We start from the raw sequence: 71102 nt of genomic DNA on the forward strand, positions 1-71102 counted from the left end.
CAGTTTCCCATCATGGGAGATGACCTGCATTCTTTCCAATGCAGACGAGTTGAAAATGTCATGCACTTCATTGAGGGAAGAACAAAGCTGAAACAGCAACATCGTAATGAGACAATGTCAAGCAAATCAGAAATCTTCACGCCCACAACATTTATTTTTTACCATAAAGCATCTACAGATTTGAAAAATAAATAAACATGAAAAAGGCCTCCAGTTCACAGTTTTATTGCTACAATGTGTGAAACGGATCATCAGGAATCATACCTGAAGCAAAACTCGTTCTGATAATGAACGACTCGGATGAGAACTTAACCCCGTCTCTCCTGGACTTAAGGTCAGCGATAACTGACTTGAATCCTGGAAATCAGAAGATAGATTACAACAGTTTGACAGCAAAAATAAATAAATAATGCATTTCCTGCATAATGTCACATCATTTCTTTTACTTTCTTCTTAAATTCAACATTGTAAAAATTTGTATTTTTTGTTATGTTTAACATGCGTATTTGAAAGCCACGATCCTTACTGTAACAGATCTAGCGGTAATATTTTAAATGAGTGATCAATAGCTACCAGATCTATACAAAGTAGGTAGTTACCTGAATAGTCCTGATGAGATAATCGCTCTGTGCGCAAAAGCCTCCTTGTGAGGTAACCTTTCACTAGTGCTGCTATCTTGGCATGCGTTACTAACATGAAATCACCTGGCAAGCATAAAGAAAGAAAAAAACAAACAATGTTTAGGTGTGGAAGAAATTGCTCAGCTGTAGCCATAAACATAACAGCATTCCATTCATTTTTCTGTATCACTTGCCAGCGGAAAGCAACCTTCCTGGCTTGGTTGTTGATCCAACCATGTCCTTAATTATAAACGGAATCAAGTAAAGCTTGGAGACCCTCTTTAAAATAGCACAGTCACAGTCTTATCATCTGGAATATATAGGATGAGTTATTTAACTTGACTTGAAGTACAATTATCCAACACTGTATATCCAATACATTACATACTGTAATGCTGGCTATATGACTGTTGGTTGTCAGTTTTTTTGTTCATTCTTACCTCTGACACCATGCTGGACAGGTAAGCCTTGTTATGCAGAATAATGGATGATGTTAATGAAGCCTTGGCTGGTGCAGACTGTCCCACAGTGGTCTGCTCTTTGCTGAGGTCAGGATACTAGAATGATATGCATGCAAATGCCGGAACTGCTCTGCAATTTTCTATTTAATAAATGAGCAAAATGTTAAATGAGGAAAAATGAATTTAATGTGGAAAGCAAGACAGCGACTGATGAATTTGGACTAATAATGCACTTGGCGATGGTCAAAAACATAACTCAGGATCTTATATAGAACTTTCTAATTAAGGTAATCATTTTTCATAATCTGTGACTCTGAAATCATGTACTCAATTCTCTCTACACCAAATGATTAGTCAGAAACTTTCACAGGACTAGAACTGTCTTAATAAGCACTTAGAGGTTTTAAAATGCATGTCCTACCTCTCATTACCATTAGCACTATTGTAACTACTCCCTTTATCCTATTGAACTTGAACTTTAGATTTTTAAGATGTAATCATTCTTAGGTTTTTTTTTTTTTGTTTTTTTTTGGTTTTACTAACTTGGAAAAGTCCCAACAAACTATACAAACTATTAGTAGTGCAATGCATCTTTCTACTAAACCACCAGGTTAAATGAGGGTGGCATTCAAGTTAATGAAATGTAATAACAGGGCTAGAAACACACACTAGCCTTGCTACTGGATTTCAGAACTGCCCTCAATCAATTATTATATTTAAATGATCAGGAGCCAGAAGTTTGTTCCTCCCCTATAACTACATAACCCTACTGTTCATGCCACTGTAAGTGTAATCGGTTCAGAGTAGAATTACCAGGCTAGTGCGAGTTTCTAACCCTGTAGTAAAATTGTAATTCAATGTTCTCTCACTTGCACTATCCATTGCTCCTGTTTCTTCTGCTCTTTATAAAGAGGCCTGTTTGCTATTTTTAATCACATAATAATGCTGAACCCTGTTTTGCACTGCACTGTAATGATTAGGCATGACTTGTTTAATTTAGTAAAGTTAAAAAGTTAGGTCATAAATCAACCTTTCTGTAATCACACTGGTTTCATATTTTCATTTTACTCTTAAATCAAATGTCCCTTAAACTGAGATAAAATAGTTAAATCAAGAGGCCTTTTCAACAGCAGCCTGTTGTTCCAAACCTTTTTAAGCAGTGTGAATAAGTATTCTAATTTGAACTTACAACTGAAAGCCTTGTAGCCTTGAAAGCGGTCTTTTTGCTGAATCGGGTTTCAAGACATCTTTGTCCGTTGGCACTCGAATCCCCAGCATTCGTGACAAGTCTTCTCTTGATTCTGGACTCCTGTGTATTTTTCCCTGTTGTCACGGGTCACTGAACTTTCCCCGACACCAAAACCCCTGTTGCAACTGCAAACCTTGTAGCAGACAGAATATCCACATCATACAACTGACATGTGGCGGGACATATTTTCCATGTCCTTTTCTTTTACTGACTCAACACCAGCAGTTCGATTACCTGTATCAGATATAATATACCCTTTATGTGACTCCAAATGAGAAACTTCTAACAAAGCTTTTTTTGAAGTAAGGATGTTCCACAAGATTTACTTTGAATTGTTTTGAGTCCCTTGAAAATAAATCAGATTTACAGGTTTTGTTATTTTGCATTCTGGTTTGTTTCAAGGAACTTCTTGGAAAAAAGACTTGTTACATATAATGGTTTTCATGTAATGTACTGTTGGCTGATGTCTCAGAAATGGTTTATTCCAGGTTTAATATCAGGGCTTTCAAACCTTTTAATCCCTAGCTGCATCATCTGCTCAGTCTGAAGCCTTTTGGTGTTTTCATGACTATCTTCTTGAAGGTCTGGTGTGCTTTTGTTTTTAGTGCAATGGTCAACTGCATCGTTGCTAATACTCAAAGTGTTGACCAACAGCTTTCTGCTATGACCTGTGATTTTCTGTGAATGCAGTGGGCTTTTACTAAACTCAGGACTGGGAACTATTTTATATTTATTACTAGAAATATTCAGTACACCATTTCCACTAGTCATCTTACAGGAAGTCTTCAGGGCCAAACAGCAAGAAGCAGTTGGAGCTGTGAAGACACCATGACTGATGCTAACATCTTTCAGTGTCTTGGTCTTTTGGCTGGCTTCTGTTTGAATCAATTCATTACTTGCAAAACTGTTTGCAGGTTCTATTTGTTTGCCACTTATTGAGGACACTGAGTTTACAGCATCAAACCCTTGAAATGTTGTAGCTTGCATTTCTTGATGAAGAAACTGCTTACCACGATGTTCCACTGTCATAGACATACTCAATTGTTCATGAGCCCCCAATGATTGATTCATCATCCCACAATGGTGAAGGGTTTGAACCCCTTTATCAGACATGACTGTCAGTCTTCCGTTGCTTCCATTCCATTGTCTGTATTGATTTTCCCCACAGCCCTCACTTTCGACTTCTTTAGTTCACACTGTTTGGCTCGGGACTCTGTTGACTTCTTCAGCAGGTTTTGGAGGCTCATACGGTAAGGTTCCTCTGGAATCTCAAGATCTGCCGTTTTTTCATCTTGAGTATTTTCCCATTCAGAATGTTTGAAATGACACAATTGATAGACACTTTGCTCGCCTGTGGATTGTCCTTTCTGCTACAATGAACCAATGTATCACCTGGTATGCATGGAACCTTGTTAGAGTCACAACCAGTTTCATGAAGAAAAAAACTGTCCATCCTGACTGTGAAAAACCTCTGCTCCACTACTGACACGACCCATGATATCCACATTATTGCAGGTTACATATCCGAATGACACTGACCTTTGACTGGTATCATTTTGATAATAAGGATTTTGGCACATTAGGGTGGGATTCACTGAGGCACTGTCGGTTTCTAAGCATTGAACTTGGTCACTTGGAATAGTTTGGCTTACTTCTTGCAACTTGTAATTAGTTCCTTGTTCAGCATACCTGTTATGAAAATCTTGTAAGCCTTTAGTTGGAAGTCCTTCATCTGCAGTAGATGTCGTAAGATGAAACCTGATGCTTCTATCATAGTCTTGTTTGGAATCAAGTGCTTGGAATCAATTGTCTGATTCTACACTTTTGTTCTTTAAATCAACACAGCAGCTGACAAAATCTCGAATCAGCCTGGATGAAGTCCTGCAGGGTTGGTGCTTTCCGCAGCTAAATAAAAAAATAAAAATACATAAATAAGTATCAGAAAATATATTATAGCTTAACAACTAAAATAAACACACAATTCAAAAGGCTTTTAAAAAGTATTTCACCTTGACATGCTCTAGAAGAGTCTGAACACGAATCATCAGATGACCTTCTTGCGATTCCCTTCTTTGATTTTCGCAGGTCAAGGCGTCTTGTTGATATTTTTGTATCTCAGCTCTCTGCTCCCTAGTCAGCTGCAAGACGTAAGAAAAGCTGTATTTTTAGCAAAGTTTATGCATAAGGACCAGGGATGTTTCCTATCTGGACCAAGTTAAAAGACACTATCTTTATAAAATGCTAATAAATGACAATACCATAGGGTGTTTATTTCAGATCCAGTAAAACAAATAAAAACTGAGACATTTTCTAACCTCTCCTAGATATTAGGGTCCCACCTTTTCCAAGTTAAGTAGTGTTAAATAGGATTATAAAGCCCCTTTCACACTGGCATGGGTTGGAACCTAACTGGGTTAGGATCGGTGTCATGCATGTCAGGCATGCGATTTAACATTTTAATGCCCAGGAAGCAGCTTGTTACTGACTCTTCCATCCAAGCTTCTCTGGATTGAACCGTCAGCCCAAATGTTGATTAGAGCAAATGTTTCTTCATCCCTACATCAATCGGGCTCATGCTGTGTCTCAATCAACAACAATATGGCTAAACAAAATAAAGAGAAATGCTCCTTGCGGAAGCGAAACCTTCACACTGGTGTGGCTGTTTGTTATTGCATCGGTTTAAGAACGGCATTCAAGCATTTTGTCTCACTCAACCCGGGTTAAAGCATGTCAACCCACATCCTGAGATGGGTCGCTGGTACCCGGGTTAACCCAGGTACGTGGTTTCACACTACGTGGGACTGTGACCCTGGTAGTAGTACCAGTGTGAAAGGTGCCATTCCACATGGAGTGAATTTGCAGTGATGGGCTGTGGCAGATTAAATGGGCCTCACCTGATTCTAAATAAAAACAGTGTCTGGAAAATTAATCAGTATGGGTTGTTTCTCATTAAAATATATACATTTAGTGATTTATTAGTCACTGGAAAAAAAACATCCACCATGCACATACATTTACAATTAATAAACGTCCCATTATTTAATTAACATGTTAGTAATACATTCCTTTACACCATTAAGTACCAAATAACATTTTCTTTGAAAAAAATCTGAACTGTATTTATGTAAACTGATACATTACATTTTGCAGTTAACAAAACTATAGCATAACAACATAGTTAAAAGAGAAAATTAAAAATAACAAGTAGGTTGATGCTGGTTAAAAATGCACCAAAAAAAAAAAAACTACAAAGGTAGCCAATGTTTAGACCCTTACCACTGGAGGCCGGATGGTCATTAACGAAGCGCTGCCGTTTCCCTTCCAATCCAGTGTTGCGTGTTTTTTTTTTTTTTTACACTCTTCAAGCACTTTGGCCTTTATGTGAGGCAACTGTGACTCATAAAACGCTTTGTAATGGTCCATTCTGCTGAAGAAAGAAAAATAGAAAAATTAACATTACAAGTAGTCTTTGTAAGTTTCTTAATAATCTTTTCCGCACGGCTGCGTCAAAAAATACAACTGAAAAATAAATTCAAATTAAGCTCAGGACCAAAAATGTGGCCAGTTTAATTAAAGGCAGGTGTCACTAGGGTTTTTAATAGCACTGAGTTAAAGCAGCTGCACAAAATAAATTATTAACATAACCACCCATTTCACTTTATCTAAACTTAAAGTCAGTAAAATACTGCTGCCAGAAAATTTCTTACTGGTAATCAGTGCGTTAAGAAAAACAATGAAAATGTTACTCAGTGTCACGTTCATTAAGACTACTTTTCAAACAGTGTCGTAACATAAGCTGGTTGTAATGTAAAACGAGTCTGAAGAAAAGGTAAACACATAGCGACTGAGAGTAACAAAAACAAAAACAAAAATAAATAAATACATGTTTACATAACCTATTCTTACGCGCATCCCAGTGCCAGCACTAAGAATACGCAGAAAGCAACAGTGTGGCGCATTCAGAATTGCACGTTGAAAGGAATTTTAAAATTTGAAACTGGTCATCACATTTTTAAAATCCCCTTCAAAGCACAGTATGGAAATCCAGTTAACATTTTACCACATACCGGGTTTTCTAAGAATAAAAAAAAACAGCGTTCCAAGAACAATAACAAAAAGGCCAACAACTATACGTACTACTGCCGCCTACAGGCGTGACGGACTGCAAATATCTGTCAATCACAGACTTGCCATTACAGTATTGCCAAAACCTATTAATGTATTGTAAATGAACTGGGGGTGAAACCTTTTTGAAGAATTAGAGACCAACCATTAATCTTTGAGAACAGGTGTATACAACGGGTGTAGAATGTAAAATGATTATATTCCAGCTTGTGTTTGAGGGAGTGAGTGCTGTCTAAAATCTCTCTCTCTCTCTCTCTCTCTCTCTATCTCTCTCTCTCTCTCTATATATATATATATATATATATAAGAACAGAGACCAATAGTATTTTCTGAAAACATATTATTCAAATAAAGGTGATAACCCTCAACCACAATGACAATGTTACTAACATATTGTAGTGGCAAGTGCAGGAGAACTGGTTTTGTCTGTGGCAGTATTACATTCCAGAACTGTTAGCTTGCAGGACTTGATTGCTTGCACCATGCGGCAGGGTGCTTGGACTCAGCGTTGGATCAGGCCGTCTACACAGGGGTCACCAGATGCTGTTCACGTGAACCCCATGCGGCTGTACAAGACTCCGATTGGGTGAGGAATGTGATAACCTATTACATTGTTGTTAGTTAAAGGTCAGTGGGCGCTGATTGGTTGAGCCTCACATACTTGGAACTTTGTGTTTTCAGTGTCTGGGTCTGAGAGAGGATAAAAGATGGTGCATCAGGTGGGTTTAGAATGGAGAATCGTGTGCCATGAGCTGTGTTACATGCTGTGAACCTGCTGTTGCAAATAAAGTGCCAGCTATTGAATCATGCTCTGTTATCAAGACTACCTTCCATTTAAAATAGCAGTGCTTCAATATTAAGTAATGTAATAATAATTCTGTACATTAAATATCCTATGTACTAGTTTATATAATTGTCACAGTGTACTATAATATGCAACAGCAATAAAAAAAAAAAAAAACAGCAGTGCAAAGTGCCTAGTGGCCTAGCAACTTCATAAGCATATGTTATACAGTACGGGCTAAGCATTCTTGGTGGTCCCATTGACGGTACAGTACTTTTAAGAGACTAGTGAAAAAAAATAAAAATACAATAACCTGACCTGTTTGTAAATAGTAGACCTGTAGACAGCTAAAAAAAAAAAAAATAAATATATATAATTTGCTGCCACACAAATATAGCAAGCTAAATAATGTTAAAAGGTGCACAAGGGCTGGTCAGATTGATTGTCCTGTTTTCTCACTCTGAAAGATCTGGGCCAGACACTAATGATGTGTAGAAGTGAGATCTGCTTAAGAGGAATCGTGTCCTACATTTATCATTAAAACACAAAACACCTTTATAACCGAGACTAGCGCTTATCAGAGTCTATCTGGTTAAGCTTTACATTTCTCCACCCATGACAACTAAGTTTACAAACTGGTTGACCTTTTAAATGAATGCTTAGCACAGCCTGGGGCAGGACCGACTCAGCTTTAGTGGATAGTAAACACATACCCTTGGGTCTTGAGAATTTGACCCTTAAAGTGGTACTTTTAAAAGATATTTTCTTGCCTTCCATTAGCTCTGGAACTCAGGATTTCACCACGATTCCATGGAGTGCTGCGGAGCTGAAGCTTCCGCTTGCATACATATCTAAGATCATGCCTACTGAAGAGTCCACTGTGTTACTCCATGTCCTGCTCATAAATCAGATAGATCAGATTCCCAAGCCACAGTCACTGATTACAATACAGGATCCCAAGGTCCCCATGACATGACTGGGTGAAATTCAGCTCTCCTTTTTATTGGATAACACTACATGTTGTTAGCAAGGGCATTGGAGATGAAGATTATTAATGTATGGTTTAGCTGACAAAGTACCAAGAGTAATATTCAAAATAATTCCAGGCACCTAACAGCAGCAAATCGAACTGATCGTTCTGGGGAACATTGCTTTGTCGAGTGTCAAGGTAATTTGGAAAATAAAATGTCCCTCGTAATACCATCTTGCGACTCCCAGTTTGGGAACTGCTGCATTTCATCATAAAGGTGTGCAAGACATACTTGAATCATAGATGCCACCCCACCTCCTTACTCCAAATCAGTCAGACTGGATAACAAATCTCGAAATGCCTCTGTGGCCTCATTTGATACAACCTTCATGGGTCTGGCGTGTTTTACTAATGTCAGCCCAAAAATATGTCCACAAAGGTTGTAAAAAGTGGGTCGTTTCACAGCTTTTTTTGGATATGGGAATGCAATGTCTTTTTAAACGGCTGTCGCCTCCTCCACCTCCCTTTAGACAGGCACACTTATTTCTTGAACAACCCCTGTTCCATTTTAAATTGGTTTTTGTATCAAATTGGGTCACCCAAGAAACCAATCCTATTTTTGGTCTTGCATTTAAAAAAAAAAAAAAAAAAAAGTGCAAAGTGAAGAGATTCTTTTTCAAAATGTGTTTATTGGTCATATACAAAATAAAGTAAGCTGTATATCAATAAACATACAGTATGTACATCAATAACTTAGACACCTCTGACTAAATTAAACAGTTTGTTTCATTGTTATATATGAATACATATTACTTATCTACAGATTGCAAAAAAGTACAATAATTTAGTAAATAAATACATACAATTGAACAGACTTATTTTTCATACAAAGCACTGTGATATAATTTATTACACCCCTTTAGAAACAGACATAAAACAACAAGGATAGATTATTATTTATTAACCATATTCATAAAAATGCACTACTTTTATATCGCTCACAATTTTCACTTTAGACTTTGAAGCAAAGATGACTTTATTCTTAAGCTATTAAGAGTTACTGGAGATCAGATAATGTACACTGTAAGTGGCCAAACAATTAACACAAGCTCTGCCACCCAAGTGCTAAGAGAATGTCCTTTTGTTTTAAATATAATTCTACACTTCACTTATAACCAAAGGGTGTAATGAAACAAATGCAGACTGCAGAGGTACACGCAATAGTGCGGTTAACACATTTCAAATATCGACAATTACTCAGGTTTCATCTGTGTTTTGGGGAAGGATTACCAACAGCATTAAAAAAAAGACTCTTCATTACAACTACATCTAATTGGTCTAGCAGCAAAATAGAACGTTTTCAATTTAAAATTAAACATGAACGACAAATACTGTATGAAGCCTTCAAAATGCAGTGAGCAACCCTGGCCCTTCCCTTAATTAAAAAACACTTTTCCAATTTTAAAACCACTTTCCTTCCTGCACAATGCATAACCGGTGACAAGTGGTTTTTATTTTAAAGATTTGTAACCTAGCAGTTCACTTGATAAGGCGTTGATCTACAGTTTGTTCCACTGTAGCTGTTTTTTTTTCCACTGGCTGTTGCAAAGCTGGGCTTGAACCCCAGTCAAAAAGCAAAGAGGAGCACAGACCATTCTGCACAAAAGCACCACCAACCTCCTGACACCCAGAACTGCTCCCAGGTAAAAGGTGAGGACTTTTTCTGATATGCAAATATACTGTATCAAACTCTGCAGCTACCAGGAGACTGCGCTTATACAAAATATCATACAAATATAGAGAAAATAGATTTAATTCCATTGCCACCCCCCACCCCCCTCCTCTTTTTAGTTCAGTTCTTTTTGTGCTGGTTTTCCCCATCTAGACAGCCGTCACCGTTACACATCTGTTTTTTTGTGGTTTTTTTAAAGTCTGTATTGTAGGTGAATAGGTGTGCAAAAGTGCACTAAAAACAGACTGAAATAACTCACCAGCTCAAAGTTTGCAACTCTTCTTTCTAAGTGCAATGGGAAATAAAAATTATGTTTAAAACCTTGAAAGAAAAACTACTCTTTTTTCTTTTTTTTTTTTTTTTTTTTAAATATGCAAACATTATGAAATACTGGAATTAAAGTGAACTGATTTCTTTAAAAAAAAGAATCTAACTGGAAGCACTTGTAAGTATGCAAGGTCAGACCAGGACTGGGACCACAAAACGTAACTGGGTAACACCAAGAACTGAAAAAGTACACATAGCTGACCTGTTTCAGTGGTGAGGGGTGTAATGAAGTACACAGATATTACAATTAAGTCTTTTATTGCTGAATGGTCTATAGTGAATGGATTCTGAAATCTTGTGAAGGAAGGAAACAGTTAGGTTAACACAGCGTTTACAGATCCAACAAGAATCATATAGATAGACATATAGCACTCTGTATAAAAAAAAAAAAAAAAAAAAAAAACTATTTACTTTGTCACATTACAACAAGACAACCCAAAGTTTAGAGCTATTGCCTCTCGCTGCAGTCCATTAAGTTGCATATTTAAAAAGGTTCACTTTCACAACAGTCACCACGACGTACACATGTACGCAACACGGTCTCCAGAAGAGAACACGAAAGACACAAGGCGCTTGCTACAAGCACTTCAACCCTTTACACACTGTTCACAGAGGGAATCACAACAGAATCTCCACAGCAAGAGAGACAGAACGTTCACACTGAAACACAAGCAGCATGGAGAAATAGGAAAAACTTCAGGAGTACACCTTCACAGCACTAGTGGAATAAAATCTGCCTTCTGTTGGTTTTTTTTTGCTTTTTTTCTTAACTGCTGTCCATTTGCAAGAGAAGAAAGAAATGCCTGGGGGGCTCCAGTGTTTTGTACAGCTATGGCCAAATGTTTTGCATCACCCTATAGAATATATTAATGAAGCCTGCTGAATAATGTTACATTAACATATCGAATTACCGCTTTGCAGTTTTCCATATACTTAACGAAAAACGTGACATTTGGAAATCTAACATGGAAATACTATACAACTGTTATGACTTGCGGTAGACTTTTGCAATATCACATTGAAGTTTCTTTGATTTCATTCAATAACAAAATAATGTCAATATAGTTGTATTATTATTATTATTATTATTATTATTATTATTATTATTATTATTATTATTTTCTGAATCCAAAATTTCTAGGTGATGCAAAACATTTGGACAAACAGTTTAGTTCCGAAGGTTCAAGTGTTTAGGGGTACGGGGAGCACAACATAAATATATTAAAAATGAATTTCCACAGCGAATCAGCTTTTAGTTTCCTGCAGTTTGGTTCATAAATTTGTTCACAAACTGATGGGTGTGAAGGAGGTTTGCTCACTTTCTTCTGTGAGCAGCTGCACTCACAAAAACTCTTGCCTTGCAAGTGGGTATTTTTCCTAACCGAAAGAACTTTAACCCTAACTTTTAAATAGCCGGGTATGATTAGACAACAGCTGTGATGGGAGATTCTACCTCAGAACCTTCTACTGAACGCCTCCTGCACAGGACCAGAGTAACGGCTCCAACAAGTCAAGTCTGGATTTCATTTTTTGCTTTTTAAATTCTTCCCTTTATAAAACTTGGATCAGCTGCAGAAGTACAGTATGTTAATTAAAGTTTGAGGTTCTCATTCCACTGTTCATTCAAGTTCATATTTTTTCATGTTACCCTTTATTTTTAATGGGCACTTTGCTGATTAACTCTTATCTATTAGCATAACAAACTTTTTTTAAAAACTAATAAAAAGTACTGTCGTCTTTAAAAAAAAACCCTTAAAAAGCTTTAAACCCATTTCTCTCATGTTGTCACAGCATATTTTTAAGCTAGTTAACAGTTTAGCACAGAAAGTGCCCATTCAACTAAAGCGTTACCCATGGAATTAATTTCTAGCTCTGTAGCAAAAGTACTCTTCTTGATGCTTGCAAGTGCTGTAACTGATTATAACTTTATAAAAGCTTACAATAGTTTTGCTAAGTGTTATCTAAATAAACCACATATTTAAGGCTTCAGTCATATGCAATGTATTGATCAAGGGCAACTATTCACAACTACAGTACTGTAACATTATTATGGCTAAACGTTATTTCTGTGAATGAATTTAATACCTGTACGATAACTGTTTATAGTGAATAAGTGCAATATTTTTTTTTATCAATTAGCGACAGAATTCCCTGTATAATCAGCAGCAGCTAGGGCTGGTTGAATGTGTAAAAGAGGCTTTGCGGTCTTTAGTTTCTGGTCCTTTACAAGACGGCAGTAGCTTAGGATCTGTGAGAAGCATGTTTCTGTCCTAACCATGTAATACCCAGTACAAGAGTATAGCACACCCCTGGCATTAAAAAAAAAAAAAAAAAAAACATAGCAGAAAAATATACAAGAAAGAAAAACCCAAACAAAAACAGAAAACACAATCACACATCACAAAAGTAACTTAAAACAATAGGCAGCAGCACATTATTTTCACCTTCAGACCTCCACGTTTATGTTCAGCAGCTCTCGGGATCAATAGGAATAGCTAAATTCTAAAGAGCGGACTTCCCGAAAGCCTAGGAAACTACATTATTTGGGGAAAATGTGTGCATTTCCACAGTGTGTCTCTTACTTAAAGATCAGGCGAAGCCTCCCCTTGTTTCTATGTCAACGCACACAACACACCACAGGCGCGCGCAGAACCCTCTGGGTTCATTAAAGCATGAACATGTGGTGAGGAGAAACGATCTTTCAACACCAAACAAACAATAAAATGGAGAAACTGACCTGTCTTTGCACGAGGAGGAAGCTGCAACAGTACACACGCATATAGGTTCTTCCATGGAATCGTTTCACGGAAGGAATTCTTCTACACAAACACCGGTTGATGCGCTGTAACGGCTAACCGATCATTTCTACTTATCAACTAATTATAGGGTGTTGCCAGCTAACCAAAAAGTACTAGAAGCATTCATGACACAAAGAGGTGGTGGTCTGAAAGCGTAGACGTGCCGTTTACATCACAAGTAATCACTTAAAAAAAAATAAAAAGTACAGCATCACATCCATATAGTGAACAATACTGTCACCTTGTCACTTAAAAATCACACCACTCTGCGTCACGGTACGTGCCTAGCCACTAGGAAAAGCTATCAACTTCAATAATAAGCCACTTTCGGTACAATTGCAAAAAAAAGGATATCAAACAATTTATTTTTTGTCTTTTTTTTTCTTTTTTACATTTTATAAATAATGCAAGAAATGCTCTATGTATTTATAAAACTCAAACTTGAACGCGGACAAAGATCCTTTGAATACATATACAACGACTTTTCATAATAAAGTTTGTGTGAGTACAATTTGTCTATTTATGTGGTTAGCTAGTCCCCCCCCTTTAATAAATTTTTTTTTTAAAAGTTGTCATCTTTTAGAAACTGGGTCTGTCTTGAAGTAACTGTGAAGCTATTAGTGAACAACAGCTTTACATCAAAATTATTTATTTTCATTGTAAAGATTAAGACAGTACCAACATATTATATATGTTGCATATATAAAACAGACCCAGGATATACCCACTATAGTGGGCAAGGGAAAATTGTTGTCCAAGAATCCAAGTAGGTTGTCATCAACCTATATAGATTGATCAACAGGGTGTCATAATATTTGGGATAACAGAAATACCTAAAGCCACCATTGTTTTTGCAATGTTTCTTACATAACAGCTTGTAAACCATCAACCCCAACATGGGAACAAAATGCACAATGTTTTAGGGTTTTTTTTGTTATTTTATTTTTTTTAAGAAAGGACTATCCAATCACATAAATTGGTCATATCAACTAATATCTCTACCACTGTTCTGATACTGTACAGCTCTGAAATATGTGAACACACAGCTTTTTTTTTTTTTTTTTTTTTTTTTGCAATTTGTTTGGTCAGTGCAAAATATTAGGCACAGTTACATATTAAAAAAAACAAAAAAAAAGTGGAAAAAAGTTTTGGTTCACCTTCAGTCCTCCTCAAACAGACTAGGTTGAATTGATTTAAACTTTGAGCCAATTGCATAGCTATGGTCAGCTGAGCTTACAAAAGCATCAACATTACTTTCAGTTCTCTCCATGTTTCAGACATAGTTACTGTATGCAAAATGGAGTTTTGTTCCGACATGCAAAAATAGAAAAAACATGAAGATTTTTTTAAATAATAATAATAATTCCATAAATAGACCACTGGGCTAACAAATTCCTACGTTCCTAAAATGAACAAAGTATTAAAATCTTTTTGGACCCGTGTTAACCCTAAACAACTTCAATACAGTTGTATGTTTTGTTTTGTTTTCAGTTCTACTAATCCATTGCCGGTTTCAGCATGGTTTGCTGGATCAGATTTTAATTTCCAGTCTGTTAAACCCAGCCAAGATGCCACATGATGTTACCCAGCACGGTCCTGCTTAGACACCGGGAAGCCTGGAGGAGAAGGGACCTGCCTCAGGGTGGCACAGTACGGCAGGGGCTGAGCTGGGCTTGAATAATCCAGGCAGTTGCCAATCCCCAGCTCTAACCAGCCCACCGAACGCAACCACTGCCACAAGGTGGTTTGTATGGTTGGTGTAAAAGAAAAGAAAAAAAAAATGTGCTCAGTTATGATGCACTGACCAGCCTTGTTCTCCCAACCACTGCCCTCAAGCCCTGCCAGATACTAAGACCTGGCGCCTGTTTTTGACTTTACTATTGTGATGACGCTGGTGGTGGCCACTTTGCCGGGGGTGAGGGGCCCGATGACGGAGGCAATGGGTCCCCGGGAGGGGGCCACGGGGCTGCGGGCGACTGTCCTGGCAAAGTTCTGCAAGGCTTCGTACTTGGAGCGCAGGGCGTTGAGCTCCTCCTTCATGCTGGCGTTCTCCGAGGCCAGCTTCTCTACTTCCTGCTGTAGCTCCGCCTTCTGCTTCTCCAGCTCCTCCTTCTGCGTGACCCGCTTGACCCGGCAGCTGGCCGCATAGCCGCGGTTCTTCAGCGTGCGCCGCCGCTGCTTCAGCTGCAGGATCTCCTCTTTGGTCAGGCCGCGCAGGTGCTGGTTCAGCTCCCGCACCGACATCGTCACCAGCTCCTCATCCGTCAGACTCGTGCCATTCTCCCCGGGCTCCCTTTTCACCTGGAAAAACAAGCTGTTACTCCACAGCAACGCAGCACATCCTGGTTAATCATCTGGTGAATAAACTGATCATCAGTTTTTCAATGAAGGCAATCTGATGTTCCACCGCTGAAACTCAACAAGCTGCACAGCGATATCAAGCCTTCCCATGTATTAGGAGCATAATGAATTGTTGCATATTTATTATAACACCCCCAGACAGCAACCTAAAGCCGACTGCCCCCACACAGCATGACTGCTGTGTGTGGTGAGCACATAACCATCCAACTGCTACATTATTTATTGAATGTTTTTATTTCCCCTCCTGGTATCCTACTTCAGCCATGTATACATTAGTATTAGGTTTTTATTAACATAATCAAGACACAAACATTTCCGCTAAGTCATCAATTTAATGACACTAGCCAGGTTGAAGGTGGCCAGATAAAAAAAATACAAACAGCTCAGCAAGGTATGTCCATTGAGGATAAAAACCCTTTAAGCAACAGTGGTAGTACCAGCCTCTCCCAGTAGCATGAATATCCTGATTCAAAGCAAGTGTGCAGGTGAGAAAATAAAACGTCACGCACCACCATACCTTTAAGGCCTTGTTTCCCTTGTTGGCAGTCGTCATACCACGAGACCCTGTTCAGACAACGCAGGTCTGAAAAAAAAAAAAAAAAAAACAAGAGAGAACAACTGAACAATCAGAGGACACTGCAACACAGCAGGCTAATGCACCTGGTTTGATTCCAGCTCAGGTCACAAGTGAAAGGAGTTTGGTGGATTTAAACGAGCCAGTGCAATTGTCAGGGATTGCTCAGGTCAACATTGAGGTGTACTGTATGAGTGGGAAGCTCTCATGGTGTGCTTGATTGTTGCCAGTGCCATTGTATCTCACCTGCCATGAGCGTTACAGTACCCAAATCAAATACCTCTGTCTGATAGCTTCATACAGCCCCAGCACAAGATTGCTACACTTGCATTAAGATCATCTTGCTAATTATCTTAGTCCTTCTTCCAAGACAATGACTTCATCCACAGTAATGTTTTAAACAAAAAACATCTTCAAAGCAAATTACACCCCGATGACGAAATGTTGACAGCTACCCCACTTGTTTCCTTTCAGGTATGGAATAGCTCTTAACTTGACTGCAGGCACGCGTGCAGAGGCAGCACCTTTACCAGTAAACCACACTCGGCCGTACTGTAACAGCACAGTTTTAAAACAGCGAGCCAATTTGAATGAATACATCAGAAACTGTCCAAATACGTACTGTAAAAAAGAAGTCGCAGTTAATTTCTCAGTGTAGGACATTGAAAGCAAAAGATAACAGCCTCCAGTTTCCTGTTTCCGGCAGGCTCCTTAGGTGGTACAGCGGGTTCATTAACCATTTCCAGTAAGTTCTATGAGAAGAAAAAAAAACAAACACTATTCCTTACTCAGTAGCCATTATCAGAATTCTAACCTCCTGTTTCACCATTTATAGAATTACTGGAACATGCCCCTAACAGTGGGGTCCTGCCCTTTTCTCCAAGTGAATTTACACAAGAAAAAAAAAAAACACAGTCTGTGCAAAACAATACGTGCATCCTGAAAATAAATATTTACGCACTGTGAGCTTCACAGTGTGCTGCGTCTGATTTTCAGTAGGTCAACAGGCCAGATGTCTGGATCGGACTGTGAGCTGCTGCTGTCTGGGACCAGTAATTATTAGAGGCCAGCCCCGACTCCTCAAACTGTATACCCTGCATCAGCAGTTTACTGGCTACTTCCAGCAGATTCTCTCACCTACTGATTCTTAAGTACTGTAAACTGGGTTTAGAAATGGGACAGTGGTCCCTCCCGGTCAATGCAGTGCTGAAACACAGTCAGCGAGTATGGTTAACCTCCTTAGTAAGATGCAAATTGACACTGCTCATTGCTCTACTGTATATCATCACATTGTAGGTGCGTTTTAATCCTTTGACTGCTCAGGGTATGTCCCCCTACGTATGTAACGCCTGGATATATATGCCGTGGTTCTGTTCATTGTAATACTAATGGTTTGGATGATCGACTTGGTTTCATAATAGTTTAGCCTGAAATTGGTCAGTAATTAGTAATTGGAATATCTTCTTTTCTGCAATTATGTATCTTAAGCAGCAATATTAGTTCAAACTTATAAATGAACAGTTGTGTCCTGTGACTGAGCAAATATCATGGGATCCAGTCATACTGACTCAGCAGATTCTTAATGTCCTCCAGCCCTAACCAGCCTCACCCCGCAACTCAACAGAATCTCATGGTACACCACACAGTGAGAACAGCCCTGCGAAGGCTATCTGCACTATACTCCATGCAAAAACTGCAAAAACACATGTTGTTACTTAGACGTTTGAAATGTAAACAACAACAACAACAACAACAATAATAATAATAAACCTTACCCAAGAACCACGATTCTCGGCATCTGTAAAGTCTGTCGTATAGAATAAATTAAAAAGGAGTTTATGGAAAGTAATTGACTTACTTGAAAACTATTCAGTGTACTTCAAAAACTGAGCAGATAATATTAACAGTATCACTTTACTCAGCGGCAGTAAAGGACAAATATGAACCATAGTGGTAACACTGTAGTTTTGTTAGAAAGTCAATAATGCATCTATAAACTTGTTATAAAGGAAAACACTGCCATATTAACCTTAAACTAATAATTGCAGATTATATCAACAACGTTACAAAACATGTAGCCCAACTAAGCATATATTACAATACTATATGACTTGAAGCTTATGGGTCATTGAAGAATGATGTAATACCCTGTTTTTCCTTGTTAAGAATTGTTTTATAACAATTTGTTTTATAACAATTTAAAACTGGATAGGATCCAGTGATGTCATTTCAGCTGGAAGCCCATAACTGCATGATCCCTTCAAAAGTGAAATGAGACGACCAGACCAGGGCCAATACAGATTTTACAAGACAACCTTGTATGAATAACTGTGTAAGAAACCAATCTAATACCGACACAGCCTGACACTGCACACTCCATCCTTCACAGTGCAAACCGGCTTTATAATAAAAAGCAGCTGCTTTTGGTCCACTGGCTGGCACACCAGCCCAGCCCCAAGCAAACAGATCTAAGAAGTGTTGCTTGTATCCTGCCTTTGCAACAGACCCATCAGGTCTCACATTCAGTCATGTGCCTTTGTCTATACAGTCACACTAATGAAGGCACAAGTCAAAATCTTTGGTCTACTGGTTAAAACCCACAGCGTCCAGTTAGCCTCCGACAGGACACTGTACTGTACGTGTAGCGAACAGTTGAAACAGTTTGGAAACTAGAAGCACAGATTGTTAAAAACGAAATAGGGAAGCTGTGCTGCCAATCATTACAAAGGTTTTACTGGAAAAAAAGGTCTAAAAATACAGAAAGGCAACTCTGATTGCTTTATAATTTGTGCACAGTACAGAAACTGCAAGTCACTCCTCCTGTTTAGGGCTCCAATATAGGTATTTGTTTCTGTTTTGGATAATTGGAACTCAAATTGAGATTGCTCTCTGTAGAGATGCTGTGCCATCTGTCCTCAATAGGACTGTGCACGAAAATGTACCTATCCTACCTGTTAATTATTATTTAATAATCACCCGACTACAGCAAGCACTAAACTTGAATTAAGTCAGAGAACATCCTTCTGTTTTTATTTCATATTACAAAAAACCGAAGGACTAACTTTTTCATTTAGCTTTTTTTTTTAAAACTGTTTTGGCCCACTCATTCCTTCTGGTTTTAATTGTAAGCATTTAAGCACAAACATTCCAACCATGAAGGTATTATGACTGATCCTGCCACCCACAGCAAACAAGGAGGTGGGCAGAACAGTTCATACATTTTCCAAATGCTACTTTTCTATAGCAGTGTGTAGGGTGGGCATGTAAAACAAGTTAATTCACAATGTTGTTCCATTATATCACAGACTAAGCCCCCCACCCACTCTCGGTACTTGATAGAAAATAAAATCTTAATTTTAATATAAAAGTACACACACACCCCTCATTCCCCACCTCTACCAACTTTCTTAAAAAAATGTCTCCGAGGTCCAAGAATAAATGAAGAAAACTAACCAAAGCAAATCCCTTCGGTCTTTGTGTTTTCAGGGAACTTAATTTTATTTTCATCATTCAAAAGGCTTCTTGTGTGTAAATAAAGCAAGAACAATGAGGATTCTTCATCCTAATTGACAGCCCAGCAGCCCCACATAGTCATTTATTCATGCCAGCAGGTCCTATACTGTGACATTTCTACTGACAATATTACTCTTAATTTTCATGCTGGAAGTACCTGCAAGGAAAAGTCCCCTTACACAGCGTAACTGAATTGTCTTCGGTAAATGGTTTGGCTACTGTGTATGCTTAGCAGGGGAAGTGAGACAGCGCGAGAGTAGCATTTTTTGCAAGTGCAGGCTGAATTTTTATGAATCGCCTGGAAGATTGCTGACTTCTCCTGGAACAATCATCACATCCACAGAAATTAAAATAAGATGGAAAAAAAACTGCTGAGTGTGAACACAAAGGACCAGCAAAATAAAATTTAAAAAAATTGCCAGAACTGCATCCTCGACACATTTCCAGGAGCTTTTCCAGGAGAAAAACCCTGAACTCAGCAACATCCAAGACCACATCTCCAATTAGAAAGTTCTCAACTTGAGCTAACGTGAGTGAGATGCCTATCACTCCACCCTTCAAACTCCCCTCTTGTTAATAAATCAGGAGGAGAGATATAAAAGCGCTGATAAGACTAATTTCCCTATACCTCGTTTTATACCTTACAGAAGCCATTATTTGTAGCTATCTGTTAGAATGCAACAAGGCTGTCAGGCACCGTTCAGATTTGCTAATTAACGACATGATTATTTAACTGCACTCCAGTGCAATGTGCGTCTTCTGTGTTGAATATTTACTGGCATGTGTGAGGGGCTGTAATGACTAAACCCAGTACTTTCCAGAAAGATAGTCTTCATTCAGTACAGAGTCGACTGAAATTAAACTCTCATAAGTGTCACACCGTTATTCAACATGGGCGATTACAACCACTTCTTTACTTTTAAATAGGGTTTCAAAAGTAGAAATTAACTCCACTGTTCAATTCTGAGGCTATTAAATGCCAAGCGCGTCTCACTTGTAATATCACATTACGACAACTCTTACAAGGACACAAGGTGGTGCAGAAGCTTACAGTATAAAAGTGTTCAAATGTAATTAATAAAAACCTTTAATCAGCTCTAACTGTACAGCGTTGGTGCGATTACATTATATGGGTCTGAACTGGACTTAAAACAGACTCGAATACCTGTAGGGACACCCCCCAAAAACCTTACCAATTCCAGGACACACTGTCACATTTCTTGAGAAATCAACAATTATGAAGCAACAGTACAGAAACAGGTCAAAGAACAACAGGCTCCGATGAGCAGGCAGTCACTCGATTAGATGCACTGAGACTCAGCACTGAGCTCTTCCACCTAAGGTAGTGGCCCCTTTAGGGCAGGTTGTTTGGGGAATATTGATGCAATATTAATTTAAAAAAAAAAAAAGTTTCTAAAAATTTTACAAAACAGCAGGTTGCATTGGCTAGCTCAATTCTGTCCTGGCCACTGTGTTATTTCACATGGTTGTGGGGGGGTCCCTGTTTGCTCTTTTGGTTTCTGAGCAGGAACGTGTGCATTCTGGTTCAGGCAAGACTGAGTCATGTATTGCAGCAAGCATTTTTATGATCTCAGCCTAGCTCTTGGTGCGTGGAGTGAATCGTTTCACAATTCCGGTCATCAGCATGTGCTATATATGTATGTAAGTAATATATATATATATATATATATATATATATATATATATATATATATATATATATATATATATATATATATATAATATATATTTATATATATATACTATATATATATATATATATATATATATATTATATTATAATTCATCAGTTAATTATTAATCTACGGACTTCGTCGTCAGTGTGACGATTACATCTCAAAGACTAGGGGATTGTACATATACATATAACATATATATACATATATACATATACATATATATATATGAGACAAACCCTTTAGGACAGGTAACAACCAGGCTATTAAAAGATAGGTATTCAGAGCATGAAATAAAGGAGAAAAAAACAAGTTCACAAGATCAGTGGTACGTGGTATTAAGGTGAGGGAAAAATAACGTGTCAACACGTTTTTCACTTCGGGTGCTAAATCTGTGTAATCGAGCAAAATTTCCTAACACTAGCAAAAAAAGATGCAGAGTCAGTGGATTCAAATTGGTTTTATTACCAGGTTTCTCTAGAGAGGACCGCTAAGGTTAATTTGGTCCCCTGATGCAGTGATAGCCAAGCGGACAGGAGATAAACGAACTAAATCATCTTTTTAATTTTCCCCTCTGGGGTCAGTAAAAACTTTGCCGTGGATTCCACTACCCAAGCAAAATAAACAAGCATGCTGGCAAACATTTTAAATGGGTAACTTGCTGATCAGCACAGCGCTGTACTTTGGAATTACAGTGCATACTTTACTCATAAGTTTGGAGGAGAATTTAGCTCAATTAGGTACAGTAAGACAGCAACCAGACCAGCAGCCTCTGTCTGTGGTCAGATACAGAAACATAGACAGAGTTCTCATCCTATCTGTACTTTCCTGGACCTGCCCATTTTGGAGGCACAACCCTTGGTAACTGTTCTATTTTGGGCATGGGAGCACTGGATTGGAGCCCAGACACCAGCAGGGATACCCAATTCATTAAACAGTGATTAATCCACACAAAGATCTCAATCATAAAAAGATCAGTCACATTTCTCGTGGTCTTCAGAGTTACAGGCTTCTGACAAGTGTGACTCTGACACTGCATTGCACCCCTTCGTCAACCTAACTCCAGTCGCAGGACTGGTTTCTGCATCATTAACCTTGTTACTGTATCTCCATACTGACACAGTATAGACTATCAGAAAGAAGACAACTAATAAATGTTGAAGTTAGAGAACAAAAAAAAAAGATGACTAAAGAATCCTCACTCAACTGTATTTATACAAATCCTTTCAATGGAAGCAGTTTTACAAGTGCTGAAGACCGACAAGCCTGGGTGCTTCAACACTTGGTGCATTCTTCTAGGGGTTGGTTATAAACTGAAGGCAACGCGTTGACAAAACAAAAGCAAGCGACTGTATAAACTAAAAAATGCATTTGTTCTTCAGATGAAAAGCACGCATACTGAATGCATCCTTATTAATTCTCTTTTTCCCCCCAAGAACTTTCTGAAGTTCAAAATGTTTAGCATTCAAGCCTGCTGTCACTCACATATTCTAGGAGGTGCAACGGGTTCGGCAAAGGTCCCTTCCCTTTCTGAAATACATGGATGGTAAGAAGACTCCCATTGTATAGCAATTTGCTCCATTTCTTGTTTCACTATGCGTTTTAACAAGACACACCTGCGCTTGTTACTAATACACTTGGGTTTCAAGCTTATAGTAAAACCTGGAATGGATGAAACTGCTGAGCAACAGGAGTCTCCAGGAGTCTTTCAATAAACACTCACCTCTGAAATACACCAAAATAAACAATTATTTTTGTAAGTGAGTGAAGACCCAAACCCTGTGCATGCTGAGTAAAGACGTCTTTCTTGTGGTAACGAACCTTGAAGAAATGTCACAGGGAGGAACACACTGTAGCCTGGTAAACCAGTTCAGATTTCTGTTTCTTTGAATTTGAGTTTATTTTTTAAATACATCCCTGCCTGGACTGCAAAACAAGGCACTACAGTATGATGAATGCCTGCATATGTACTTAATTTCAAGAGCACTTGGGGAATTTTTTACTTTACAAAATAAACAGCTAGAAGTGGCAATCCTGGGTAGACAAATATCAAGCTGTCAGGCAGTTACTGTATCTTGACAGGTGGCGTCTATCTCATCATGGGGCTGGAAATAACTGGTAATGTTACTATGCATCTAGCCCATGCCACACATGTAGTGGGGGGGGGAGGGGAGAGGAACCCCCCCCCCCCCTTTTTTTTTTTTTTTTTTTTTTTTTTTTTTTCACAGATTTTTTTATTTGTTTGGGTTTTTTTTTACAATTTCCTTTTCATTGTCAAACAGAAAAACAACCTTCAATATACTATTTGAAAAATGTATTCCAGTGCATTTTAAAACTGCTGAATTATCACCGATTTGTTGGAACACAAATGCAATATAATTACTCTGTCTGTCACCTGACAGTTAGTCTCTTCACCAAGTTCAAACTATCCCATTCCTGTCTTAAAAAAAACAAACATTACATTATCTCCTAAACGCGTTAGTACTGGAATATAGAATACCTGGTCCTGATGCAAATTCTCTGTCATCTCAGAAGCGGTGTCGTTAATAACATCGATTCCTTCACACTGAGGCGAGACCTCAGCTGATCAGTGCATTGCACATCACACACCTAATTCAACATTGTGACGAATCAGCACAATCCAATACCCCTTCAATCCGTCAGTGCACAGTATACATTTAAAAACGGTTAACAGAAATCATAACCAAAAGATTTCCTTGATCGTTTTTAATAAATGAGAACACCTGTCTCCCGCCACATCACATGAATGAAATGATTTTTTAAATGACGAAAACTTTCAATTGTGACACCTGACCCGAGGCTGTTGATTTTACAAGAGCGTTTTAATTCCGTGCAGACAAAACGAACAGAATGATGCCAGCCACTTCACCCAGGTCATCTATCCTTCAACCACATACCCTTACCTCGACCGTCTAGACAAAAGCAGGCCACCTGTTCTTAATAATATAGCTCTAGCAGGATTCGCTTTTGTAGCGCGGCTCCATCCTGATGAATCGGCATATTAAATCTGCTTTAATTGTACACTACACATTTCTCTACACGGTACACAGCAGTGTATTTAATTTAGCTTTTCGGGACGCGCAGCTACACACTCACCAAACCGTACTCTCTCAACACGGCTTGGGATTCCCTGATAACCATCTTGTAGAAGAAGCAGCAGCACGTCCCTTTGTTAAAACACTGACAACACTGACTCTGTTCGTGTTGCGTGTCTAATGACACGGTCCCTGATGAATCAGCACGTCTATCCCCACTTATATGTACTCAGGCAGCAGCGAGCAGAAGCCAAGGCGTGCACACTCACTCAGCAAAATAACACAGCCCTCTTCAATGTGCCGCTGGTGCTCGAAAAACAAACCCCTATTTTGACTCACCACACTCTGGGGAGACCCTATGCCCAGCGCCTTTGGTCTGAGATTTGATATTTAAAGGTGCGACGTCTATATTTCGGTGTAATTTGTAAAATTCAGTCCTTCGCCGCCTTCTTGTTGATCGCTTTCTCTTGTGCCGGAGCCAGACGTCATATGATGTTTGGTCACGCGGTTTCATTCATGAAGGATCTACGCAACTGGCAAAAAGACTTAAAGGGGCACAGCGCAAATATTTCTGCCTGACCACATTCTCTCACACACTGCAAAACAGGGTCTTAAAGGGGCTGAGCACCGTGCATACCTTAATAAATGCGTTTAACAAACAGAAGCCATAGCTCTTTAACGTGTTCTTTAGTGACTTTATCATAATAGTAATAATAATAATAATATGTGGATCGTGAACTGGCGTTGTTCTAGTTTGCACTGGTCATGGAGAAGGGGGTGTGAGTGCTACATGCACGCCTTCATGAAATTTGCTGTGCTGTTGTTGTGGTTCTTTTTCTATTTGATATAATTTTGACTCTTGAACTACATATCTGTATTGTTTTTGAATGTCGCAGTTGGCTGTTGCAAGTCTATACAATTCACCAAACAACAACAACAACAACAACAACAATAATAATAATAATAATAATAATAATAATAATAATAATAATAATAATAATAAATGTAGTATAAAGGGGAAATAATACTTAATGTTTTGTTGTAAATGCAGTGGGGAAAAAATAGAACCCAAGAAATACCCCGACTTTAAATACAAGGAAATGGGCTTTGTTTTTTAAATGGAAAGTAACACAGATACGGAAATTACTTAAATCATATGCCTTTTACTGCTTTCAGGATGTAAATATTTCGAAAAACAAGAATATAAATTTATAAAGAACAAGGAATTGGTCTTGTTCCTATATATATATATATATATATATATATATATATATATATATATATATATATAACGTATATATTTCAAAAAAATGTGTTTTTATAAATATAATCTCATTGCTTTTAGGTATTGCTAGTGTAGTTTTAGCATCTGAAATTAAGTAATATTTTCTCAAAAAACGAACCATGAAGTGCTTCAGAAAGTGCGGTCTGTTGCGCAAGGACGGTCGATGATTATTACAGTAAGTGTACACACACACACACACACACAATAACAGGCTAGCAACTAGACTAGACAGAGGCAGGCAAAATAAACAATACGAATGAGCAGGTAAAAGCATGCATGAGAACCCGCTGATCAGAGTACTGTTAAAACGAGGTGTGTTCATTTAGGGGTTCCTTAACGGCACGTACAACTAAAAGAAAGGACAGGGTTAAGTACTGCTCAGTTTCACCGACAATACAACGCGCAAGCCGTTTCAGCGGGCAGCCAGAATTTGAGCGCCTTATTCGGCTCTGGAGTGTGTGTAGACAAGTATCAGGATCATTACATCACTGTGCAGGAATGTCTTAAAGAGACAACGCAGATTATTATTATTATTATTATTATTATTATTATTATTTATTATTATTATTATAACAACAGATAAAAGCGGTTTCATTACAACGTTTAGCAATATATCGCGTTGCGTTATTTCCATCCTGCCGCACAGCGATACAAGCTGATAGCTACACTATATTTAACAAAACACAGCGGCTCAATTCCCTGTAAGAAAGGATGCATTTATCGTGTGCAGGGCCGTACAACCGAAAATTAATTATACTGTAATGTGCATATCAATATTTGACTAGGATTATACATAATACTGTTTAATAATAAATACAAAACCAACGTATTTGCATGGGGTTAAAGTGATGTAAAAATATTGTTAGTGTCAATAATTGAAATAATATTTTTTTTGTTTACACGCAGTTCATATGAAGTAATCATCACTTCTGACGATGAACAAACATTCCACACACGCGCATGCATTAATTTCAAACCAACAAACTGTATGTAACTCATAATAGGTTAATAGGATATGAAAAACAGTGCCCTCACTGCGCTTTTACTCATGAATTGTTTGTAGAATGTTTTTTAAGGTCTGTCCTAGAAACACATTTATAGCACTGGTCCAGACACCCTTATGGAACAAACATATATTTTTAATATGGTAAAAAAAAAAAAAAAAAAGTATGATCCTTATACTTTTTACATATAGAAATTGGCCCCTTTTTATATATTTCAAATATATGAGATATATTTTAAATATATTTTAGTCTGTTTCCATATATTTATTTTTATGGATTACAGACTAATGAAAATATATGATGCGCTACATATATACATATCCCATGTATTTTAAATATATAAAAAGGGGGCCAGTTTCTATATATGAAAAATAAGGATCACACTATTCTACCATATATTTAAAATAAATGTTTTTTCCACTGTGTCTGTCTGGAACTATATTTGTGAAACTGGTATAAAAGAAGACAGCTCTGAGACTGTTCATAGAAATGCTTTGTGAGGCTGGACATTGACATTAATATACACGTGTTTCATATAAAACAGCATTTGATATTCATAAAACAGTAGGAGGCTGTTTTTGTGTGTGTGCTTTTTTTAACAGTAGTCATGAATTGTTTCATGCATGCCAAACAAATTGTTTATATTATGAATACAATTTGTAGAGTAAGTGTACATGGTTTACGGATAAATGATGATCACACAATCTATTGTGTATGTGCATTTTGAGACTCCCTTTCAATTTGAAGTCAACTACCAACAACATTATGTATGGGATATGGTACTTTGTGCGCAAGGTGCACATGGTGTTCGCTGCCCAGTGCTACAGTGCTAGTGCATGGACGAATGGTGCCGCATGGTACACTGTGCACATAGTGCTCACGGTACTCGGTACGCACGGTGGCCCAGCACTACAGTGCTAGTGCATGGACACATGCTGCCACACGATGCTTGGTACACACGGTGCTCAGTACACACGGTTCACACGGTGCTTGGTGCACACGGTGTTCAGTGCCCATGGTGCACACGATACATGGTGCTGTATACTACAGTGCACGTGTTTCATATGCACACGGTGCACGCAGTGCAAGCAGTGTTTGATGCACGCTGTGCTCAGTCGGTGCAGAACACTCAGCTATGATGTCGGGCAAGACTGGGTTCCACGCCTTTATGTCCTGCAGGGCCAAGATCCCTCAGGAGAACAGGCATACCCTCTGTGCACGATGCTTGGGCATCCAGCATGCCACCTTGGCCCTCGAGAGAGAGAGGGAGGTGGCCAGCAGTATATGTGCGGCTTTTCAGAGGGCCATGAGGGCGAGTTCCACATCCTCAGTGGTCGGACCGTCAGCGGCTCTCAGATCCCCGGAGCCCCTCCTCCATAAACTATCCCAGGACCCCCTGCTCGAAATCCCCGATGCACAGGCCTCCCAGTAGTCGCTCCCCATCCCCGCAGACGAGAAGGGAGAAGTGTTCTAAACAGGCCAGGGACATTATGGACCTGAAGGCTCAGATGGCCCAGGTCCTGAAGCTCCTGTCTTGACATGCACCTGCGGCTCAAGCCTCAGTCTCAACTCCAGTACTGCCCCAACTACCGTACCCTCCCTCCCCCAGGGAGATGAGGGATGAGGTGTCCCAGCTGGCACAGGAGCTGGGATGGCACACCTCCTGGGATGCAGCCTCCTTCTCCTCTGGCATAGAAGAAGGAGGAGAGCCCGAACCCCCTGCCGAGGCGGAACATAGCTTCGAGGTGGCCTCAGAAGCCAGCGCTTCGCCGCTGTTGGACTTGACATCAGCACTGATGGGGCACACTGCAACGTTTTTGCAGGTCCCCTGGACACCAGCAGCACAGCCATGTCAGTCCATATTCTGGATAGAGGCTCGCCCTCAAAAATTCTCAGCCTTCCCAGACTTCATGGAAGAGGTGCGCTCCTTCTGGGATCATCCAGCCTTAGCTCCAAGCATGCTAAAGCAGGCCGCACAGCTTGCCTCCTTGGAAGGCAAGGAAAAGCTGGGCCTAGTGGGGTTCCCCCCAGTAGACTCCACCATCGCGGCTTTGGTCAATGCTCCGCCAGTAGGAGGATTAGCTAGAGACACTGCGTGTCCAAACCCACAATGCAGGGTGATGGAGACGCATCTTAAGAGGGTGTATGCAGTGGAGGCACAGGTAACCCGTCTGGCAAACATGACGGGTATACTGACGGCTTATATGGATGGCATCCTGTGCGAGACCCCACTCCGGTCTCCTCCCTTTCAAGGAATCACAAATACTTTCATGACAGACCTTCTCCAGGCCTCAATACTTCAGAAGGAAGCTCTTTGTCTGTCACGGAACACAGACCCTAGGACAGCCCCTTTCAAAGCAACATCTGTCACATTGGATTCTCGACTGCGTATGATGGTGCTGGCTTGCCCCCACCTGGGAGGGTAGCCACACACTCCACTAGAGGGTTGGCTACATCTTGAGCCATCTTCAGAGGGGCCTCGCTGTCCAATATTTCTACTGTGGCTAGCTGGGCTACGCCGCATACTTTCTTCAGGTTCTACCGCCTTCATGTGTTAGATCCTGTCCTGCCTTTGTCAGGCACGAGGGTCCTTGAGGGTGTAAGATCACATCGCTAACCCTTGGGTTATGCGGTTCTGATGCGTCCCTTATATGATGCCGTTCCTTCTCCATCGCGACGGCTCTGGTATACATTATCCCATACATAATGTCGTTGGTGGTCATTTTCGAATTGAAAGGGAACGTTCCCTGAAAGATAAGATGACCACCAACTGCAAGGTCGCATCGGTCGTCCTCACTGGTTCGATGGAAAAAGAGAAATGGCTTCCTCAGGATGACGGTTTTAATCCCTCGGTGGGCGGGACCGAGTGCATCACCACAGGAAGGGGCCTATTGGCAGCTCTGATATAAAGAGCTCAGCGATACCTACCCAATGGGCATGCACATCCCATACATAATGTCATTGGTGGTCGTCTTCTCTTTCAGGAACCAGGGTTAGGGTAAGTAACCTTTCAGTACATAACGTATTGTGATATGGGTGTTGTAATTCATGTAAGAGGTATAGATATTAAGAGTTGGAATGGTTTAGTGTCCAATCAAACAATTAAAATGGAGTGGCTCGGTTGCTCTACATATGAAAACTTGCCAGAAAGTAAACTTCCGTCTCTGACACAGTTTCTGAGAAGCCAGTGACAGTTCTTTTTGTAATCTTAGAATTCTCTGGAAATAAACAAACAACCAAAATACTTTTCTTTTCAAACTGAACTACAAACTTCTATCAGAGAATGGGATTATATTGAACAAAAACTAAACAATTATTGACTTTTGTTATATTAAAACTGGTCGCCTAAAATATCAGTGCTATTTATTCAAATGAGTTTTTTTAATTGGCATTTCTTTAAAGGTACGCTAAGGATAGCAGATATTAAATGAACAGATTATACTCTGAGTTAGGGGAATTGTTGTTTTAGCTTTTTATAGTTGAACATGCAAATGCAGAACCGTGTTTAAGTTTTTAGTGATAAAAATATACATCTGGAGCCGAGAGACTAGATTTGAACAGACACATTCAAACTGACCTTATCTTGCAATGCAGTTTCCTGCAGTTTGATGCATGCACCACAGTGGGGACTTGAAAATAGTGTGGCAACAATTATATTTAAAGGCTGCCCTAGACTACACTAATAGGAAAAAAAAAAACCTTTAAAAAGTAGGATAATTCTTTATATTTAATTTTATTGGATGTTATATATCTATATCTATATATATCTATATCTATATCTATATCTATATATATATATATATATATATATATAGATATATATAGATATAATCGGTTGGGCTTCTGCAGCAGACTGGGTCACATGACTGTATGTGAGTCATTGTATGTATATCAAGCTGTTTTGTTAATTGTTAAAACGGCTTAATACTGTACTAAATGTGAGGCCGGATTATGCCATCCAAATTGTCAAGAAAAAAGCATTGCAACCCGACACAATGACATTTTAAACCACTCAAGTGAATGGTAGCCGTACTGGTACTGGTAATACAATTTTTCTCCACCAGATGTCAGCATAACCTCAACAGGGCTGTGTTGGGTTTACGTCATTACAATTAACCCTAAAACAATTTAGCTGTATAAAACTGAGCCGCATACTGCACAAAACTTTACCAATTCACAATTTTGCTTCCAGATTTTTTAAACATATTAAATACAAACCATATTGCGCTATGTTAAACATTCAAGGAATAGAATGATTGATATCCTGCCTGAAATGTTCGCACGCATTTGGTATCAATTGACTACCAGAGGGAATTCTTTAAAGCCATAAAGCAAGTCTTAACGTGCTTGATGAAAAATCACAGGAGATGTTGGATACAAACTACAAAGTAATCTATAAACGTGCCCAAAATAAACTTATTGGAAATGTCCTTCGTTTTCCATATCATTTTAGATAATTTACCTGTATTTATGTTTCAATAAATGAAAAAAACTTGCAAGCTATTTTTATTTATTTATTTAAAAAAAAAAAAAAAAAAACACCCAGTTTGGGAGTTTTAAGGTGGTTTTGAGAGATGATACTAATTAGGAAAGTAATATGAATTTAAAAACAAAGGAAAATGTTATATAACAGCTAAGTAAACAATGTATTTTATTTATTTGCATATGTTTAACATTTCAGTTTACAGTATATAAGAGCTAGTTATTTTTGTTGTATCAATATATTATCATAAAACCGTATATATATATAATATATATATATATATATATATATATATATATATATATATATATATATATATATATATATATATATATATTTACTATTCATATAACACAGGTTTTACCGCTACAACCCATATATATATCAGGTAGCAGCCCTGGGAGATGCATCTACAGTCTGATTATGTAACAGATACAACATCATTTTAAAACAGAAACAGAAAATAACAGCTTTTTTATTTTTAAAAACCCTGTTGATTTGTTCTATTTTTTAACAGAAACAGGAATAGAAAATACAACAATATCAATAAAAAAAGCATTACTGATCACATCTCGTCTATAATTCCCAATACCCTATCATTGATTGTAGGGATAAGTAAACAAACACTTTGGCTATGTGCAACTGTAATTTCTATCCCCTTTGACAGCATTTGTGTAGAAATGTTCCATTTATCAGATTAGCTTTACAAATGACATTTTTGTCAGAAGTTACTATTGTAAACCGTGATCAAAACAGAAGCATGATAGAGAACACCTTTAATAGAAGTTAGGAATAGGAAATTAAATATTATAGACACATCCATTCCTACGTTATAACTAAACAGAGGAAAGAAACTGTCAGTGCCTTTTGTGATGTCGCAGGAAGTTGGTGCTGTTACCCAATCAGATGAAGCCTGGGCATTTAGATGGCAAGTGAGGCTACTTTGCAAACAAAGGGGAAGGAGCGTCCACAAGTAATGTCATTCCAGGATCTCAAAGCTGAAATAACACAAGTAGTAAGATGTAAGATATAGAATGCACTCAAATGGAATTCTCACACTTTAAACCATGTCACTGGAACTTTTGTAACTATTCTTGGGAGTTTATTTATGTGTATTTATGCACTCTTTTAATTACGTAGCCACTGAAGTCATAATTGGACCCTGTACCTAGAGCAGAAATGGGCAACTCTGACTTTACCTGACAAGGACTTTCTTCCAATCCAGGTGACTGTGGCTCACAGGTGACATCTAGTGGTCATTTTGAATTATTGCGTGCCAGCTTGGGAGCGCCAATTGGAAACTAGATTCCGGTGGCATGTATTTGTTTTATTTGAAAAAGCTTCTAAGACAATATGCAGTCTTAAAGGTGTTACTGTCTTTCATGGGCAGTTAAAATTAAAGCTCAAAGCATTTCCCTTCTAATTAACCCTGTGTCTTAAAAGGAGAAAATCCCATGTCCAAGACTAAGAAGCAAACCACTTGAGCGTGCCTAAGATACCAGCATCTTGACTACATCGCTTCGTTCTTTGCTTGCGGTTTTGTAACATAAAGGTGTTTTTCTCCTTTAAATAGGTAGCAAATAAAAAATGTGCTGAAAACAGCCTAAGAGCGCGGTGGTCTCACCCGTGGTAGCCGAGGACCCCATCTCCACACAGTCCTCGCTGTGCCCCGGGATCGCCTCGTCGTCAGGCTGGCTCTCATCCCAGTAGTTGAAACTGTAAAAGGAACCGTCTGACCACTCGAAGTTGCTCTCCTGAATGGAAAGATGTATATTACAGGGAAAAGTTCACAAAACCAATTTAGATTTATTCAAATCGAGCTTGCAGCTCACGAAACCCCCCCCCCCCAAGGGGGGGGTATCCCCCCCCACTGTTTTCTCTCTAAAAATAATTGTTCACAAGACCCCTAACAGGATGTTTAAAAACACATCCCTTAATGTTTCTTACACAATTCAATGATATTACCCTCACTATCTCCAGTCCTAACCTTCTGGAGTTGATCTGATCAATCTAGAACAGTAGGATAAGTCACAGCTGGACTTTACCTCACTTTATTAAGGGAATCCCTCTCTATGGCATCAATAATACTGCTTTTTCAAGGATTACCCCTACACTTAATCCTGGATAATGCAAATGGAAAATCTCAAATACAAATCTCAAAGGTTCAAGGGCAGGGTATACATTGATCAGATCTGCCACTTGGCAAACTTTGTAGCTTAGTAAATATGCCCCAGATCAACTCCCTCCCTTCTCGCCTTTCTCCAGTCATGCAGTCCAATCCAGATGTTTGTTGGAAAGTCGAGGACAATGCTGTTCACCAGATCAAACACAAAAGTGTTTTCTTCCCAGCTGTGGAGCAGGAATGCAGAAAGGATGAAGACATACTGTATGATGAGACATAAATGAGTTCTGAATCTCACAGCTTGAGCGCACCGCGAGCTAATGCGCCCTTGCTTTTTTTAATAAAACAGACATCAGGCTTTCAGAGGTGGCTGCACTGCCTTGCAATGATTAAGATGCAGACAGACAAGATGCACTGCAACTGCCTGAAGGGAAGACAGTCCTCCATAAAATAAAATCTGTTTAATCTTGCAATTTAATACAAGATACTTCATTTTGAGATTTGGATTTCTGCTATATTCTGATGCAAAGAGTCATTTTCATCTTTCTGTTAAAAAAGTGTTAGCCAAGGCTTAAAAAAAAATACATTTCTTACCTCCCTTAAACAAGCACATTCCAATACCTTGTTTTGCTCTGTTTAATTTTGATCTCTTTTATCCTGTTCTGTTGCAACACTGTACATTTGAGATATTCACTCCATGTTACAGGGTAAAAGACCCTGTAAGTGGCATCATTTTGAGAGAAGAACCTATCTGTACCTGGTAGGGTCCTATTCCCTGTAACACATGGAGGATGTGGGCTTATAGTGCTGTGGATAGTAGGATGACTGAGCTTCACCCCAATCAGATAGAAACTAAAGTCTGGAAAACAAGAGGGACTAGCAATATTGAAATGTGTCTATTCAATAAGAGGCAAATCCAATCCTTGGTTGATACAGCTTCAATGGAAAATATGATTGGAATGTATAAAGTACAAGAGAATATACTTTATGCTTTTATTTAATATGCTTTCAATAGACTGGTCTGCTGCTTTGCGTGGAGGTATATTTTCTAGTCTTGTATATAGATTTACAGTATTGAAAATGCATGCAAATATGCATGAAAATGTTTCAGAAAATAATAGAAACAGCCCTTGTAAAAGTTTCCTCACAGTATTTTTGCACAATGCCTTTGCAGTTTTATCACGCTTTCCCCGGGGTTATACTATGCGTTTACCAGAGTTTACCATGGATTGTCATGTTTATTAATATACTTTTATCATACCTCTTTGGGCTTTACAATGCTTACTTATGCCTTACACTCTGTTATACTTTCACTCTGAGAAACTTTTATAAGGGATATACAATCATATCACTAGGTACAAATTTGAAGTTATGGATATTAAAGCACATGGAAGTGGATGTCTTATTACTTTACCTGTGAATGGACACGAGCTTGGCAGCGTTTACCCCGTTGGAGAATTGAGCACAGTGCAGCTCAGCCTCTACCCAGGTTTTGTTAACAGGGAAGTATCGGTAGCAGCGTCCACGGAACTCTGACCAGAAGAGGGGGCAGTTCACCAGGGGCTCCGTCTGCACAGGCTGAGTGGACAAGACTGGACACAGCATGGAATAACGGGCCAGTGATATCACAGGGCTTTCAGGAATGCAACAGCTAGAAAATGTTGTTTCCTATTTGTTTTCCATGCAGATTCCTTTCATTATATCTGATCACTTGTCAATTACTGACATCAATCAGGCAGTCAATCAATCCATCAGCTAGTCATTATTTATTTATAGGAAAGAAAACAGCCTGCTGAGGTGTGGCTGTGCTCTCAGCAGCAGCAATAATCTAGAGCAAACACCACTGCAGATACTGTAAACAGACTTCAGCTTAAAAGAGGCTTTAATCCAGTTCCAAAGGTAAATGAATTCTGGTACCCTGGACATGAATATAATATCAGTATATATTCCTGCATACACCCCAGCAGAACCCTTTACAGATCTCAACAACAGCAGCAAAGGCAACACAATGGATTCTGAACAGTGATAAGTACTGCTATGGAAACACGATTCAACTTCGGGGTGTATTGGTTTATAACACACTACAATTCTACCTACCTATAGTGCAGCTGCCTACCACTGTAGTACTGTATTGCACTAAAGACTCTCCCCTGTGGTACTTCACTGATTCCTCCCATCCTTGGTCTCGAACCTAACTTCACTCAGTCTCTCACAATAAACTAAATGGCTGAAAAAAACAACAGTTCAAATGACTCTTCTCCTTACCTCTCTTCACGTTCATCTGCGTCTCTGACACTCCTGCTGCCCACAGCTGAAACAGAAGCATTGCCCCGCAGAGATCAAAAGCAAGACATCTTCCCATCGTGGCTGTCGCTCCCGAGGTCATGCACACAATGAAGGCAACACAAACCCCAGGGAATGTAAACCCCAATCCCCCCGCTGTGTTTTAACTGCCCTACCACCTGAACGGCCCGGCTGCCCAGGGGAGGTGAGAGGTGACACCCAGCAGCAATGTTTGTGATGAGCAGTGCCTGGGCGAATCCTGGGGTTTATCTAACATGGTCACTGTTTGTGTAAGCAGACGTGATGCTCACACCTCTGTCATTCCCTTGTGATCGACAAGCTTCTGATCTTCCAGCGCTCAAGTTTAAAGTGTTTACTGAAGCTGCTGAATGGATCAGGATCAGATTCACTGCGAGGGGGACACAGCCGCTTCTAAAAAATTACATATATTGATTTCTAGTTTGCTTTATCAATAGGATCAGAATTATCAAGGTGTATTCAAACCCAGTTGCAAACAGTTTAGTCTGTACTTTTGACTCATTAAAGTAACAGTTGTTTGTAACTAGATTTGTAACCCATATCTTTAGCCCATATTCACCAAACTTTAAGGACTGTTCAGGGCTGTTATTTTCAACCCATTTTTGTATTAATTAAATTGGGTTTGCAGTCCATGGAATCTTTTAAACTGTATTCTTTCATAGCACTGTTTAACCTAAAATTAACAGGATGTTAATAAATTCCTTAAAACAGTTTTGTGAAGAGACCCATTAACAGCTGTATTGTCCTATCACCCAACTTGCATGCAAAAAATAGCAAAGATTTGGCCATTTCCCTAATGTTTAACCAAGCTATTTCTTATGTTTGAACAGCAGAGCCTTGTTTAATAACCCCCCCCAAAAAATATTCCAATCTCAGATAAAACCCCAGTGTTTTATGCACACCTGTCCTTTTTTAAAAACCGTGGGAAACCTGTACAGAGACATGTGACATTAAACCTTGTGCTGCTACCAAGCAAGCCTAAGAGCAGCAGCACTAGGCCTCTTGTAATTTCTTTCCCAGCTTGCAGGCTCAGACTGTTGCCACATGCCCACATTATATGGGAGTCCTGCTATTTGTGACACCCTTTTACACCCATCCCAATTTTAACACATCTACAACTATACAAATGTTTGGACAGTACATGGGGACAAAAGTCTTAAATCAGCAAAGAAAGCTATCAATTAGCCAGCCTCAGCTAACAGTGGCTTAAGTGGAAAAACCTTTATGAGTTTATTATGTACACCAAATAAAGTTTAAAACCAAAAATATACACAAAACACTTTTTTATAGGAATCTGGTAGAAAACAAAGAGTTTGGAATGATAGAATTGTACCTGTGTGTTTAGCCAGTCAGGAAGAGATCCACGGTGCGCATGGTCCGCCTGCCATCCTCCTTCCCTGAATCCGTGTCACGGAGGAGTGGGAACAGATTAACATCAACAGCATCACCATGGAAGCAAAAGCAGCTGCTTACTGAGTTTTCTTTTTTCAGTCTGCGTGTGCTGCCATGTCGGATTATATAGCATGTAGCAAATTAGTGACAGCTGTACAGAATGGGTTCTGCCAATACTGCAACATTGTACAATGTCTAACAATAAACAGGACGAGACGATCAAGCTGAGACGGGAGTGCAAAGGACTGTAAAAAGTAAGTAAAGATATATGGGAACTAATCTGTGATTAATCTGGACTATACAGGAAGTAATCTGTGCCCACTTTCTGTATATTGCATTTCAATAAAAATATGACCAAACCTGTCATTCTTTTACATGAATATAAAATGTATTCTGTAGCAGTTCAATGTAGTCCAGTGTTTCTCAACCCTGTTCCTGACAGCACACCGTGTCAGCTAGCTTTCGGTCCAACGCGGTGCTCAATTTCTTAATTGAACCACTTTATTAGTTCAATGAAGGGTTCAATTAAGCAATTGAGCTTTGCGTTGGAACGAAAACTAGCTGACACGGTGTGCCGTCAGGAACAGGGTTGAGAAACACTGGACTACATTGAACTGCTACAGAATACATTTTATATTCATGATTATAAATCATGTTATATATGATAAGGACTTGTCAAAATGACCCTATCCTGTGTACAGATGTAAATACAGAAAGCACAGGGTAACATCATTTTATTTAGAGAGGTGAGTGCAATGTGTAATTTGACTTAGCAAATAAGCAGTCACATAAACCAACAGGTAGCTCTTACTTTTATTTACTTGTGAAAAAGGCCAGCCCCTGTAACAATCTCTCAAAAAACATCCATGAACACAATGTATTTATTTATTTTTAACTGCTACAATATGATTTTGTAGATCATGTTATTTTACAGATAATTTTTACAGAAAAGTCAAATGCAAAGAAGACTGCAAACTAAAACATTAAAAAAATAAAAAATAAAAATAGTACAGCATATATACACAATGTAGTTCTACAGATTCCACTATTTCGGGCGAAGGTTGCAAGCAGTGGAGAGAATGGATTTAATGCTGTATTAGCATGGCACTATATAGTATAAATATATTGTAAACATTTCTTACAACAATTATATAGTTTTTAGCTTCAATTTTGCAGCTTATTTTTCTGTTATGTTTGTTAATTTATGCACATGAGCTGCACAGACATAAACATCATAACTGAAATTCTGTACATTGAAAATGTTGAGACTAACAGAAGCAGAGCCAATACGCTTTGATTACCCCTAGCAGAAACCAAATTTTATTTTAAAACTGCATGCAAATATTTAACTACCCTATACACTAGAGCTCAAAGCCTCAACTACTGGTGACTGACTGGAGTCACAAGTCTGTGGAAAGAAACAACGCTGGCTTCCAAAATTCTACCTCGCCCCACCGGGCACTGCAAACCAAGTGCCTCACATCATACCCTTCATCCGGAGGGGGGGACAGGACGGGACGTGCAGCTCTGCTGTGTGGCAAGCGTTTGCTGGATATTTAGTTCTTGTTCTTGGTCCCCTTGCTATTATTGAGCAGGCTGATTCTCCCCTTGACCCCCGTCGAGGTAGACTCCTGGAGGACCTTGTCCAGAGTTGTCTTCTTGATAGCAGCTGGTGAGATCTTCTCCTGGTCGGCCAGGCACTGCAGCTCCCTACAGAAGAAATGGCAATTGTGGGGAGGAACTAATCAATATTAACTGCAGTACATACTGACCCCTGACTCCGATATGCAAACCCTAAGGGGCACAAATCTATTCTAGAATGTCTTTGTAAGTTTGTCCTAATTCCAGCTGTCAATTGAAATCAGTGCTGAGATTTAAAAACTTCTCTTCCAGCTATCGATCAAGGCAGAATAATCTCTTGTATGTGTCAATTAGGGTTCCACTGGGTTCACAGCATGAATTATGATTAATGTATAGCCCTGTGAAGATGCAGAAAGTCCTGAAATATACACACACTTACGCTGACATTTGGATGGAGAGCAGAAATGAACAGATAAGTTAGAAGATATATAAGATAAGATATATATCAGCGACCCGGAGATGAGAAAAATAATCTTCCAAACGGCTTTTCAAACACTCTGTGTGGAAGTTAATTGCTATTGATTGATACAGTGGAACGTCGCATATGTGACCGTCACCCTGATCAATTGATGACTAGCGGTTTATGTACGCTACTATGTAGAGGAGAGTACTGTCTGGCATTGGATTCCAGTACTCGAGCACTATCACCACTAATCTGGAGGAGGTGTAATAAATGTTCCCACTGCTGCAAATCCATTCTCCTGTACCTGGTCCTGATGCAGGATGCCTCCACTGCGTTGATGAGAAGACTGCGGAAGCCTCCGCTCTCCATGACGTGCAGCGCATGGATGGTGGCGCCCCCTGGGGAGCACACGTTGTCCTTCAGCTGGCCCGGGTGCTGCTCCGAGTCCAGCACCATCTTAGCAGCTCCCTGTGCAGAAGAGAACAGGTTAGGGAACAATCTCACATTCACAGGCTTCTCTCTTGCGCTTTTAATACACCAAGCCATCAGCAAGAGCATGGTCCCAACACGGGCAGCTAAATTTAAATGAGATCACAGAAGACAAGAGGCTGCCGTCAGCCTGGCTGTTACCGACCAGTAGGGCCTGAGCTCCCAGTCTGAGCGCCAGCCTCCTCGGCAGCCCCATCTTCACTCCACCGTCCGCCAGCGCGTCCAGGGCTGTGAATGCCTGGGAAAACAACAGGATTACTGTTAGCAATCTCTATTATTATACCACAAGATGATTCTACTGGGCCACTTGCGGTATCACAGGGATAACCAAGAGAGTGTCAGGCAAGCAAACTTGAAATGAACGTGACCCGTGGTAACTGGTGCACATGTTGTTTTACCCCACTCAGACCCCTTTATTACTAAATATCACAGTATCCCTGAAAAAATTATCCTCTATGTACCAGAGATGGAAAGACACATTGGCCAGCAGCTGGTTTTTACTATGAGAAGACACATCTTAGCTTGTTGCCTATACACTGTAGCTCATTATAAAACCTGGAATGGGTGAAACCTGTCTCCATCCCTGTATGCACTCACGTAGGCAGGCCCGCTGCCGCTCAGCCCGGTCACAGCATCGATCAGGTCCTCCTCCACCTCGATGCAGAACCCCACGCTGGCCATCAGCTGCTCCAGGAGCTTGCCGTCCTCCACCTCGGCGTGAGAGCCCGTGGCGTACACCGTGGCTCCCTCCCGCACCACCACCGGCGTGTTCGTCATGCAGCGCATCACCTTCGGGGCCGGGTGGCACAGAGACAGCTTCTGAGGGGGCAGAACAGGGCAGGCTGGGTCAGTGCGATTCTCCAGACCTTTCGTTACAGGGTTTACTGCGATTGTGGAGTGCACTTGGGTCAGGATTTGCTCTAACAAAGTCCTTCGTATTCATTGCACAGTGTCAAAGTACAGTCAATCATGACAGGTGGTAATAGTCAGAAGACAGTCTGCACTGATGGAGGGGAAGACAGGACAAGCATCACAAGAATTCCAGGCAGCAGAGCTGAGTTGTTCTGCACAATCCGGACTCACTTTCTCAATGGAGTTAATTGTGACTCCAGCAGCACAGGACACTACCAGGTGCCGATTCTCGATGTCAGGCCCGATCTCATCCAGAACGAAGGGGATGATGTGAGGTTTGACAGCCAGGAACAAGACATCGCTGTTCTTCACTGTCTCCTTGTTGCTAGTTGTGAAATTCACACCCAGTTTCTAGAAAAACAAAGATATCAGAACCAGAATGACAGTATATAACTCTCTGAACACTGACAGAACCCTAAAGGCGGCATTAGCGTAGGCCTTTCTCTGCTTGAATTTGAATCGCAAATGGCACTCACTCAAACAGTACATATAGCAACCATAATACAGACACAGCATCTCACATGAGGATTGAAAAAAAAAAAAAAAAAAAAAAAGCCTTTGACCAGACAAAGTAACGCTTGATAAAGTCTTCAAATATATTTGTTTATTTAACATTTTTATATAGTGCCACTCCCCAATTGGCATTGGAGCGCTGTACAAGGCAAAAGACATTGAAATAATTTAACATATAGTACCATGTGATAAAAACATGGTACATCATAAACAGTATAAAACACACAATACAGTACAACGTAAATACATTGGTCAAAATGATACACCTTCAAATCATGTATTAGAATATTAAAACTCTCTAAAGTTACCCAAACATACTTTGATAAAGCAAAGTTTTTAATAGCTTCTAAACTTAAGGCTAGAAGAGGTTCTAATTTCCACTGGCAACAAATTCCATCAATAAGCTGCTCTAGTCTGCAAGGTGCAGCCTCACAAATTAACTCGAGAAAAAAAGGGAGGAAGAATATGGAGGGAACCATTCAAACGTAAATTCCTGGTATTGATTCTATCAGGAAGATCAGCTTGAAGGTAGGCAGGTCCAGCTCCATTTAACACTTTATAAACAGTGCAAAGGATTTTAAAATGTATTCTCTCAGGGACTGGGAGCCAATGTCGCTCCCACAGAACTGCAGTGATGTGGTAGCACAGCTGAGTCCCAGACACTAAGCAAGATGCCATGTTTTGAATCCTCTGAAGTCTAAGCTGGACCATAGGAAAGCCTGAGTAAAGGGAGTTGCAGTACTTCAGCTTAGCGATTAAAAGTGTTTGTACAACTATCCGAAAAAGGGAACCTGGCAAAAATGGTTTAATAACTTTTAAATTACGCAAGAGAAAAGTAGAGGAACTGGCCACCTGATTAATTTGGGAGAAATGAAAGGTGACTCCCAGGTTCCTAGCTTTAGTAACTACAATAGGTGTGGTTCCATTAATGTTCAGAGGGGTAAAGCTATTCTCAGGTTTCTTGAGAGTCATTGTCAATCCCAATAATAAAACCTCTGTTTTTGAAAGGTGTAGTTTCAACCAGTTTAAATTCAAGCCAGGTATCCACCTTGGGCCGCCCTCAACTCCTCAACATTGCCAGAGGCACACGCATACAGCTGTGTGTCATCAGCCTTCTGGTTCAAACTGAATCAAATTGTAAAAGAATATTCTGAACAATAATTAATATATTGCACAAGTCTGTTCATGCTGTACTTTCATTTTTTGCAACTGCAAATGATCAACACTCTTGTGAACTTGGGGAATTTGTTCTTGTTTTGTTTTTACTAAATACTAAACTATATACTGTACAGGTAAGCAGCAGACCTATAGAATAACACTAAATCCTTACCCTTAGCCCGGTCACAGTAGGGAGTCCAGTATCTGGGGAACTGGCTGTGATCTTATGAGTTGTTATTACACCTGAACAAAAAAGATATAAATAATATGAAAACAGCAAACTCAGTATTAATATTAGTATTACACACCCACTGGTCATTTGCCTGGGACCCGCCAAAGGTTTGTAAGTGCAAACTGGACTGGATCCTTTCATTCCTGAGTTATTAAACAATATTATAGAACACTGTAATCCAACACATTTCATCACACCATGGAACATGGGGTTGGGAGTCTATGTGTGGCACACCTGCTGGGATGGAGACACTGCGTTCTCTAGAGCTCGGTGGTCCCTATGGATTTAATAAATGTTCACTTCTTACCTGCAGCTGTAAACCCTCTCGCCAGGGCATACGCCAGTTGCCCCGCTCCAATGAACCCGACGCTCATTTTTATATTTTATAGATATTCTTCTAATGGTGTGTTGTGACTAAACAAAAGATGTAGCTGCATTAGGAATAAACAGAGAGAGAAAAAAAAAACTCTTGATCGTACCAAAGTCTAGACTTAGAAAGCAGCGTTTGAAACTTATGTCAATACGTAAATACGATTGTTTTGTTTTGTTTTGTTTTGTTTTTGTTTTGTACAGAAGTGCAGCAGCACTTCTGTACAACTTACACGAGACAACACATCACTTTTTTTTATAAACAATGCAATTCAATTAACATACAAAAGTTAAAAATAAAAAACCTAGCATAGACAATGAATTAAAAACGTCCAGTCTAATAAATGCACACAGCATTGGCATTCTGTGAAATAACGAGATATTTACACACAAACCTGAACAGAAAAAAAACCCTAGCTATGCCAGTTGTGCCACTTGTTACACTATATGCAAGAATGCAATTTAAAAATGCAACATTTATTGTGCAAGATACTTAAAATCAAAACGTTCAGACAACGTACAACCTCGCTCACCTGTTGGGTGACAATCAGACACTTTCCACCTTTGTGAATCTGCAACTCAGCTGCCACCGCGCTGCTGTCAACGTGGCTTCCTCCTAACTCGCCTGCATGTTCCCAAAAAAATGAAGTGCGTCACGTGTTGCAGTGAACCAATGAGTGGATGCTTTTTGAGTAAGACGCGCCAATCGCAGCGGGTCTTGTATTCGTGTCCCGCTTGGGGTCGGTTTGTAAGAGTCACAGCGCGTTGCATCATGCAAGTGCTGTTTATTTGTTAGTGAGATGTAAATACACATCAGGATGCCTTTTTAGCTACAGTAACGTGCTGATATAATCGAGAACGTTAGACATCGGTCACGCTTTATTTTGAGTGCCATAAACAAGTTTCATTAATATGCAAACAGTCATGTGCTGAAGTTTTGCTGCATGTTTAATAAACAGTCAGTATACCATTGTGCATCAATCATGTATGGGTCAGTTTCCTGCTCCAACAACATACATAGGAAGTAATAGCTGAAATTGCAGTCTAATGATAGATACTCACACGTGTATTGACTACATATTAATATGTAATTAAAGTGGTCAAGAAGGAGGGCAGGTGTCAGACACTTGACCAGTGAAAGGTGGAGAGTGGCTTTAACTCTCTCTGCTGGTCCCTTTGCTCAGTGCTGCTGTGCAGAGGTCAGGCTTCTCAACAGCTGAGCTGCATCTTAATGCTTGGGAGCTGATCACATTCCAATCAAAGCTGCCTTTGCCAAGTAACCCACCCTGCTGATCCAGGAGCCCAGGGGCCGTGGGGATCTGGAGGGTGTTAATAACACTGGTTTGGGGGTACCAGGTTTGTCTTTAAAGAACTTTCTCACAAGTGGGATTATTAAGGAATGTTTGTGATCCCTAATTCCTTGCATACCTTAGATTTTTCTAGATTTTTTTTTTTTTTTTTTTTTTTTTTAAATTCAATTAGCTTTTTTTCAAGATGAGGAGGAATATCGAGGAGGACGTTCAAACAACAAATGTAACAGTAATCCTTTTAAATTTCCAGGAATCAAAAATAAAATATCGATCCACATTTGTTCAGTTTATTGCACGAATAGATGCCTTAGCAGTTTAAAACTAGAGAAGTCAAACTGTGTCCAGAAAATTACTTGTATCTACTTTTAGCTACATTGTAAGGTAAGAGATTTAGTGAGTGTGTATCCAATTAAGATAATGGTTAGCTTACATGCATTAATATGCATGCATTCATTATTCTTTTTAAAAAGAATTTTAGGACCACTAAAGATGGAAATAATGTAGAAACAATACATGCAATTAATATTGAATTAATGGGTCTAAATGTATTGTACTTGCTGACAGTACCAGATTCTCTGACTGATGTATTGTCTCTCAGATCGGCACCTGAAAACAGTGTCCTTGACTTGGGAAGGCCTGGTCCAATGATGACATGCTCTGCATTCTAAGAATTCAGTCTTCATGTTACAGTGGCATTCCACATTACTGTCAGAATGCTATTATATCCAAACCAGGAGACACTTTCTTTAGTTCCACCAAGTATGGTATTTTAAATACCATGATGGATATTATTATTTTGGATATTAAAGGTAATTGTTAATAAATGCTCGATTTTTTATACAGATGTGCCACGGCCTTATCAGCGCTTTAGATTTGCCTGTTTACATCGGCCTACTCTCTTCAGTACACATGCTTCACATTAATTTGCTGTCCTGTATCCTGTAATGTGAGAGAGGAGGTATATTTGAGACGTGTTCGTACAAGGGTTGAATTTGTATTTTATTAAACATCTACAAAATTCAACATGTTCTCTTGTCTAAATGAGCTGTCCCTCGTGTGATTAGTTTGTTATGCCAATGTGTCGCTATTAAAACTTGTTTGTCTTTCACATTGTATATTTTGTTTTTGTGAACTAAGGGATACGGCTTTGGTGTCTTTTTCAGAAAGATTTAAGTATATTAAACCTGTAAACTTTACTTTAACCAAATCAAGTTAAAGCATTGTAAATAGAGATTATATTTATTTGTATCCCCATGTGTAAAAAGTAAAATAGAACCCAAGAATCTGATGTCTTTTTTCTTTAATTCTTTTTCAGAAAGACTAACATATACACATTCACAAACAGACAAACAGCTTTCTTTGCAGCCAATAGATACAGCAGGGTCAAGTTGTATCGATCTGGTTTTACTAAGACAGGTAAAAATCTAATATACTGATCAGCAGAATCAGCAAATCTAGAATCAATGATTATAATAGTGCACTGGATACACTATAAACATCCAGTTTCCTGGACATTTTTGCATCTGAGTGACATGAACAAATGATCAAGTTTTTGTTTGAATTTTTTAATGTTTGTCCCAGCACTATATCCAGGCAGTAAACTCCAGTTACTGGCACCTCAGAGTAGCTTGTGAGGGGACTGTGCATTACATGCCCCTTGGAAATAGTAGAAATTACATACAATCACTGCATAAAACAACAAGCAAACATCTATATAACACAGGGTTATTACTGGGAAGTTTGGCATTTCTCTCAAACTGTAACGTATTTAACACATTTACCAAGCACAGTCTGCTTTCTCAGGTTGATGAGTAATGGATGTCAGAAGATCTCCATGCAGGGTTGTTACTAGTCCCTGGTCCTCTTTTAGAGTGAAGAATCATTTAGACACAGTTTCCCATCTGGAAAAAGTAATCTACTTCTGCAGTTTTGTACATGATGGTATAGCATGATTTAGTACAATATCAGAAATGGACTATTATTGCTGGCGCTAGTGTCCACACGGTTGGAGGTGTCCCAGGTGAACAGTCTTAAGGTTGGGTGATGAAACGAATCCTCTGTGAGTAGGCCAGGTCAGCGATGTACAGGACCAGGTTGATGTAGGTGAAGATGGTCACCACTAGCTGGCTCTCCCAGGGACACTTGCCCCGTGTGCAGGTGTCGGGCCGTCTGGGGCTGCCGTACTTTTTGTCGAAGCAGAACACGGGCCAGATCACGGCCGTGCTCACGTACATCAGCACGGCCACGAACGTGTAGACCACCACGAAGCGGTCGAAGGGGCACCTCAGCAGGGGCGTCTTCCCTGAGACAGTCAGCAGGACCACGATCACCGTGACGGCGAAGCAGAAGCTGTAGACCGCCACGCAGTACTGGGTGGCCGCGTGGCGGCTGTACTGGCTCTCGTTGACGAGCGCCCCGAAGATGATGCAAGCCACGAAGGCCTGGATGATCTTGAGGAGGCCCGACGCAGTGGCCATGTAGCCCGACACGTGGCCAGGCTTGGCCCTGGCAATGATGACTTCAGCCAGGTAAGCCACGGAGGCCAAACAGGAGAAGACGGTGACGGCAATGCGGTAGTTGCGGACCTCACAGCCCTCGTGAGGGCACTGCGCCTGTAGGAAGTACATGGGGTAGACCACGGAGGCCGTGACACACATGAGTGTGGCCAGCATGGCGAAGGTGATGGTGAAGTTGTCCCAGGAGAGCCGGAGGCAGGTGTGCAGCCGCGTGAACTCCAGCGCGACCACGCAGGCCGTCGTGGTGAGGCAGAGGCACCACACGAACATGCAGAAGGTTCCGTAGGCCGCGTTGAAGCCCGCCTGGTGCGCCACCAGGCTCACGGTGACACAGCTGAAAATGATCTGCCACACCCGGGCCACGCCCACCGGGGAGGCCACGGCATTCAGGTTCAGATAGGGTCCTTGAGAATCCATGCCTGACACTGAGAGGCTTCAGTGACAGGAACAGCAGTCTACTGAGACCTTTTTTTTTAAACGTGGAGTGTTCTGGGCTGTTCTTAATTCTGACAGGAAATTCAATACATTAGATCTTTTGGTATGTGCTAGAACTTTTTAGGTATATATATATATAACATTTCTCTATTTCTAGTTTTACAGCTTCTACCAAATTCTTTGGATATTGCTTAATACATATATAAGAAAAAGGTAAGAGAAAGATATTATCTTCTTATCATTTGGTAAATAATATCTATAACTCAATTTATATATTGTAAATATATATATATATATATGAAACTCAGTATATATATTGTTATATATATCTATAATATATATATATTCTATATATATATATATATATATATATATATATATATATATATAATAGAAATTAATAGAATATAATTATTGTGCCCTAAATCTGGTATGTTCTATATTTTAAAGCACCATTAAACGGTTGCTTATGTCTTGAAACTACTGAAAAGAGCCAGCAGTATTAGATGATTTACTCACCCCTTTGCCCTTCCAATAAACACAAAACAGTTAATATTAACCTCTTCTACAATTAGATATTGCAATCCGTTTATGTCCAGAGCACAGTAATGCCATGCAGCAGAATTCAATCCCAGTAGATTGAGCAATAGGCCCTGCTGCTGGTTTCTATCTGTCTGTGCATGTGTAGAATGGTGATTGAAATTCCAAAGTGCAGTTTCCCAGTCTCTCACAGATTCCGTGCAGCAACAGAGTTCCCTGAATTGACTTGGGGTCTGTCCCTGTGGAATCTCAGCTCCTGTACCATATTCAGTGCCCCTCCCTGGTCCTTCCTCAGTCTTCTCCCAATCTAATAGCCAGACACATCAGACTTGCACTGTGCAGTGCTCTGCCAGCAAAAGTTACTTATGCAGCAATGCAGCTGAGCAACTTTGGCAAGGGCTGGAGTCGTGCTATTAATAGTCATCTATATTAACAAAGGCATGAGGAGGGTGAGCACATGTGACAGTGATGCACTAGCACCTAATAGTGTGTCTGTGCTGTGATATGAATGCACAGGGAGCTTGTTTTTAAAGATGCATGGGCGTCTTTTACTCTACTGTACCATATATATTCAGACCTACAGATACTGTATAGTTATGCCCTTGCCCATTACCTATTATCCCCTAGTGTGGTCTTTTGTGATGAAACTTGGTAAGGACATTCTTTAGCACAAGGTATTGAGGACTTCAGAATCTGGGGAAGTGTTTTTTTTAATGATAGTGATAGATCTTGTTTTGTATTTGCGTTCAAGGTGGGGGTGTATGGTACTGCCTAACCATTTTTTAAGCAAGCAAAGCTAATCCACGCGGGGTGGGGGCTGAGCCGAGCCCAGTAGGACTCCCAAATGCTTGCATATGTGACCTTACTGAAATAGAATGTGAAAATCCTGGAATGTACGTAGACCAATCAGATTACCGTAGAGGACTCAGAGATATTTTTTAAAAAATAGCACCAGCATAGCATTGAAATGCCAGGTTGTTATCACATGGATATCTAGGCACAAATACCTGCATAGCACAGCAATGGCAACACAATGGACTGTAGTTATTGCACCGCTCCAGTAGCACAGTGGAGGAGACATGCTATCGTCATAGAGCTGCTGTGGATTACCAGTGTGCACCGCTTCATGCCATTGTCATACAAGTTAGACACATAGACACATATTGCAACACACTCATTGTGCAGTTCCCCCTATGCTTTTACCATGGTTATACTAAGCATTTATCATGTTTCTGATATGCTTTACTATACCTCTATGTGTTTACAGTGCTTACATATGCTTTACTGTGATTACACTTTGCCACACTTTTACTAGCAGAAATTCTTATAAGGGCATAAAGATACCTGTTGCAGCTGGATGCTGGTTCGAGGCTGTCAAAAGCTTTAATTCAAAGGGCCAGGACTAAATTGAAGGCATACGCTTAATTAGCGGGGTACTGGTGACATCTTGTGGTCTCTAATGGAATTACAAGACATTACAATAAAAGCCATGTTTTTGTTATTTGTCATGTGTGGTTTAGAATATTTTAAATAATCATTGGAAAGTTCACCTCATAGTTTACTGTTTATCTAGTAAATAAAAACAATAGCATGTAAAGGAGATACTTATATATTGTGACAGTAGCAAACCGCTACAAAAAACATACCTCTGCTAAACGAAGCTAGTAAAATACAAGCATTTATGCTACCGATTAGCTATTGGGATGCCGTAGCTAGATCACCCATAACTACAAAACACCATCGTAAAATGCTGAAAAAGACTTGTTGTCGAAACCAGCCTTCATCGGTGTTCTATGATAGGTTTGTCTGCTCGACCAAGGGTTACATTTATTTTAACGATGGTGCCGCTGTACATACAGCAGCTTTTAAAAAAGTACAAACTACAACTCGCTGCTTTTCCGACATGTATGTGTTTTTATACGCATATGTTATCATAGTTGTTTTTGCCATAATATTAATGTTGCCCTTTCTTTAGATCCATTACAATGACATGCGATCACAACAAAAATTATAAATATGTACAATTTACAAAGAATCACTTCTCTGCCTGTATAGCACTTATAAATATGATTTACATAAGAAAATAAATATGGAAAATAACCAAAAGTAGCTTGATTTTCTTTTTTTTCTGTTAAAAAAATATGTTACAGAACAAAAAAAAAAAAAAAATACACAATTAATAAAGAAAAAACAAAGACGAACATACTTCTTCTCATTTTTTTATTTAAAAAAAAAAAAAAAAGTCCATCGTGTTGCCTGTGACAGATCTCTTGCAGAGAGAGAGAGAGAGAGAGAGAGAGAGAGAGAGAGAGAGAGAGAGAGATTGGATGATCCAGTGCTTTTCTCACCGTGCTTGTGTGAGTGAATTATTTAAAAAAAATGAACTGAGGTGCGAATGATGTGACTCAAGTCCACTGCTGTCGCTGATGCTGACTGTTCTTCATGTAAGGAACCAGTGAGTATCCTTAAAACGGGACATCATTTGAAATCTTTTAAAAACAAAACAAAGAGAAAAAAAAAAGCACGGGGTGTGCCTTTCTTTGAATCCGATCAAGTCTCTGTAAGCCCTTTTGTCTGTAGGGGGCTGTGTGTTTCCACGTTTAGCTGCCGCTGCTTAGCATTCCCAAAAGCATGCTGGGCTCCATGCCCTGTTGCTGGGCCATCTTTTGCACGTCGAAGCCCATGTGCATCAGGAATTGGATGACATTCATCTCCTGGCCGGTGAACTGGTCCCGGATCGTGGGGCAGGTGGGGTTGCAGTGCGGCCAGGGGCAGCTGTCAATCAGGTGGACCGGGCAGCCCTTGGGCGGGTTCTTGTTGTTCTTGTTGTTGTCATGGAGACTGCGGTCCCAACAGTGCAGGGCACGAGGCAACGAGGTGCCCTTCACTTGGATATCCATCCAGTAACTTGTGGAAAAGAAGACTCAGTTACTGCTTTAGCAAGATCAAGGAAGCGTTCTGCTTCACACCATGCTGTTCCAATATTAAACGTGTTGCATTACACTACTACAGTACAGCGCCCCCTGGTGTATATAAACAAGTGTTATTTTATAATATTATTATGTTTGTACAGTGGGGAGTTATAAACACTTCTGTGTTTCAATGAAAGTATAAAAAAAAAAGTGAGTGGTGGATGTGACATTACAGACATTTATTTTAATGATCTTCTCTGGAAGTTCTTCACACATTCAGCTAATTTCAAGAGGTCATCTTGACTCAAATACTGCACAATGAGAATTCACAGGCACACACAACACACACACACACACACACACACACACACACACACACACACACACACAGACTGAAACTCACCTTCGGGTGATTGCTTCATGTGATAAGCAGGCTGGAGCAAACATTGCACTGCAACAACAAAAAAACAGATTCACATTAAACTCAACAAATGTACCCGTACAAAATTTGCATGACTGATCCACTGTCAATTATACTGTCCATTTACCATATTGTTTTTTTTTTTTACTATGCATTACCTTACATCCCTGTTCTTTACCATGCTTCACCAACACACCTGCTATATGCAATATGCTCCAGCCCTTTACTCTACAGTGCCAGTAGTGGCTGTAGCGATTGAAGCTGTGCTACTTACGGTACATCCTTGAGCGTGTTCCTCAGCTCCCTGCCCAGGTTCTGGATGTACAGCCATTGCCCCTCCTGCACTGGCTGCCCTGTCAGGTGGATGTTATCAAGCGTCAGCTGAGCTTCGTCAAACAGCCACTGAACCACAAACACTGGACCTGCAAGAGGACAGTCGTTAGGGGAAAACACTTCTTCAAAACACAGGCTTAAAATTGGATTACAATGAATGGGAAATACACTCATGTACCTCCCAACTTGTCCCATGTTTCTTATTCAATAATACAGTACTTACTTCGTAAAGCTGGGTAGACTTTATAGCCGAAGAAGCAGTTCCATTCCTCTCCTTCCCCGAACTGCTGCTTGCAGCGTTCAGGCACCACGCCATTCCAGTACCTGAGAATCCCAACCAAAACAAGGCATTGCATCAAACAAACAAAGGAAAAGATTCACCCAATACATATTGGAGCTTAAAAAGAAAAAATAAACCTTTGGGTTTTCTTTTTTTTTTTTTTTTTTTTTTTAACGAAACAGATTTTAAATAACAAATAAGTAAACATAAACATGGTCTCTATAAATCCTGTTTGGAGAATCTCGTACTTGATTCCTATCTTGACAGCCTGAGTCGGAGCGCAGCTGATGGTGTCCACACAGTCAGTCCTCCTATACTGCTTGTTGTCCAGGAACCAGCCCGAGTCGGACAGCCCTCGAACCTGGATCCCTTTGTGTCCCATCTCCTGCAGCTGTTCAGCCACGCGGTCCACGTTCAGCAGAACTCCTGTCCCGCCAGCGCTACACACAACAACACATCCATACCGTTAGCACAAGAACGGAGAGATAAAAAAGAAGCCCATTTTGAGTAACTGAATCTAGATTTCTATTTACAATGTGCGTTCAGCCCACAAAGATCAGCTAACCCATTTTTTTCAGTGTGTACTTTTGTAAGCCTACACCTGACACACTTCTTTCTGCCCCTCAGTCCTTTCTCACACGCAGAGTAATGAAAACTGTGTTTCTGCTCACCTGCTACCAGCCAGCAGGAGAACCTTGGCGTTATCAAGACCCTTGGTGAGCAACTCCTTCACCACCTCCTTAATGATGAGAGATCCCATGAAGGCGTAGTCACCTAGGAAACAACAAGGTCAGCAAGGAGGAACACTCCTAATAACAATACTGTCCTATTCAAATCCTATCTGCTTGTGGGAAGTACTTCAAACAACGGCCAAGAACTCACATGAGTTCAAATGGAAGATAATATATATAAAACCAGAATAGATGAAGAGACTTACTTTTGTTGGATTTTGTAGATGCTCCACTCCAAACGTCGCTGGAGCAGTAGGGAATGAATCTGAAACGGAAGAGAAATATAACAAATCAGCATGTTGCAAAGATGTATGAAAACTATGTGGGAAGGCTTTCGTTTTTCTCTATTTTTTTGTTTGTTTTACTTATAAAGAAGAAAGAGTCTAATAAGGCTATAACGTATAGTACCAGCGAAGTTCAGACTTGATAAAATCTCATTAAAGTGGATTAAAACTCTTGAGACGTTTGGCGTTTCTGCTTAAATAAAATAAATAAACAAATAAATTAATTAAAAAAATTAACTGTGGAGGTCGACCTGATATGTTTATCAAATAAACATGAACTTTATAAAAATCAGCACAGAGGCCTCTCGTGTGATGCACTCATGAACATCATCAAAGTGTAACGCAAGAAGTGTGCGCCGGTTCCTTTTTGACTCATATGAATCCAAAATAAATACCACAAAGGATGTGCATTTTAAGAGCAACACATTTAGCAGGCCTGTTTGCATATCAAACACCGAGCTGCGCTGGAAATTAATCTTGTGGTCTTGTTATAGCACCTGGATAACTTATTTGAAGTCAGGAGAGACTTACCTTGCTGAAGATACTTAGAATTTCTGAATAATAAAGGCCACCTACATTAAACAGCTCCTGCTCTAAAAACAACATTTCCATTTCACTGTAAAACTGTTTTGTTTTAATTACATAGAAGGGCTTACACCATATTGGCGTTCCACCAGTAAGGGTTCTGTTCAGGCTGCGAAGACAGGATTCCAGCTCCTTCAGAAGAGGGGAAAAAAAAACAGAACCAGACGTCATCAACAGCGTCTCATTTCAAAGGAAACCATCTAAAATTTGATCCGAACCGTTTTCATCAAAGTATAAATGACTGTTCATTTAAATTATCCCTTTAAAAGCTGGGTGTTTCCCAACATCTTGTCATAACAAGGGCATGGAGAAGTACAGCATTACAGATTGGTGTCAAGTGTGTCAAATATTTGTTTTTAAAACAGGCCCATGCAACGTGCGTGATTAAAGGTGTTTTAAACTCACCTATTTTGGTTTTGGGCCATCCTGTTGAGCTCATGAGTCTCCTCATGGTGTCGTATCGGGTGTCGCAGTCCTCCTTATTGAAGCAGTACCAACCACCTGCATCGACATGAGTTCAAAATACATTCTTATTAATATTAATATCCACAGACCGTCCACGTTTCTCTGTACCACTTATCATTAGATGTAGTAAAATAAATGTAGGCCTAGATGTTTTGACTTACCTTCAAGGAATATTAGCCACCTTTTGCTCCCTTTTGATTCTTTCAGGTAATACCTGCGAAAAAAAAATTTAAAAATAAGATGCCGCGTTTAATAAAATATCAGTCTTGCTATGAAGTTCTTATGGTTACTTAATAGCGTTTGGGAAGCTGGTTGGTGAACCACAGAATGCTCCATCTGTCGCTTAAAATATACAGTTTGATTACAGGGCCAATTAAGGAGCTTATTAACTTTGCCACTTAAGCTTGTACAGGACATGAGATGTACAGAACAGTACACAGAGAGGTAAAAAAAAAGGATATTCACACTTTTAAAGTGTACAAATCCAGGATAATAACTGTATATTACACAGTTCCCATTAAAAGGTTACATTACTTTTGGGTAGCTATTGCCACACACATACGCATAACACAGAAAAACAACAACAACCAAAAACATTACGTAATAAAAAGGGGGGTGAAGGCTATATTTGCATCCTGAGTCATTCGAAAAAGAAAAAAAAGGCACAATACCACAGTAGCAACGTCAAAAAGTGATAATTCCTCTAGAGGAAAATATACTCGAAATTTGACCCATTCGACTCCTCGAGACCCTCACTTTCAATTCAGACACAAATAGTATAGTTTTCAGTCACTCGACACTACAGAAACGAGAATACGTTTAAAAAAAGATATATATATGTAAAGCTGGTACATTCGTCTCTCGGAAAAACTGGAGAGGAACGGGAAATAAAAAAAGGTAAAGGCAGTCATCCAAATAAAGCTGAAGCACTAACGGATAAAAACACATAACATCTGTACAGCACTGAACAGCACTGAAACACCACATTTAAAAAAACAAACAAACTGTGCTGCTGAACCTCGTCTTCTTTAATATTAGCATCACAAGGGTATCCATGTACTATTAAAAAAATAATAGATGGGCCACTTCAGTGAATTACAGGAAAACAATTCCTTCACCTTTGCTCTCGTTATTTATGACGTCACAGAATCCCTAGATGGAATTATTTTCCTGTAACTCACTGAAGCTCATATATATATATATAGAGAGAGAGAGAGAGAGAGAGAGAGAGAGAGAGAGAGAGAGAGAGAGAGAGAGAGAGAGAGAGAGAGAGAGAGAGAGAGAGAGAGAGAGAGAGAGAGGTGTCAGACCAATGGATAAGGCAAAGGCAATAGCTAAGACAATATACTGTTGTTTGTGGAGCATATTTGTGGAATTATTGTGATCGTCTGCGGGCCGGGGTGAAAAGGGTATGGGTGTTTTTTTTTCGGTTTTGTTTTTCTTGTCTTTTTTTTATCATACTGGAATGAAAATATCAAATAAACAACTCGTTGCCATGTGAGTTATGCTGGTCGCGAGTATACAATTAAATCCCGTATATTTTCGAAGCTCAAGTGCATCCATAGGAAAGCCAGTCTAGTCATCTCACTGACTTGTATCTAAGATATTCTATATATTAGCTTGTAGTATGTAGCACATGATAGGCTGTTGAAACGTGTCCCTTATGGTTTGGAGGTCAGAAGAACCACCGACTAGGCCACACTGGTTACTACATTAGAATCAGAATCCTGCGCATAGGGCACCCAGCACTACCAGTCCTTCTCATCAGTGAATCAGACAGCGTTCACATGACAGATGGGAATGTCAAAGCATTTGTTTAGGCAGAACGTACTAAAAACTGCACTGTAAATGCCAATGTTGTTTTTCTGATAAGGTCAGACGAGCTGCCCATTGCTCGGTTGACTGATTGTGATACAAAGGACTGAAAGCCGAGAAGGGTTGTAGAATCCGCTAATACAACGAGACGAAGCTGTTCACTGCGCGTCCATGAACACCGGTACGTGGTAACATACAGATTAGACAGGAAAAAAAAAACTGTACATTCCACCTGGGCATCTATAAACTCAATTTTATTTTCATGCTGTCGAGTATGAATATCGTGACAAAAAAAAAAATAGATACAAAGAAAATGTCACTAGGCTGGATTTGATATTGGCAATATTTTTGGCAGGACTGCCCAGCTTACTGCATGAGTAACTTTCACAACACATAAACTTTCTCTAACTCACTCAAAGGAGTCTCTTTGATGGTGCTTCCTGAGTGAGTAATTCAGCTCAGAGGAGTGGCACTGGAACAATTTTTAATGGCGGTTCTGAAAGCAATTGATCAAAACTGTAACCCCCGTATATGCAAAGCCAAGGGGGTGCTACCGCGCCCCCAGCACCCCTAGTTCCAGCGCCCTTGGCTCAGAGTTCAACAAGGACACCGCTGATAGACTATGTATGAAGAAAGCCACTGTAGAATCGTTTATTAAAAGTTTCGTTTTGTTACTGAAATAATGCTATTTTAAATAATAAATGTGTTCACTGCTGAAAGAATCACGCAGTACAGTCGGTTGAAAAGAAGCATGCGTTTTTAGAGATAACCACCTCATTATCTTGCCAAGTCTGCAGTGATATTGTCAGGCCGACTTTGATGCTTGTGTCAGTCACCCTGTATGTGTTTGTGCCAAAAAAAATACCGTTCTCCAGAAAGCCCAGGAATGCTGGCACTGTGTATCAAACACAGACTCATTCAGATCTGCTAGCCAATGGAATTCACGACCACCTTTTAGATGATATGTTTAGATGTGGGCGGTTACAACTAGCCCCGTGGGTCTTTTTACATTACACTGGATCACGCTTAGTAAAATAAGTTTTAAAGTGTGGAGAGACGGGAATCACGCTCTGGGGAAAGCGCACGCGTATCTCTATTTCATATGTGTGACCTTGGATAATGTTTACCAACTGTTTGGCTTTGAAATCCACAACAGCTTTACAGATACTGCAATTTCGGCAATACAATCAACCAAAGCGAATCTATTACATTACGGTGGACTTTTTTTTTTTGTGTGTCTTGTTAAAGGTTTTCAAGTTTGCTATAGGTTGCGGATATTGAAATGTTTTAGTCAACCAATGGTTCAATCTGTCTTAGTTGTTAGTATAACAAACGGTGGGACAAAAATAATTTCCGTTAATGTTACAACTTTTACCTACAAAATAAATAAATACATAAATAAAATCTAGCTCAAGAACTTACCCCGCCGGTGTCCCGTCGTTGCAGACCACCGATGTGTTCTCCAAGGAATGGAGTCTCATTTCATGCTTTATGTTCGGCGATGAGCACGGGTACAAGGACTGAGCCAGGTTTTTGATCTGTGTCATGAAATCGTCCATATTCCCCTCACCCACTGCTGTGAAATCCAACGAGAAACTCTCTTCCACGCCCGCCTCGGCTCTGTCCCGGGTGGGGGAAGACAGCTGCGCCCGGCGGGGCTGGGGGTTACCACGGCCGCTTCTCCAACCCTTTCTCCCGTCCAGGGGTCCGAACTGGAGGAAGACCAACAAGAAAGCAGACGGAAGAAGCTTCATGGTCCCTAATGTCTGATGGAAACACGCAGTCCTTCTTCTTATTCTGTTATTTCAGATACTACTTTGGAGCAAATAATTAAAAAAATACAATACTGCAGACGGCCGATATAAATTACTGCTTTTTAGGAAGAAGAAAAACGTTCTGACAGTCGTGTGTCTTAATTAAATGACAAACCAGGTTTTCAGATACAATTTTTTTTTTTTTTTCAAAAGTTAAAATTCACAGGCTGTATTCTAATCAAATACTGATATTTTAAATCAATATACATATATATATATATATATATATATATATATATATATATATATATATATAATATATAAATTATATATATTATATATATAATATGATATTAAAAAGTTAAATAAAAATAATACTCTACTTATTTTTGTCTATACATTTAAAAAATATATATAATTCTGTGCAAGAAGTAGTGATCTGCTCTCAATGTAGTTCCCCAGTGTTGTATGGGTGTATTAAATCATAGATATTGGTCTCTGGCAGTTGTTCCCCTCTGCTGTGTTTAGGATTAATAGTGCTGCACTTACTATAACGATCGGGTTTTTTATTCAAACTATTTTTCCCTGTTCTTCACTCAGAGCCAATGGAGAGAGAGGGTTGCACATGGGCGTGGTTTAGGGAGGCTTATTTTCCCCCTTTAATTTAATAAGAAAGATGCCCACGCGTTCCTATGTTTGATCTCTTGCGGTTTTAGTAGATGTGTTGGTTATTCTTGGCTCGCCCTCCTTGTTGCTCAATTTACAAAAGTTCACAAAGTGAAAATTACTTCTTTGAAACAGACTTAAGGGAAAAAAAAAACCCAAACATACTGCTATATTTTGTAAAAGCAAAAAGCTGGCACACACTAGACCAATTCATTCAACGTAACATTGCAATACATAAATAAAGTTACGGTTGTAGCCACGGGCTGTGTTTGCAAAGTTAAAATAAGAGTATTGCAAATCTGATAGAGAATAGCTAGAGACATTTTAAGAGCATTACTTATATATCAGTAACACGAATTGGATAAACGACAACCAGCAAAAATGCACTGGTATTTTCAGGGTTCAGTCACTGCCTGCATAGCGTTCAGTTTCCTGTGTATCTGTTTTATAAAGCATATGTGTTTTTTCAAAGTTTTGTTAGGGCAACTACTCGAACTCCATAGAGTTCACGCAAACCGTTTTAATTTTTTTTTTTTTTTTTTTTTTTTTTTTTTTTTTTTTTTTAATTCGTGACCGAAGGCTAAATTGGGTTACTGTTTTTTTTTTAACTTTAAAAACATACTTTTTTAAGAATACCTAGCTCATCTCTTTAATTATGTTATGTTTTCATCACTTTTCCTTCCAGGGTTAAACAAACACAAGTCCGTCCTTTTGAAAAGCTGGTGGCTGATAGCGTTTGAAGCTGTTCTCCCCCGCAGGAAAAAAAAAAAAAAAAAAAAGAACTGTGTGTTTATTCAGATTCACTACGAAAACCTCAAAACGACCAATCTTCTTATTGCTTACAGGAAAACGAGAATTAGCCAGATCCTATCACACACAGGTGACTTGGGGGTTCTTGCGACGGAAGCTAAGAAAAAAAAGTTAAATCGATCAAGAACCAACCCGGCCATAATAAGCATTCTTAAGAATATTCTGCAAGTAGAGTCCTAAAGGCATTTATCACGGTTTTAATTAGTGTCACACACTGGGGTCCATCACATCTGTGGGGGCTGTCCGGAGTTTGACTGGCTGTTTCACAAAACCCCTTTAAATAGGCCACATTAGATGCTTGCTTTGTTGTGCTTCCTTGTGTTGATTGAAGTTGTATTTTTTCTTTAAGATGGGTCTATTAGTAAAAATAACCCTAAATATTTTCAAAAATATATTATTTATTATTATTATTATTATTATTATTATTATTATTATTATTATTATTATTATTATTATTATTATTATATTTATTATTATTGTTATTATTAGTAGTAGTAGTAGTAGAACGCTTGTGAGTCTATAAAGTCTTTTCAGACAGATAAAACTAATATATAGAGAGCGATATTTATAAATAATTGAAAATGAGTCCACAGGTTTGCTTAATTGAATCAACGCAGATTCATTTCAATGGGTTACAATACAATGACTATTAGGTATGACACTTGCGCTGTCAGCTTTTTTCTTCTAAAAGACAGCGGCGCCTTTGACTTTAGCCAGAGCGGGCGCAGGTGACCCTGTAAAACGCCTTGAAATAACAGAATTCCTGTACTCGAATTCCCAAGATGAGCTCGGATCCTGCTTTGCAGCGGATTGGAAACCGCAGCACTATTTTTATTTTTTATCTGGGCCCTACTTCATGGGGCCCCTTCTGATCAAAGCAACCACCACAAGTCTCTCTTTCCCACCCTTTTTTTACGCTCATTTATTCCTGTATCCTGTCAGGAATATTTTAATAAGAAGTGTGCTTTCGTATCCTGCAGCCTGGAAGGAACTTCGAAAGTCAAAGGAATGTCATGTGATGCTTCACCGGCGGGGTTTGCAACCCCGTAGTGTTGCGGTTTCAGTGGTAGGGGTCTATGTTTTCGTTCTGGATCTAATACACCGCCAACAGAGCAACAATAAGCCTCTCGGAATCTCGAAATCCAGAGAGGTTATATTTTAGAAAACTCATCCAAAGACTCAGTACAATTAAACCAACCCATTTCAGAGGGTGTTATAGCTTCAGACTAACCCGTTCCCCTCTCCCGCAGTCCTATAATTTAAACAGTAAATGCCAACCCACTTTTAGTCTTATTAAGAGGAAATGTCGAGATAACCCTACAATTGTCTGGCATCAGTAGCCTAAATGAGGAATTATGTATATCCGACTGCAACTGTTGTCTGTCCACTCGCAAGTTATTTTACGCGCCCTATTCCTTGGTCACGATATGCACTTAATACAGAACTTATTAAAAAGAAGGGGGCATAAGTTTTTTTTTTTTTGGGGGGGGGGGGGGGGGGGGTGGGAAGGGATTAATAATGAACAGAGTCAAGGAAAGAAATTTCAAAAGAAAGCATACAGTGGCATAATCAGTTGTTTTAAGGAAATAGAAAGACAGCAGTTGTCGACAACTGTTTTCTATAACGGATTAATAAACTTTTTTGGATTTTCAAGAATGTGGTTGTATCTATATATAGTTCCCAACAAGAAGGACCGTTATTGTCTTGCGACTTGTAGCTCATTTTTAAGTGTGCTGGCTGTGGCGCACTTTTTTTTTTGCCAGACTCGCATATGTAACAAAAAATCCACTTTACTTCATTGTCGACGTTTTATAAAAAATATATACACGAACGACACTCATGCGCACACCGTTAAACCACACGGACAAGGAGAAAACCTAAAATAATAATCGCACCTCCCTGGGAATGACTAGGGCGCGCGGTCACAGCGGACTCTTAAGAAAACAAAAGACATCTTGGACCCTTTTAATAGACCTGCCAGACCGACTCTATAGGGAGTTCAAACAAACGTGGGTTTTAATGCTCATTTTTAAGGGTAATTGTCATGGTAATTGGTTTATACCCAACGTTTCGGGGAAGGGGGCTATGATCTCGTCATTAGCCGCTGAGCTCAATAAATACATAAAGAGATTATAGCGGCCCACGGGGGACTCTGTCAGCCTCAAAGATGTGAGATTTTAAAAAAAGACGACTTGAAGGGGTGACACTACCATGAAACTTTATCTTCTTGGCTTGATCTGGCGTTGAGTAAGAGAGCATGTGTACCTACATACTGCCGTAAGATGTTGCTTATAAGTAGTGGAGACTTACAAGCGAGTTTATATTCATGCGGGCTGTTATTTTTATTTTATCCAAGTCCAAGTTTTACTGTTAGCCCTCATTCCGTTGTTTGTTTCTAACTAGTTCTTTTTTTTTAAGGTCACAACTTGAGAAATTACAACATTTTACATAAGTCGACTGCTCTTTTTTGGGTGGGGTGGGTATCTATCAGAATTGCAATCCAACCAATGTGCTGCCACGTGTTGTAGTTATCAGCCCGTTAATAAAACATAGTTGTTTTTTTGTTTGTTTTGTTTTTGTTTTAATCGATAGTTTCACCACAGATGGATAGCCTCCTCGGCATCAGAACTGAAAAAATCTAAAGTTCTCACAAATAAAGTAACCTATCACTACAACTGAATTAAAATCTTGCAAAGCTGAACGAGTTGAACAAATGCTTACGAATGACCGCCTGTATTGCTATGGCAATTGCTAAATGTGCTTTTGATTGTGACGCCTATAGAATGCAATGCTATCAGTTTGCATGCCTCATCATTATTGCGTCTTTGGTAAAGAAACGAGCACCTCTCAATATATGTTGATATAATAGATACACTTTGTATCGTGTTGATGCAACCCTTTGCATCTGCGCCAATGTTTCGTGACCTTTTCATTGCCGTGTTGCAATCATTAGCTGACCGATTAATGACTGAAAATTTGATTCCAGACCTGTAAATGACCTGATATTTGGCTGTTAATACTCTATCTGGTTAAGTTTTCTTGTAGCAGTATGCTGTTAATGTTTATGAGGTCATCTCCAGGCCATGTCACCCTTAGTATAGAGATGTATGCAGGTTTTAAACATTTAGATGTCGTCTTTTCCACATGTTTTATGTACATATTTTACATATATTCTTTTACATATCTACATGTAACTACACTGATCAGGGGTGTCCAATCAAGGTCCTGGAGTGCTTAACAGGTACAAATGAACCACTTCAGGGTCTGGGTGGAGGGTTAATTGGTTCAGTTAAACACTTCAGAACAGGGTTGGAACAAAGACAACCAGTGGAAGGGCCAACTGGTCACCCCTGGCATAGAGAATATATTACTTCAGTTTGCATATATTTATATAGTTTACAGTACTGATGGAAGTAAATGCCATCTGAATATGGCCTTGATAATAAATTAGTCTGTAAAACCAATCTACAGCAAAACTCCTTGGTTATTATCGCCCCTTTTAAAACAGTAGGTCTACTAACCACAGACTTATTCTAACACAATGCTATAACAAAAGTATTACATTGGTGTGATTTTGAACTGCAATGACTAGGTATTATGAGCCAGCAGCAACTTCATCAATATCTACGTATTTCAAATAGAAGGGAAAAAAAAGTTTTTTCAACAGTAGAAAATGGGGCAGCTGCCAATGTTAATAAGAGATTTCGCAAAACTTGGTCAGCACACCTTTAACAAGACAGCATTGAGATTTTATTGTAAGAAGCTGTAACTTTCACCAGAAGGTTAAACCAGTTTTAATGGAATATAAAGTCTGTGAAAGTCTAATGATTTTGCACTGGTGTGCAGTCACATGGGTTCAACCGATGGTTTTAATTGGGAACTTCAAACAGATGTTTGTATAGATCTGGACATGTGTTAGCCCCGGAGGGACTGGACCTGTCATTGATTGAGTCTAGTCTCTTTTACTTATAGCTCCTGTTTTATCACAGTCCATCCACAAAATCGCAGCCCTCTAAATCACTCACAGATGGAAGCTCTAGGCTTGGAGCTGATCTTCTGATACATTTCGACAGTACCGTGCAAATAAATCTACCACCACCCCACCCCCCCTGGGTGTATGGACATGCACCCAGTGACAGTCTGGGCAGGCAGCTTCCAGATTGCATTGGCATGGGAAAAGCAGCCAAAGAGACATGTAGCTTGTGCATAATGGGTAACATCGAGCAGACATGCAATGCTTTTACCTTAAGGGACATCATGGTTATTTACACAATGGTTAAAGATAAGTCATCCGTGACAACACGTTGCATGTCAAGGCTAATGTGAAATGCATAGTACAGGAGAAACAACAGCATAGTGATGCCCCACCATTACATCATTAAACCATTTTTAAAGTGTGCTGGACCCATTCAGAACACAACACAGAAATATACAATTAAAATTAACAACACAAATCTGGTGCCTTACATGTTCCCTATTCTATTACAGTGAAACCTTTCAGAATCTCTGTATGCTTCTCTGCAATCCTAAGCCTTGAAAGACCTTTCTAAAAGTGAATCTCTGTGTATTTACAAAATAATACTGCTACTGCAGTTTTCCAGGATCTCATGTCCTCATGCTTGTACATATATTATTGTTGACCAGGCTTGTTGCTCGAAGTATATGTCATCCTTTTCCATAGTTTCCAGTGATTTGGTGTGCTTTGCCATTTTTTAAAACTATGCTTTACTACACTTGTACCACTGTTTACTGTCAACACAGGTAATAATGGTTTTGGGGTTTGATCTTGAGGGCATTAAAAAGTGTGCTGGTCATATCTTCTGCCTTCTCCTCCAGACAGGAATATCTCAGAGCCGTCTGGATGGAATAAATACAGGATTAGATCATTTCTTCAGTGGGTGCCACCCTGTCTGTACCGAAGGGGAAAGGTGTTCCTCTCACCCCCAATCAATAACCTTCACCCTGCTTAGCTCCATGCTTGCACTGGTTTCAATTTTGTACGCCTGCTGTACTATAGGGGATCTGTGCCTTTTCCAGCACTAACCCCCCCCCCCCCCCCCCCTGTTATTTTTGATTAGTATGTGCTGTTGAAAGCTTATGTGTGATCTTCAAATCCCGTTATTTGGAAATGTTAGATCGGGTTACATCAAAGCGATCAGGAAGGATCAGTTTCTTAAAGGGGACAGGCTTGGAAACACATCATCAGAAACAGGTGCAGGTCCCTGCTCAAAGAACAAAGGCAAATCACCAGCTATAAAAACCTTTACATTTCAGAGAATTGTTTCTTTAAATACTTCCAGGGTGACATCTCTCCTTTCTCGTGGCTGGTAGACCTTGAGGTCTCCCTTGTTGGTTGACCTTGTGTACCAGCTTATACTGAAAGTGTCTCTTGTCATGCTTTTCATTGTATAGATTAATTGCTACACTGAATGCAGGACTTTAATATCATCTTTTCTAAAGTTATATAGAGTGAGCAATTTTCCAATTAATAAGGGTCAGTGAGCAATTTGAGTTTCCTGCTCCTGAACCTGTTGCCTGTTTGGCCCATGGGTTACATAGTAACAAGCAGATTTTAGTGTTGTGTACCTATGACTAAAATTACTGTGGCAGGCTGGCGAGTGGATAGAGGCCCAGAGACAGACTGCAGTTCAAAAAAAAATAACAATTTTATTATAAATAAACAAAAATAAAGTGCACAAGGGCAAAATAACAAATACTCAAACATAAATAAAGCAAAAACAAAACTCACAAAAATAAAGTTTCCAGGCTGGGCAATGCCTTCACTGGATTTAGAAACTTCAAAAACCACAAAACAAACACCAACCTGCTTCCTCAGCTCCCTCTCTCCAAATGAGAAGCAGAGGCCTCCTTTTATATCAGGTGGCTGGGCGCTGATTGATCGTTAATCAACCTAATCAACTAATCAACCCCAGCCACCTGAACATAATAAACCCAGGCAGGTAGGGGAAGTTAACCCCATCCCTGCCAATTTAAAGGGCAGAGCTTTGCTCTGCCACAATTACATTTTATGAATATAAACAAACTTGACTGTCAACAAGGTCTGTTTTCTGATTAATTATAGTGCACAGACAGGAGGTTATGAAATAACATAGAGAACAAACACCAATGCATGATATTGTACTGTGAAGTCGAACAAGATTATGGGATATTGCCGTTTTAACTAGTAAATGTACATTATTTAAGAGAAACGAGGAGGGGAAACACACAGCTTTAATAAATATTGCAACCAAAAAATAAAAAAAGACATCTGAGCTGAGATAAGAAATCTTACAATAGGGAAGTAAACTGTGTAATTCACCCAGGCAGACAATTAACAAGCTCATTACCATTAGAATCGTTCCTACTCACTTGACTGGTTCTTAATCATTCTTTATCAGTGGCTACTACTGGTAGACTGACTTCACGCTGTGAAAACTGAAATACACATACTGTCCTGTATTTATAGCAGGTAACTATCATCTCCTATCCACATGCACGCTTGCCTTTTTGTACCCAATAATAGCTAGAAATGAGCTGGCAGCTTGATAACGAGTGTGTTTATGATCCCAGTACAAGTTAATGTTCCCCATGTATCTAAATACTGCTACTGTGTTTTAAAACAAGCTTTCCTTAATGTTTTAAACTGGACTGCCATTACTCTGAAGCACACATGGTTTGTTTTTGTTTTTTAAAACAATTTGCCAAATTAATAAATAATGTTTTAAAAAAAGCAGAAACATGAAATAAGATAATCCGCATGGGAACATTTGTATTTTTTTATTCTCTCCCCCAATACCCGCCTTCCAAAGGTTTTTAGTAGTTGCATCCTATCTGATACACCAATTATTTGTTCAAATATAGTTCTTTAACTGTGTACACTTATATATATATATATATATATATATAGATAGATAGATAGATAGATAGATAGATAGATAGATAGATAGATAGATAGATAGATCCTAGCACACTTTTTTATATATCTTGGTACTTTATAGAAAAAAACCAGACCAGTTTAGAATATTCCAAGAGCGCGTGCAAGCTGCTCTGTCTGAATGTTCTCAACGGCGCTGTTTGTGTTGATAAAGCTGGTTCAAACAAACAGACGGACGTCATTCCAACATGGCAGCCAGCAGCAGCGCAGTGACAGTTCTTGCTCCAAATGGAAGGAGGCAGACGGTGAAGGTGTCGCCCAGCACACCGATACAGCAGGTACGCATCCAGAGACTGCGACACCCACGCTCGGAGGACATATCAAATAAAGCACGCTTCTTTACGTTTTTATGTCTGTTTTTAAGTGTTAACAGCTGACGTCTAGGCGATGACAGTTCACTTTTTTAATTCGTCATGGAAACCAGCATTTCACATTAGTCGTTTCCACCTAACTTCATACATTTATTAAAACTGCAATCATATAGGCAACAAGACAAAGTGCTAATGCGTTTGAATATGAATTTAGAGTAGCAGGTCCAAAGTATTCAATGGACTTGTATGAGTAAATACGGTGATATAGTCAGATAATATCCGGATAAATACAACACTGACAAGTATGTTGACCAGGTTAGGTTGTTTATTTAAATTTGCTATCCTATCACGTCGATCTATGGTAAAACTTTTTTTTTTAAAAAATAGATTGTAGGAGACGAGAGAAATATATTTAGAGATTTGGTCATGAAGAAAATTTCTACATTACGTTTTATTTATTTATTTATTTATTTATTTACGAAAATGTAAAATTGATTTCAGCCTTTTATTTCATTATGTATTTCTTCGATGAATAACAAAGCTATCACTGACACAGACACGGACCAACCCATATATAGAAAGAAACTGCATCACACAATTTGTATGTACACTACAGCCAAGTATAGACGCAGGAAACTATTTGTAACTTGCTTTCAGTTACACTGACAAACTGCACAGTGTTTGGAAATTATTCCCTGATTACAATATGAAGGTGGTAAATTCTTACCCCATACAAAATAGAATATACCAAAATCTATGTGAAATCACTTGTTTATAAATGAGTGATGCCGACAGCCATCACAATGTGGTACATGCACCTGTTGCAAATTCTGGGAACAGAACTACACCCATTACAATGTGGTACATGCATCTGTTGCAAATTCTGTGAACAGAAGTACACTCATCACAATGTGATACATGCGCATGTTGCAAATTCTGTGAACAGATGTACAACCATCATAATTTTATACAACCTCTACCAAAGTTACAGCAGTGAATGTCAGGTTTTAATGTCAGCAACTGCATCAATATTAATACTTAAGTAGAAAAAGAAGGATTTGTTTTTCACAAGAAATTGTATCAATGAATACTGCTTTGTATCCTATCTGGCAGGTGTGCTAAATGAAGTTCCAGATTCCTGATGTATTTTATTTATATATTTATTTTTGTGTCTGTGCGTTTTAAACTTTTTAGATTTTGGAAGAAGTGTGCAAGAAACAAAACTTCAGTCCAGATGAATATGATCTTAAGTAAGTACATATATGATGATATTGGTACACTTTTATGTTTGGGGGAAAAAAAACAAAACATTTAGATCAGCTAAACTGTGGACCTAAATTCAGCCACTGTTTAAATATGTGTATTATCCCTTTCATGTCAAGTTGGTGTGGACAGCAACTTTAGATTGTATAGTGCCAGGTCTTACCAAGTGTTACCCTTTAAATCAGACAAGTGCCATAGATAATAAGTAGTATTTTTGGTTTATTTCTAAGTAATGCTAACACAAGGGTGATCTCAGTCCTTGTAGCTAAGGCAGTAAGCTGTTTATAGAATTTGATTCACCAGGACAGCCTTAAAGGCTGTGCATATCCTGACTTGTAACCAGTGTGGCTGGGCCAATATTTCCTCATTCAGCCTAGTACCAGTTAAAATCCCATCAGCTGAATTGTAACCAGTTGCAAGACAATAATCTAGACAGTATGACACAGAGGCAAAGGATATCTGCATCAGCTAATGAATGATTGGGACAGACTTTCCAATATTCCTTTCAGGTATTGCATGTGTATGTACTGTTTTTTTTAATTAGTTATATTTGGTTGTATAACTGTTCTTTATCCTGATTTATTTATTTGTTTCTGCACTCGTGGACAGTTTTAGTTTTGGGACTGTCCGAGAAAGCTCTCAAGAAAACATGGAACGACTCAATCTGCTAAGGAATGGGACACCTAACTTATTCCCAATTGATAGTTTTCTGTTGTTTTGGTGTTCTAATTTAAAAGCATTGTGCCATGGAGAAATCTGTTTCACATTGTTTGTATTTATTCATAGGTTCCAGAGAACAGTGCTGAATTTATCACTGCAGTGGAGGTTTGCCAGTCTGCCCAATAATGCCAAGCTGGAGATGGTGCCAAGTACCAGCCAAAGAGCCAGGGTGGACAGCACAGTATGTGATTCAATATTAATACTGAAGATCAATTGTAAGCACTGGTAGGGGTGCGAAGAGATGAGTAGAAAATGCAGGGAGAAAAAAAGTTTGCCAGACATTCAGATAATATTTATTCAGGATATTTTGATCTGGCTTTACATTAATACCCGATTGAAAGCATAGATCAGTAGTTCCACAATTTGGCGTCCATGTGTACAATTGCTATTACTATTCACCAACCCAACCCAAATTGTCCATCCAGCACAGGCTACAGTGATTAGAAAAGATAAACAAATTGATATAATGTACTGTCTTGCTTATAAATGTTTGAACAGTTTGTACGCCCTGAAGCCGTTGAGCAGATTGCTTTACAATCACCATCAGAAAATAAGGTGTGATTTTATTATCATTTTTTCACGATTGTAAAAATAATTTGTAAACATCTAAGATGGTTTCTGTTCCTTCAAACGCTGTATTTTCTACCTCCTTTCACCTTGATGTGCTTAGAACTGCTTTAATCTTAATTTTGTGCTCTATTTTTAAACAGTAATTAGGTTCCAGTCATTAAAAACCATGTTAGGAATTTCTGTGTTACACATTAGAGGCATGCTTTCATGTCCCTTTGCACATGTTTTCTGTATTAACCAGAAAGCATCGGTAAACAACGTTGATGCCTGGCTTGTGTCAAGCAGTACCATTTTAGATGTTGACTTCAATAGAGAAAACGGAGAGTAACTGAAGACATCTGTCGAACAGGTTCTTCTTTTGTCAGACGAGACCTTATTGGTTGCAGATGATGCTCTGTTCGATAGAAACTAATTCTTTCAAGATACGACGGAGGCTGTGTGTTTTGGTATCTGGCAGATAGCAATCTGTGTCACAAGCTGTGTTGGGATTGAAAGTGGCTGAAAATTGGGCTCGTCATTTTAGATTTGTAGTTGTATTATACTTCAGCAAAGAGATTCTTTGTGTTCCTTTAGGAAATTGTATTGATGTTTCTGTTGTTCTCTGCTTCTTTTTCTAACTGCCTAAAGCGAAGTTGCTGTATTGTTTGATGGCAGAGTTAGTTTGCGTTCTGTTTTTCCACTGCTTAGAAGTATACCACATTCTAGATTGTTGTCATATTTCCTTATTCTTTTATGTATATATATAAGTATTCATAATTCGTGATGAAAAACTTTGAGGTCTTCTTGTAAGTGTTTGAGGTTAGTAATCATGTGATGTTACTGAATATACTGGCAGAGTTCCTTTTTAAAAACTTCACTTCATTACATTAAACATGCTGTGAACTGCATTTGTAGGATGAGCAACTGCATACAACAAAGTGGGTGCTAAATATAAGACATTTAAAAGGGGCTTTTGTAAACAGATAAGTCCATCCAACTGAGATCCAATGAACAAGGTAGGTCCCCATGACCCTAAAGGACAAGTCAACAGCATGTTTCATTACAACTAAATCACTACTTCTCTAAAACCAAACATGTATGTTGGCATATATAATCAGCAGGCGCCTCCACTTCCCTCTGGCCACGGGATCATAATCAAATCTTTAAATAAAATGCACAGTACATGGCTGAGTTTTCTTTTTTTGGTCAATTGTATTTCAATGATGATAATCTTTAAAAGACGTTTTAGACTAAAGGAAAGAAGAGTTTTTTTAAAAGTATTTTTCATTTTTGTATAACTTTTTAACACTATAATCTTACAGTAAAGATAGTTCAAGTGAACTGTGCTTTTTCACATGATTTGCCTAAAGGAACAAGCTTATAATTGCAAACCCTTCATTATTAGGGGAAGGAAGGGAAGCCTACAGTTTACAAAATCATTTCAACGTCTGGCCTGCAACTTCAACATAGCATGTCACCAGACAATAAAGATTGCTGGGGGGGGAAGGGGGGGGGACAAAAAGCTCCATGACTTTACTGTAGATGAGCAATTAAAATAATGCGCTGTTTGGACTGTTTTGACAACAAGACCATGAGGGATCTCGGTTGCTACACTGACATGCCACAGATCTCCCTTCTAATATAGCACAGACCCCCTTATTTAAATGAACATTAAAACGGTGCTGGAGCATTGGTGGAGGAAGTGGCTTGAGACAGAGGAAGTTTGCAAATCCTCAGGTGCCGCTTGTCCAGGAGTCTGCGTGACGACAAACAGCCCGGCCTTTGACGTAAATTGATGAGTCTGGGAATCTCTGTTCGATGAATCACATCTTTTGCTGTATATTTCAAAGGGGAACATTACCAATTAAAACAGAAGGCAAACTATTATTATCTTTAAGGATGCCCCCCCCCCCCCAATCCCAAAAAGAGAGATATCTATAATCATGCTGTTTTGTTTTGGAAAGTCGCAGTCTGTAAAACCTGAAACCCCTTGCCAGAGGAAACGGGAAACCCCTGTGCTCCCTCTTTTATTCTCTAAAGTCATGTAATGTACCAGCATGGGAATACTGCCCATTACTGGTGACAAACAAGAATATAATGCATCTTATGGTAAGCTGTTAGCATAGCTCTGGAGAATGGGGTATTGGAAGCATTTTCTTCCTCCTTAGATCTCAGCAAAGTGTTACGTCACACTTTAAGGGACAGTTAACAAGTATGTTCAAGTAGCTGTAAAAATAAAATCCGCATTATGAATAAAGTACATGTTAAAACACAAGTGTGAAGTAAAAAACAGACGGAGAAAAAATCTTCTCACAATAATCTGTGTGAAGAATGTCCGAACACATCATTTGGTTGTGTATCTTGGTCAGCGCTGGTGGTCAGTGGTTCACATCAAAGCGCTTTTATATCTCTATTTACAACAAGGTAAATGCTTCGGAAAATGAACACGCTTTGAGGAGCGCTTGCTGCTTTCTTGCAGAAGACATTTAGCCGAGCACGATGATGTATGGCATGTCAGACTTCAAACAGGACCGGGCCAGTGGCTTTCATGCCAGTGTGGGGAGGTCAGTCCCTAATGGGCTGTGTGATAATGACATCATCAATCTGCACTTTCTTTTCCAAGCTCCATGTGTAGTCTCTTAAAGCGTTGGGTTGTTTTTGTGCAATTTCATTTTGTTTACTTGCCCTTCCTCATGCAGCAGGTCTATTAGTCAATAAGATGGCTTGTTTATTAATGTTACAGCGTCGTTTGCTTTGAGCAGTGTTGAATGAACTGTGTGTAGAAGTCAGTTTTGACGATTACCATTCATGACTCTATTGCAATAACAGAGTTGATTAAAACACTGTAATTTAACATTTCAAAAAGCTGTTTTAGT

General features: G+C 39.3%; 7 protein-coding genes across 17 annotated transcripts in view; 1 reads left to right on the plus strand and 6 right to left on the minus strand.

Annotated features, from left to right (window-relative positions):
• LOC121296275 overlaps positions 1 to 6169 on the minus strand; it is an 11754-nt gene extending 5585 nt beyond the window's left edge. For 2 of the 3 annotated variants that reach the window (XM_041221619.1, XM_041221618.1), the window contains exons 1-2: positions 600 to 1054; positions 265 to 357 (exon numbers count right to left, since the gene is read on the minus strand). In XM_041221619.1, coding sequence (XP_041077553.1) covers positions 265 to 357; positions 600 to 780 — 274 coding nt within the window. In that variant the 5' untranslated portion in view covers positions 781 to 1054. The other variant, XR_005947047.1, reaches the window with a different exon arrangement.
• Positions 6170 to 11494: 5325 nt separating this feature from the next.
• LOC121296340 (transcription factor MafG-like) lies at positions 11495 to 24750 on the minus strand. 7 transcript variants are annotated; one of them, XM_041221773.1, is made up of 4 exons: positions 24607 to 24750; positions 16624 to 16753; positions 15945 to 16010; positions 11495 to 15367 (listed from the first exon to the last, which is right to left on the minus strand). In XM_041221773.1, the coding sequence occupies exons 3-4, from the start codon at positions 15978 to 15980 to the stop codon at positions 14915 to 14917; spliced, it is 489 nt and encodes a 162-aa protein (XP_041077707.1). In that variant the 5' UTR covers positions 15981 to 16010; positions 16624 to 16753; positions 24607 to 24750; the 3' UTR covers positions 11495 to 14914. The 7 variants fall into 7 exon arrangements, with proteins under 7 accessions (XP_041077707.1, XP_041077708.1, XP_041077709.1 ...); XM_041221774.1 differs by having other exon boundaries at positions 16624 to 16778; XM_041221775.1 differs by lacking the exon at positions 24607 to 24750 and adding an exon at positions 24329 to 24596.
• A 7100-nt stretch (positions 24751 to 31850) lies between these two features.
• LOC121296254 (alpha-N-acetylgalactosamine-specific lectin-like) lies at positions 31851 to 38361 on the minus strand. Its single transcript, XM_041221593.1, has 6 exons — positions 38357 to 38361; positions 37323 to 37374; positions 34576 to 34730; positions 33295 to 33388; positions 32664 to 32793; positions 31851 to 32037 (listed from the first exon to the last, which is right to left on the minus strand). The coding sequence occupies exons 1-6, from the start codon at positions 38359 to 38361 to the stop codon at positions 31961 to 31963; spliced, it is 513 nt and encodes a 170-aa protein (XP_041077527.1). The 3' UTR covers positions 31851 to 31960.
• pycr1a (pyrroline-5-carboxylate reductase 1a) lies at positions 37677 to 43240 on the minus strand. 2 transcript variants are annotated; one of them, XM_041222280.1, is made up of 8 exons: positions 43126 to 43240; positions 42531 to 42637; positions 42164 to 42234; positions 40492 to 40671; positions 40006 to 40227; positions 39554 to 39646; positions 39224 to 39387; positions 37677 to 38585 (listed from the first exon to the last, which is right to left on the minus strand). In XM_041222280.1, the coding sequence occupies exons 2-8, from the start codon at positions 42595 to 42597 to the stop codon at positions 38432 to 38434; spliced, it is 951 nt and encodes a 316-aa protein (XP_041078214.1). In that variant the 5' UTR covers positions 42598 to 42637; positions 43126 to 43240; the 3' UTR covers positions 37677 to 38431. The 2 variants fall into 2 exon arrangements, with proteins under 2 accessions (XP_041078214.1, XP_041078213.1); XM_041222279.1 differs by having other exon boundaries at positions 42531 to 42654.
• Positions 43241 to 45192: 1952 nt separating this feature from the next.
• Positions 45193 to 49535, minus strand: LOC121296063 (myeloid-associated differentiation marker-like protein 2). The gene is made up of 2 exons (XM_041221228.1): positions 47373 to 49535; positions 45193 to 46924 (listed from the first exon to the last, which is right to left on the minus strand). The coding sequence occupies exon 2, from the start codon at positions 46833 to 46835 to the stop codon at positions 45933 to 45935; it is 903 nt and encodes a 300-aa protein (XP_041077162.1). The 5' UTR covers positions 46836 to 46924; positions 47373 to 49535; the 3' UTR covers positions 45193 to 45932.
• Positions 49536 to 49625: 90 nt separating this feature from the next.
• Positions 49626 to 57229, minus strand: LOC121296021 (palmitoleoyl-protein carboxylesterase notum1a-like). Its single transcript, XM_041221158.1, has 11 exons — positions 56642 to 57229; positions 53566 to 53618; positions 53345 to 53440; positions 53011 to 53071; positions 52277 to 52335; positions 52011 to 52113; positions 51588 to 51779; positions 51283 to 51383; positions 51001 to 51148; positions 50709 to 50756; positions 49626 to 50300 (listed from the first exon to the last, which is right to left on the minus strand). The coding sequence occupies exons 1-11, from the start codon at positions 56971 to 56973 to the stop codon at positions 49994 to 49996; spliced, it is 1500 nt and encodes a 499-aa protein (XP_041077092.1). The 5' UTR covers positions 56974 to 57229; the 3' UTR covers positions 49626 to 49993.
• Positions 57230 to 65570: 8341 nt separating this feature from the next.
• LOC121296336 (tether containing UBX domain for GLUT4-like) overlaps positions 65571 to 71102 on the plus strand; it is a 48316-nt gene continuing 42784 nt past the window's right edge. For both annotated transcript variants that reach the window (XM_041221764.1, XM_041221765.1), the window contains exons 1-3: positions 65571 to 65661; positions 66889 to 66944; positions 67744 to 67858. In XM_041221764.1, the coding sequence (XP_041077698.1) occupies positions 65572 to 65661; positions 66889 to 66944; positions 67744 to 67858 (261 nt within the window). In that variant the 5' untranslated portion in view covers position 65571. The remainder of the gene's footprint in view (positions 65662 to 66888; positions 66945 to 67743; positions 67859 to 71102) is intronic.

This window comes from Polyodon spathula, chromosome 21, assembly GCF_017654505.1.
Source record: "Polyodon spathula isolate WHYD16114869_AA chromosome 21, ASM1765450v1, whole genome shotgun sequence".
Classification (NCBI taxonomy): Eukaryota; Metazoa; Chordata; class Actinopteri; order Acipenseriformes; family Polyodontidae; genus Polyodon; species Polyodon spathula.

What these genes read in the sequence shown, in the direction of transcription:
- LOC121296340 (XM_041221776.1), bottom strand. Translation starts at nt 15,980, where the DNA reads ATGACGACTGCCAACAAGGGAAACAAGGCCTTAAAG. An exon ending in AGGGAAACAAGGCCTTAAAG is followed by an intron (nt 15,368 to 15,944) that starts GTATGGTGGTGC and finishes TTGTTTTTCCAG; the next exon opens with GTGAAAAGGGAGCCCGGGGA.
- LOC121296063 (XM_041221228.1), bottom strand. Translation starts at nt 46,835, where the DNA reads ATGGATTCTCAAGGACCCTATCTGAACCTGAATGCCGTGGCCTCCCCG.
- LOC121296021 (XM_041221158.1), bottom strand. Translation starts at nt 56,973, where the DNA reads ATGAAGCTTCTTCCGTCTGCTTTCTTGTTGGTCTTCCTCCAGTTCGGA. An exon ending in CTCCTGCTGGCTGGTAGCAG is followed by an intron (nt 51,780 to 52,010) that starts GTGAGCAGAAAC and finishes TGTTGTGTGTAG; the next exon opens with CGCTGGCGGGACAGGAGTTC. An exon ending in GCTGTCAAGATAGGAATCAA is followed by an intron (nt 51,384 to 51,587) that starts GTACGAGATTCT and finishes TGGGATTCTCAG; the next exon opens with GTACTGGAATGGCGTGGTGC.
- LOC121296254 (XM_041221593.1), bottom strand. An exon ending in ACCGAAAGCTAGCTGACACG is followed by an intron (nt 34,731 to 37,322) that starts GTGTGCTGTCAG and finishes CAGCCTGTGCAG; the next exon opens with ACGGAGCCCCTGGTGAACTG. An exon ending in AAGCTCGTGTCCATTCACAG is followed by an intron (nt 33,389 to 34,575) that starts GTAAAGTAATAA and finishes CCTGCTCCACAG; the next exon opens with CTGGGAAGAAAACACTTTTG.
- pycr1a (XM_041222280.1), bottom strand. Translation starts at nt 42,597, where the DNA reads ATGAGCGTCGGGTTCATTGGAGCGGGGCAACTGGCGTATGCCCTGGCG. An exon ending in CTACTGTGACCGGGCTAAGG is followed by an intron (nt 40,672 to 42,163) that starts GTAAGGATTTAG and finishes TTGTTTTTCTAG; the next exon opens with AAACTGGGTGTGAATTTCAC. An exon ending in GCATCCTGCATCAGGACCAG is followed by an intron (nt 38,586 to 39,223) that starts GTACAGGAGAAT and finishes TTTCTTCTGTAG; the next exon opens with GGAGCTGCAGTGCCTGGCCG.